This window comes from Rhipicephalus sanguineus, chromosome 5 (genome assembly GCF_013339695.2).
Source record: "Rhipicephalus sanguineus isolate Rsan-2018 chromosome 5, BIME_Rsan_1.4, whole genome shotgun sequence".
Lineage (NCBI taxonomy): Eukaryota > Metazoa > Arthropoda > Arachnida > Ixodida > Ixodidae > Rhipicephalus > Rhipicephalus sanguineus.
This window is the reverse complement of record NC_051180.1, coordinates 10,318,050-10,390,138: the sequence shown is the minus strand read 5'-3', so window position 1 is coordinate 10,390,138 and position 72,089 is coordinate 10,318,050. Positions and strand designations below refer to the sequence as shown.

Sequence of the window (72,089 nt, the reverse complement as noted above, 5' to 3'; positions counted from 1 at the left end):
CGCTTGCGGGCTCCCGTTAAGTGACGGAAATAGCGGGCCGCAAACGCTAACGCTAACTTAGCGTGCGCTATTCTAAAACTGCCTATTATTTGCGCGCGTTCGTCACATAATTGCAAGTCATGCCGGTAACTGGGTGGCAGTTCAAGAGCGAAGGTATACGCGAGAAGGCGACATCGCGGAAGCGATCCCACCGTTTCAGCTCTGAGCTCATTCGCTTCTGGAACATTCCGAGCCCGACGGTGACGCGCCGCATGGGCCATCCTTCGATTTTTCTTTTGTACATCTTTTCTTCAATTTCTTTCCGGCGCAATACGCCGCGCGCAGATCTCGTCGATAAGACGGCGATGAACGATGCCGTGACGTAATGACGCCACTAGTTGTGGCTGCAACAACGCATGCGCGACTATCGGAGCATCGTCGTTACAAAAAAAAACTCTTAGTAACAGGCGAGCGGCCGACCTCCATTTTTCGTTTGCTGCCGGCAAAGCTGCGCATTTTGTAGACGGCAGTTCTTAGGCGCCATGGGACGGCTTGCCGCAATGTTCAGGCACGGGGCGTGTAGTTGCAGTACGTACGAGTCGCGTTTTAACTTTTTTCTTTGTGTGTGTGTGTGGACTTTACCTGGAGTTATGGAGCTGTGTACCAGGAACTGCGTCGCCTGGAATTCATCGAGGACCGCTGCGAGCTTCGTCGTCGGCATCGTAATTGGTGAGCCCCAATATATGGCAGGCCGGCGAGGTGTGGGGCGTGTTCACCGAACGTCACTCGCTATAGTTTCCTAGCTCAACCGAAGTTAAAGGTTGCGTGGAAATTTAGCGAGCGGGTTCCTTGAACAATGCTGCCACTTCGAGTCCAACTCCCCGTGACACAGGCGCGCGTATACAGCTTTTAGGCTTAGCTTACGGTTAGGTAGGTAGGTAGCTTTGTCAGGGGTTGTGTGCACGGGAGGACTCGACCCGGGAATGTCCGTGGCGCTCCCGTGGGCCTCATTTCGTACCAGACTTCTCTGGTGCGTAATGTGGTTCTCGCGGGCCGCAAAGCGGCGTCCCGGTGTTTGCCTCGTCGGCTTGTCCCCGAACTTCAAGAAGCCGGCAACGTCTGAACTTCAAGTCTGCACAACGCGTCGCGTCGGGGACCTGCTGCGGGCGGAGCGCAGGTGGGTTAACCCTTCTTTCTTTAACGTTCACTCGTGTTAGAGTTGGTAGTGCCCGTTCTATATCGCTGGCATCTTTTTCTCGGTTGCCGCGTTCCTTTTGCTGCGTTAACCCTTGCCCTCTTTTTTTTTTTCTTTCGTAGCTTCGACTTGGCTGCTAGACCTGCAACTTGCACATGGACCAGCCGCGGCATCGCGCTCAAGCGTTATTCGTGAGACTGCGTTCAATTTTTTTTACGCGAGCTTTCGTCGCCTAACAAGTTTTCCTTTCGTTCCAGGAGCGCTGACGTACTGACACGCCCCGTGCCACTCCGGCTTATCTTTCGCACTATCGCCGACGGAGTCTTCATGGCGGACGTGCTCCCGGCATTGGATCGAGTAAGCATCTCTCTCGTATTTCCATGAGTAGTACATCAAACGCGACGGGCCACCTCGCTTCAAGCATTTTTAATCGCAGCCATAGTTCTCTGAAGGGTTAATACGGGCATGACGAAGGGTTTAGGGGGCGCCTAAATGGCGAGAGCCACCGTAGTGACTTAGCTGCTTATTGCGTTGATAAGCTAGCACGTGTCCTCTGCAGTTGCCGTGGCCGGCCATGGTAGGCGCATGTATTTGGTTGATAGCATTTCAGCATGTGCGCGCGTGTGCTTTGAATTTCGGTGCGTTGCACGCGCGGGCTGGTTTGCAATTGGGGCGAGTTGCGCGCGCGGTAGTTCGTAAATTTGTTCGTTTGTCTGTTTTAATTTTTCTTTGTGCTAGTCATTTACCGCCCTTCAAAAATAACTGACCTTTGTAAACTCTTACAGCATGTTTACTAACACAGACGCACCGCGGAGGCACGTTAGCAAACGCTGCTGGTGACCGTAGTAAATTACGCAGCCATTAGGACTCCTACGCAAGATTTACAAAAACCTTGCATTCATTTTTGACAAGTTTTCATCCTTTAATCCCTTCCAGGCGTGAATTGTGACCGACTGTCCTAAATTTTTCAAATTTGCAGAACAAATTTTAAGGCATTAATTGGGTATTACATTCCAGGAAATAGAATGACTGTTTTGAGTTTTGTTCATTAATACTAATTAGTGTATAAATATTTAACTACTTAACAGTCGATGTTGTTTACTTATTTACATAAATATAATATTAAACTTAAAATGCATCTGCAATTTGTATTGGGTCGTATTCATTTAGAGCGGACAAAAACCATACCGTTTCACATCAGCCTTAGAACGTGGCTCGGTGACCGAGCCATCGAACAAGGTAGTGCCTCCACTGAAGTAGTTTGCTGCAGTCATGCGCAACAAATAAGGAAACGGTAAAGACTGTGATTAGGCTGAAGGTTCAATTCACCCTATGCACGATATATCTTGCTCATGTTAATACTGGACGTGCACTCAAGCGCACAAGAGAGAAGTCAAGACACCACAAACTCCGTTTTTTCATAGGGAGTATCGTAATCGGCGTTTGTGGTGTCTTGACTGTGTCCGCATTCGCATGTCCAATCATTTAACATCAATACGTAGCAAGCAGCTCAGCTCTCCTTCACTCTATCTTGCTCCTTCTCGGCCACTAGTCCCATGAACTGGCAAAAAACAAGTTGCGTTCATTTGTGTACGTTTGTGCCTCGAGGGATTAATAAGTTCATTGACTTCATCCCAGGAGCGCCGACTGTCTTCACACACACCCTGTGGCACAACGGCAGATCTCCCTGGCGGATATCCTCCCGGCACAGCCTCAAGTGAGCACTCTCTCATTCGTCCACGAGTAGACTATAAACAAGAATCGTGCTTCTAGCTGATTTAATCGCAGCCATTGTTATCTGAAAAGCTTACTATGGGCATGTGCTTGTGTACCTGACACCTACCACAGGGACTTAGCGACTACGGTGTTGCTATGATATAAGCTAAGGGCGCTACGGTTATGATTTCTAGCAATGGTAGGAGAGTACATTTTGTTGAGAAACACCCGTACATTAAGATATAGGCTTTTTTTTAGAAAATACAGATTTTTTAAATAAAAATTGATACTCAGGCTCCTGTCGTTTTCGCACATAAACTCTATGTCGAGGCGAAAATACTTTCCCGCAGCTAAAATGACGTTGACGCGACTAATTAACAAAACTCGTTAACTTTTTAATTATTGACTGGAGGGCAGGTGTTTATATTGCGATGTTGTAGTGCGCGACAATTTATGGCATACCTATTCTTTAGAAGTCACGAAAGTTGCACGTAGTTCGAGATATTGATCATCGAATTTCAAGGGCGAAATCGAAACTGACCACGCCCGGCGCGCACGAAGCCCGGCGGAAAGCCGGAATGACACGTGACAGGGAAGTGACGAAATTTGAATGAAGGCGCTCCAAAGCAGAATCTGGTCAGAAAAATCTGTAAGCGTTCTGAAATACACTAGTAAACAGCTTAATGCTTGCGTGGGATGCGTGGTGCCTATCTGTTTCTTTCTTAAACCATAAAGAGGCGCGAAAAACTATTTAGCCTGTCTGCAAGAAGCGCCGCAGTGGCTGCCCCAGAGCTTTATGCTTTCCAGACAAAGAAAAGGTAGATATTTCGGTTTTCTTGCGCACAGTTCGAAAGAAACAGATATAAGCACCAAATACTACACGCAGAAGTCGATGCACGGGCAGAAGTGAGATGACTTGCAGCCTTTCACGAAAACATAGGCTGCCACTGACCTTCAGTGACGGCCGCCGCACGACGTCATTCAAATGTCGTCAGTCCCAGGTGACGGGTAGTTCCGGTCTGACGTAGAACGGTCGCGCTTCGTGCGCGCATTGGCGATCAGTTTCGATTTCGCCCATGAAATTCGATAACGAATATTTAGAACTACGTGCAACTTTTGGGATTTCTAAAAAACAGGTATCGAATAAGTTGGCACGCACTACAACTTATAATATAAACACCTGCCCTCGAGTCAATAATTTAAAAAGTTAGGAGTTTTTTTATTAGTCGGAACAGTGTCATTTTAGCTGTGACAAAGTATTTCCGCCTCGACGTGGAGTTCGTGTGCGAAAACGACAGGAGCCTTACTGTCATAGGTTTCTTTTTATAAAATATCTGTATTGTCTAAAAAACACCCTGTATAGGCGGCACATTAAATCTAGCTCTTTGAAAACATTAAGAAGTCGGCAAATGCATAAGGGCACCTAACTGAGCTGTTTGTTTAATCATTAAGACGGGGACAAACGGTACCGGACAAGTGACGGTGATAGAACGACAGGCAGCTCGCTCATAGTCTGTAGTTCTATCAGTCTAGCACTGCCTGTTCCCATATCGGTAAATGCATACATTTTATCAGGATAGTCGTGCTCGAGTTTGGCGTTAGTGCCTCTTCCTGGTCAGCAGCTAGTACACCGAGAAATACTGCAGTTCCTAACCAGAAAGGCTTCCTTAGTGTTTTAGAGTAGAGCTCTAAGTTGCTGCGTCGAATGTCGGCGTTCCTAGTCTTTTGGTCGCGACAGACTAAGAACGCAGGGAAATACAAAATTGAATGCGGGGAGGATGGTAAAAGGGCAGAGGATGGGCAGTGCCGCATGAGACTAGGTGCCCTAGTATTTTAACGCGATAACGTTAAAGAGCTTGTTCCCCAGAAATTGCGGTGTCGGTGTCGTTGGTTGTGAGTAAAAAATCATCTTGTAAAAAAATAAATAATAAAAAAATCTTACGTTCGAGTGAGAATCGAACCAAGGCCGTCTGCGTGGCGAGCAGGTGTTCTACCCCAGAGATACTCCATTGCTTTTTTAAATGCGAATGCATTTCTTAGTCGGGCTATGTAAGGCATCCGGCGTTGTCCGCGCGCCTCTCTGCTCTCACTCCCTCTCCCATAGCAACAGCTGTGGGCGCGCGCGCTTATCCTCGCCCCTAGCAACCGGAGCATAGCGGAGAGTGAGTGGAGAGGAGGAGCACGCTCTGGCGTGTGAGGGCGCTCGCATCGTGGGAGCTCGGCGGAGCTCCCGCGTGTGTGGAGAGAGTGTAGGAGAGGGTAGGTGCAGTGCTTCGCCGCTCCTTCTCTCGCCGTTCGCTCTCTCTCCTCCCTGCGCCACCGCCTCAATGCAGTGCGTTTGAAACGCGTTTGTAGTGTTTGTGCTGCCTTGGCACAGCCTGAAAACAGCGCGTTCTAAACGCGTTTGTGCTGCATTGAAGGCGGTGGCAACATCCCTGAGGCGATTACGAACGCACGTAGGAAGCGTTTGTTGAAAGAGGCGCCCAAAAGGGAGACACTTGAGCGCGTCGATGTGTCCAGCTTTACGCCATTAAAATTGCTGCGCCGTGTACTCTCGGCGCAAGAAATGCATTCGCATTTCCTCGCGATTCCCTTCGGGGAGGTGGGGGCATTTTTTCTTTCATGGTATTTATTCAACATAGACATGGCACTTGAACGCAATTCAACACATTGCTTGGAACTGCACTGAAATAACTTCAATGCTTCACAAACATACGCGTCCTGTGCACAGGTGTCACAGTACGAGATGTAATACCGCAGTAAAACGGGGTACAAGCGTACATTGCCATCGGGCATCACACCATGTGAACTGCATAACGAGTTGGTGGTTTAAAGCCGGCCACCCATTGCAAGAGGCGCACCCATTACTGCGCGTATTCCCTTACGAACACGTAGTGGGTGCATCGCAACTTCGAAAAAGTATCACGCGTGTAATTGCTGCGCGTAATTACAAAGGGGTTACACATTAGTGCGCGCATTCTCTTACACACACGTAGTGGGTACACTGTTGTCATAAAAGTGCTGTTGAAGAGGGCGGAAACCTTTACTACAGGTATGTCGAGTGTGTGTGTGTGTGTGTGTGTGTGTGTGTGTGTGTGTGTGTGTGTGTGTGTGTGTGTGTGTGTGTGTGTGTGGGCGCGCGCGCGAGACCGGGCGACTGAACATTATGACAAGCGAAACAGAGCACGATGAGGATGGGGCCGGATATCGCTGTCACGTTCAACTCTTAAAGGCGAAGCTTGAGCGTCCCCCAATTTTTTTCTCTGTCCGTCGAGGTCACGGCTCATTGACAGCACTGTCGAGGGGACACGTGCATTGGGGAGTATCTTAATCGTTAATAATTAACTCCACATAACTGCCAAACCACTTCTATGTTGCGAGATGCCACGTGGACGGCTCTACTTCGTAACTGCAGCTTATACTAGTCGAAAATATTTTTTTCGGGCCCAGACTGACATCAGTTGTGGGTTGTAGCATTTCTGAAAGTATCGTGACGAGCCTAATTGCTAAACGCTTCATCGTTAGCTTAAATTATGTCCAATGCAGGGTGGAGCCTAATTGAACGATTTCCAATGCACCGTTTCCTGCGCTAGCAGATTCTATTTTGTGCTTGCAAATTTCTTAACTTCGTCGCTCCGCCGAGCCCATTGCTACCTTCGGACAGACCTCGTCTCTTTTTATTCATCTAGGTCTAATTCACCACCGGTTATCTGTTCTTCTGGTGGCATGGCTTGCCCTGATCCGTTTCTTTCTCTTAATGTTACCTCCCGATATCTACTACCCCTGTTCGTGGCGTCTCTCATAATATCTTGGTTTTGGGACGTAAAACCCCAGATATTATTATTACTACCCCTGTTCGTATACACTCGCACTGCTGTCTTCCTCAGTTTCGACTATCGTTTTTGGTTTCATCGTATTCCGTGTGGTCCTCTTAACGAATTTTTTAGTTTCTCTCTTTCTGCCCCATATGTTAGAACTGACCAAGTGCAGCGGTTTTTAACCCTTCCCGCTTTCGCGGCAGTAGTAATATGCCGGTGATGAGTCGAGAATGCCTACTGTACGCGCAACAGCCCATTTTTAATCTTCTGTGAGCATCTTTTGCATGAGTAGGCTCCCCTGTTAGCGTTTAGCTTCTGCATACTCTTCTACTGCTTCTAGGGTACAATCATAGGCGTGCGCAGGCTTCCCCATCAAGGGGGGGGGGGGGGCAAGGTTCGTCGCTGCGCCCCCCCCTCCTAAGTCAATATACAAGGCAGATTTTGCGCCCCCCCCCCCCCCCCTCTTAGGTGAGTAGGCTCAATGAATGGGGCACATTTTGCGCCCCCTCCCCCCTCTTAGCTGACTAGGAAGGGCACCTCCCCCCCCCTCCCCCCGTGCGCACGCCTATGAGTACAGTTAACACGCACGTTTCTCTCACCATACCACCAGCATTATCTTTGCTTTCTGCACGTTGAGCTTCAACCCTGCTTTGACGCTTTTTCGCTTCGTCTTCAGTAATTTCCCTTGGCTGCCGTCATTCATGAAGTGTACGGTGTCGTCTGCGAACTGTAAATTGCTCAACTAGTCTGTTAATATTTCTTCCTATTTCTTTCCACTCTAGTCACTCGTACTTCCAGCCACGTAGTGAACAGCATTAGTGATTGCATCTTGTTGTCGAACCTCTTTCTCGATCGTGACCTTGTTGCTTTTCTGGAGTAGCTCTGGAATAGCTTGTCTCATGTGGCTTGAGCCAAGACTTTAAAAACTGAAAGGCTCGTCGGAAGCGTGGAAGCCTTGGAATTTTGTGGGTGTGTATGTTCTGGTTTATCGTTCGTTCGTGCCTCTATGTAGTCGCGCTCAACGAGTTGCAGCATGGTGGCCTTCCTTCAAAGGACCCTAAGCTTCAGTGACAATGGCAGATGTTACATTGGTTTATAAAATACCAGTAATCTAAAGTGTTTCCTTAACTAATTTTTGTGTGAGCAGCCGTGTTTTATTGGTGCACTTTCACCACGGGCTACAAGTTGCAACTAGTATTGGGCTCGACTGTGCCTTGTTACCCGAACACATTGAGCTGAGAGTTTAGCATGTTGATTACCTGAAATAATTAGCTTATTGATTTGCATAAAAACACAATGCCATATCAGTTCACTTTACTGTATCTTGTGCTTTTGGTACAGAACAGATTTGTATGTGCCTTTGCCATTACCATACCAGGGTTTCCTAATCTAGAAAAGCCGTACCATCGGCTCATTAGCGGTAGTTGTGTGCTAAGAGCCAATATTTTTCATCACTTAGTATGGCTTTGCTTTTTCATTTTCATTCTTGCTTGAATAGCTAACGTGTCAGTTGTAGCCCGGCCCAAATAACCTCGGAATCGAGGATTCATTTTCTGCAGAAATTTTCACTGTTTTGTCTTTGACCGAGAAACACAAAAGCCTGCATGCGACATATTCAAGTCACGCGCTCGCATGCCTCTACTCAAGCGCTTCAGAACTAACTTTGATGGCTACACGGTTGCATTAGTTCATCGCCACAGTTTTACCATGCCGGATGGTTTGATGGTCTTCACGGCCTAGCTGGCGCAGAGGTTAAGTCGGCATCTACTGACCCAGTCTCATCTGGCACTTAGCATGGCTTCAACTTTTCATAAGTTTTTTGTCGACAGAATGAGGTTTGCACGAACTGAGTTGGGTGCCTCGCAATGGGATTCCTGCATACAAATCGCAACTTCTCTCCCCACTCGCAACTGACTACACCACGCTTATCAATGCGTGAACAGCAGTTTCTATTCTGCAACCATTGTAGAACGTGATGCCATATACAGTGCGGCGATCAACAAATTCAGCAGTGTATGTGTCGGTTTTCGCATGGAAGTGCTCGAGTAGCGGTGCGCAAGCACGCGCCTATTTAAGATTTCGCATACTTCATGGAATTCTAACTTCAGCGTGAAATGAGTGCTTGATTCTGAAGTTATCCCGAGGTGGCCTACAACTTTGTAATTGACACGTTAGCGATTCAAACAATTCTAAAATCGACCAGTTGTATGATAGCTAGCATTGAAAGCATCGTGGATGTACATACAAAGAAGTACCGCTAATGTGGAGTTGGTACAGTTTTTCTCGGCTTGTTTTTGTTCTTTTTCTATATCGTGGCCAACTTATCACTACAGCACGCTGAATAAGGCAAGTCAGTGCAAACATGTCTTGGGTTAATTGCTGTTAACTCATCAGCAGCCATTCTAACGAGTTAGGAAATATTGCAGCGAACATTTAGATTATCACTTAGTCTGATTTTTAGCTAACATTTAATTAATGTGATTTTTATCAATTACTGTATCACCTATATTTGATGCTTTGCTCTCGTAATAGAACATCCTTGATATGGCAATGGGAACGGTGCATACTGCCACGAACTATGCCTCATCGTTTGTTCTCTTAGCTGTTTTGTGGCCAGCGTCTGGCCGCGCCCGATCGTCTTATCTATGTTTGAAGCAAAGCGCACGTTTCCTTCTTTCTCTTTCGTATGTCTCACAAGCTGTCTCGTTTTGATAGGGAGTGTGTTTTGCCCTGTTGCCACCCGTCTAGTTCTCGGGGTAATCCGATGGTTGCGGAAAGAATAACGCCGCGGGGTTCCTTTTCCACCGACAATAGCCTACGCGCGTCGTTATGTGGGCCTCTTCGCCTCTCGCATTATGCTTTGAATCTGTTGCGGAGCCAAAGTTCGCTTTAATATACCTTGTTTTCTGAAAGAACCCGGGCGCCGTACTTGGCTGCGTGACAGTACTAACCAAATGTGCATTCACCTATTTTTGGGGCAATTTGTTCACTAATGGCAATAACCGCACCAACAAAGTAGTACGTTTAAGAATTCTTTCAGAAAAATGAGCCTGCAAAACGTATACACGAGAGAACAAGGCAACACAAGCTGCACGTGTTCTCTTCTTCGGTCTCTTGTGTTTGCACGTCCGCTCGTTTATCGTTAGACGGTTAGTATTTACCCTACAGAACTTTTTTTTAGAGGGCAGCGAGTTAGGCTCCCACTGCATCATCAGTAACCACTGTCTCTAATGTCGTTGCAGCTCTACGTACTCTTCGTGCCGCCGGGTCTAGCAACTGCAGACGAGGCCATCGTCGAGGAGTTTCAGCGCCGGCAACACATCGGGGACTGCCACAAGGATCGTCGTTACTGCGAGCTTCAACATCGGCATCAAACAATGGCAGGTGAGCCTGCTAACGAGGCTGGCGAGGGTCACTGTCTTCCCCCACGACGGAAGTGCGTGTAATAGCTTCAGGTTTAGCGAACACTAGGCAGGCAGGTAGCTGTCAGGGGGTTTCCGTCGTGGGGGCAAGACCCATCCGGAATGTCGCTGCACTCCCGGCCACCACTTTGTGCCAGTCTCTGGTGTGGAATGTGGTGTTCGCGGTTGCAATACGGCACCCGGAGTTATCGCGTCAGCCTTTAACATTTCAGAACCAGCGTTGTCTTCAATCCGGACATCATCGACCCAGGTTGGTTTCTTTTTTCTTTCTTTATCTTGTCAACCCCTGCACTCGTCCTCGTCTGTCACGTTTCTTCTTGTCAGCATTAATTTATTTGTGCTAAATGTAGTCATCGCTAGATTCTAAATTTTGTAATGTAGTTAAATCTTCAGGTGAACGTTAAAGAACCCCAGGTGCTCGGAATTTCCGGTGCCGTACACTAGTTTGTCATAGTCGTATCGCTTTGGGACTTAAAACCCTAAGAATTAGATAATTAAGTCTATTTACGCCTTCCTTTTTTTCTTCTTGCACTACGATTGCAAATGTCATATTCTCTGCTGCTGCCAACCTGTGCAAGGAGCGAGACCTTCATCAAGCGGTCCTCGCTTTTTAGTCTCGCGCCTTCCATTAACCCTTGTAATAATAATAATAATAATAATAATAATAATAATAATAATAATAATAATAATAATAATAATAATAATAATAATAATAATAATAATAATAATAATAATAATGGCTACTGTCAGTCGATTACTGTCGGTTTTATTAGACCGTGTCTTTCCCGTTTGTGTGTCATTGCGATGTTAACTTTTGCCCTAATTTATTTTCTCGCCCAGGCGCACATGGTTGCGACCTTGGCCAGTCTCTCACCTCTGATCCAAGATCTGTGGAGCAGTGCTCATGGTGAGTGCCTGCCATTAAGGAGTACAGATTTTTGGGATAGTTGGTGGTTTGCTATAACTGACTCCTTAGTGCTGGAAAGACAGGGCGTGAAAGACTACAGGACATGCACATGTCCTATCGTCTTTCACGTAGTGATGCAGAACTATCGGTAAACTGACTATCGATAGTATCGATAGTCTTTTAACACGAAAGTGTTTTATGCCGGGGTCTACCAAGACCTCTGTGACGTATTTCTGTCACGGAAATGACGTCGAAAAAATATACACAATCAGATGGCAAAGAAAAAAAGGTACCGTCAACGGGCATCGAACCCACGACCGCTCGGTCCGCAGCAACAGATGCCGGGCGCGCTATCCACTGCGCCACGGTCACAGACTCTAGAGGCTTTACGAACGCGCCTTTATCTACCACTCTCCCGGTCGGCTGGGTGGTGTTAACCTGTAAGGTAAAGTGTTGTAAGGTACAGTAATTCGTCATTGCTGTGGCCTCCGCGACTAGCACCTGCAACGCGTTACACGTCCGTCCCATTCGGCGCGTTTTCAATAGAAGTTGAATTTTGTCACTGCCTTAACACACCGCGAGGTGGCGACCTTTGCCCAAGCGTCGTAAAAGCGTCGGCTTCGTTCAGCATCACGCTAATACAAACCAAAAATAGCTCTGCGACGCGAGCCTGCCTCACCTGGCTGTAACCCCGCGTTCCCCGTTGTCGCGCTCGGCCCGACAAAAATTGCGGCCGGGCTACCGGGGCGACACGACGCGCTTTGCGTTTCGCTCTAATGCGGCCGTGGGTGTTCAATCACATTTTAACATGCCGCGGGATGGCGAACAAGCTCTGCGTCCAATATGCTACGCTTTTCTGGCTATCACACCTCGTTCACTGATTACGCTTTCACCGTTAACTACTACAGCTACCACAAGGGTTTGTTTAATCATTTAACATGGACGTTAGTCGTCGTGATGGAGATGTACCATCAATCATCAAAGTGGGTGCATACACGTTAAACGGCGCCATTAGCTGCCAGACATCAATATACATTGTGCAAACTCTCTTATATCAATGTACAGTAAGCATTCAGTTACTTCTGTAAGGGCACGCTTTACTTTCGTGTTATTCCGATTCCTATGACGGAGGGATCAACCGTGTTTTAGGGACGAAGCTCCTTAAAGCGGCACCCGTTCGTCCCTCGTAGTGCGTAACCAGTCGTAACGCTAGTACCAGATCTTGACCTCCAAGGTGGTGCCGGTGGGAGATTTTTCCTGTGCGTTGTTGAACAATAAAAAATTCGCAGCGTGCGCGTTAACTAAAAGCCGAATTCGTCTGTCTCTCATTCCCCATTAGCAGCCATTGGCATGTTCCAGTAGGAAACGTTAGTAGAAGTGTAAGTGTTAGCTTAAAGCCGACTTCTTCTGTCTCTCATTCCCATTAGCAGCCATTGTTTACCTCCAAGGTAGTGCCTGGTGAGATTTCTCCTGTGCGTGATTAAACAATAAAAATTTTGTTCAAAACGCCGTTGATTGATGAAATAGACCAACGAAAGACGCCAGATGTTTTCTAAAAGCAAAACGAAAGAACGCCAGATGTTTCTAAAGCAAAACGAAAAGACGCCAGCTGCTTAACGAAAGACGCCAGATGTTTTCTAAAGCAATGGTTTTCTAAACAATGAAAATTCACAGCGTACATGTAAAATTAAAGTGAGCTGCAAGTCGTCATAACTCTCATCGAACCTTCAGTATAAACGCGCCCGATCTCACGTCGGTGATGATGTACTGGGCAGAATTCACGGAAGATTCACGGTTTACCGATGAACCTCCGCAGCTTCGCCCACTCATCATCATTCACTTCGTGGATATGCTGTGATTTTTTTTAAACTATCGATAGTGTAAACAAACTATCGATAGTGCAACTATCGACAAACTATCGATAGTGGAATCGGTAGTACCATCGTAATATTACTAGCGATATTACTGCCACGCGTGTTTATTGCTTTGTTTTGAATTATTCGGGTTTCACCTACAAAGCAACGTTTGACGCAGACCGCGCCGTAATGTTTGAGAAGCTTCACAATTGTTTGAGATCATTCTGTTAAGATTACGCGCCGGACGCGAAAGTCAAGTTTATTCGAGAGCTTACGCGAGCGCCAGCGATAACGCTGGAAGGTTTGATGACTTACAAAGGACGACGCGTTCCACCGATGATCAGATTACTCAACGGCTGACGACCGCTGCCGCCGCTATCAGTGCGCAGCAGGTATCGCTTGTATCTTGAGCTTTGGTTTTCTGGGCACAAGTTCGCCCAAATAAAGAGCTCCGTATTTCCCAGTCTTGCTGCAGAGAGAGAGAGAGAGAGATAATAGAGAAGGAAAGGCAGGGAGGTTAACCAGTATAGGACAACCGATTGGCTACCCTACACATGGGGACAGGGTGGGGGAGATTTAAAGATGGAGAGGAAAGAGCATTCTTCACCGTCACAACCTCGTGACGATACTATCGATAGCGGTGTAAATAATGATGCGGTTGTTGGCCGGCCATATTGCGAAGATATTTGCAATAGCCTATACCACCAGCTTCGCTTAATTTATGAGCAATTTTTGGCAGAGAAATTATTTCCGTAGTGAAAATGGCGGAATATATCCATCAATAAATTCGTATCCAAAGGTAACCAGTTACACCTTACAATTACCTTCTTGATATTTTTTTTTAAATCATAAAATGCAATATCAATTTGAAGCCGCGCAGTCCCACCACATGTAAAGGCTTCCTTTCCGCTATATACAGCTGAACAATTTGACTTTATAGTCATGTGTCAGCAAAGCACTCTGCTGAAGAACTATATCATGTCAACTTTCTTACCCTTCAGCCTAGTTTACTGTAAGTTTACTCTGCAGTGAGTCCACGCTGTTGCTTTTCTACTATCGATAGTACCATCAAAATTTTTACTATCGATAGCACTATCGATAGTATTTTTCACCATCGATAGTTCGATAGTGACTCAGCTATCGATAGTATCGATAGCACCATCGATAGTTCTGCATCACTACTTTCACGTCTTGTCTTTCTAACGCCATGGCATCATTTCTATCATGCCTTCTGTGTGCGCTTCGGTCTTTTAACGAGCATCCCATCTGTTTCAGGTCGCATGATTCGGTGTTCTTAGTCATCTCATCCGCTTCAGTGAATGAGGCGAATGAAGAACACCGCGTCCTGCCCAGCGGTCATGCGTAATAGTGCAGTTGTCTTGCAATATGGCGCATGACGTCTTGCCCGACGCCGCCCTACGCCGGTTCGCGTAAGTTAAAGCAATCCTCTTGCCTCGCGAGCTGTCGGGAGTAACGAGCTATTCCCGTGTCGTTTCAGCTCGTCAACTTTCGCTTCTGGCAAAAGTTGATTCGGCGTTCTTCCCCGGCTGGAGCGTGGCATCCGCTGTGCGGTACCTCTCGTAAGTACAAGTCGTATACTTCGGGCAATGCATGCACGTAATGTATTTCAAGACTGGCGCCAACCATGGTGGATTAGCAGCTGAGGCGTCGTGCTTCTAAGCTTGAGGACACGAGCTAAATTCCCAGCTACGGATGCTGCATCTTCATATAGGTGAAACGCAGCAACACCAGTGTACACTGATCGCAGATTGAAGCATGGCATTTTTTTTTCATTGTAGCGACTCCCTCTCTGTTCAGACATGGGGCTAACCAAGGTCTGAGTACGAACCTACCTAGTAGGGCCTCCCCCTGCCTAGCATCTCAGGGCCTCAATAAAGTTGCTTACTACTACTCGTATCACTACTTCTATGAGCAGTCTGTCTGCTAAAGCTAAGCAAATCTGGCTCTAAAGCGAAAGTTGGCTTCCATGCATATGTTAAGTCAAAATTATGTCGCTATATATGACGTGAACTCTACACCGTGGAATTGAAAGTACTAGCATTGCTTAAGAATAACATTTCTTTTTCGATCCGTGAATACTGAACCTTGATTTTGGTGCATGTTAACAGGGCTCCAGGTGGTTGAAAGTAATCAACAGTTCTCTGCCATATACGGTGTGCCTTGTAATCGTATCGTTGTTATGGCATGTAAGACTTGGGAATTTGATTAATATAACCAATGATGCGTGTGTCGTTGCAGCTCTGCAAACTGTTGGTGTCACCAGGGCCACGTGCTGCTAACAAGAGACCATGGACAAGGATCGAGCTTCTTCCCTGGCAATTAACAGAACACATTGTAACCAGCTTCATCAGGGGCATCGAATGGGTAAGGGTGTGGTGTGAGAGTAACAGGGCTGGCAAAGGTGGCATGCTTTCAACGACGATTGCCACTTGCCAGTTTTCTTGCGCCATTAAATCTTGAGGTTAATCGTGCAGGGAACCATATAGTTAAATTTCGGCACAGTTTTTGCCGCGACAGCTCTTCTCCACGATGAAACCGAAAGGGGACCAGCTGGTGTGGCGGCGCATATTGCTTCAGGCTTTGTAAACCTGAAGTCGTATGCGTCTTTAATGGCAGGTCGTGGCCGCAGAGAAGGACAAGCAACACAACACTCACAAACACTATAGCTTTACCCTAGGCAGGTCGCGTACATGGCGTCCTGGGGAGGCTGGCACCGGACTGTAAAGGCCAACATAGGTGGGTGTTACTTGCCGGTGCTTGTCATTCGGTGGGTAGTACTCTGCCAGTGCCTGTCTTCGCAAACGTCCACCCACTAAGTCCTGCTGCGGCCACTGTCGCCACACGAGTCGTGTGGCAAGGGGGGACGTTTAGCGGTCACTAGGCAGGTTTTAGCTCACACTAGGCAGGTTGTAGCTTTTGGAAGTCCCCTTGCGCTTTCATCGGGAGGAGGGCCCACTTCGGATTCTGTTGCACTCCCGGCCACTGTTTCGTGCCGGTTAATTCTGATACGAAACGTGCTTTCCGCGGGTGCAAGACGGCGTTAGTTTTCTCAACTGCTTAATTGTTGTCGCGGTAACTCAATGCTATAGACTTCTATCAGCAGCCAAGTGAGTAGTGGCCACGATGGATGTACAGGCGAGTTTTTCGTATTCTATAACTCTCAGGTCTACACTTGTTAACAGTTCCTGTTAGTACATTGCAGTCGCTGTCCTTCTGCGGTTTGTGTTCGATTTCTACGGTCACACTTGCCCTCCGGTTTGTCCTCAAGCCTGGTCTTCAATGATCCTGACCTTGGAGGAGAACGTGCATGGATCCCCTGTGGGCCTCGCAGTTGGGATTGGTACGTGCTGTGCATCGACCATGTTTCTTCTACTTTTCTTATTTCAACAGTTCTCCCCCAACTGTCGTTTCAGTTCCCGGTGGCCATGTTAGTATGCTGAACGCAAGGTGGCTGCCATGTTCCTGCGTGGGTCCATACAAGCCCCCACAGCCAGTGCTGGAGTGCTGTCTAATAAGTTCGAGCGCCATCAGGAGTTCAAATCTTGTTCAGGCAAGACGTCTGGCCTTCATTGGCTGCTTTGCAACCTCTCGAACGTATGCTGTAAACCTGTAAAAGTGGAAGTACGATTGTGAGCAGTACGAGCGGGAACACGTGAGCGCATGGCAATTCTCAAACCCAACGCGGGGAGATTTGCGGCGGCCACTGTCGGAAACATACTGAAAGGGGGGCCGCGGTTCCGCCAAATGTCGGCACACCCACCTCGCAATTGTTGATAAAAAGAACTGCAGCTGATTGCGTATCGCGGGCCACTGGGGAGTATAAGGCGGGTATAAGGTGGGTATAAGGCGGGACAAGCAGAGAGCGGCAGTGTGCAGTCTATAACTATCGTAGTTTTGGTACGTTAAACCCCAGCTATTATTATTATTATTATTATTATTATTATTATTATTATTATTATTATTATTATTATTATTATTATTATTATTATTATTATTATCGTGTGCAGTCATAGCTCCGTGCAAAATACCGTTTTCCCATTCGCTTGTTTGCGTGTAACGCAAAAAATCGGGATACAGCAAAATATTTTAAACAGCGGTACTTTTCCGCGCATGAGTGCTACAACAGGAGCTGCAATATCAAGCTCTTGTCACATTTCACGCATCGTAAAACTGGACGTGTGGTGGGAGTGAGTTCACGAAAAAGCGTCACCCTTTCCACTTTATTTTTCAGCGCTCTCAGAGTGTCTTTCAGATTGGGGTTCGGTGCTATTCACCGAACCCCAATTCTGTTCTGTCAGAGTGCTCGTGATAGCACAATGCGCATATTCAGGACTACAAACTGCCTTCTATGACATTACAGGTCCTCAACCTGCGCAACCTACTACTGCCTTCATAGTTTCCCCCAGGAGAGCCGACATCTGCCCACCTCCATCGCATTTTCCTGCTGGCGTTGAACGGGTCTTCCTGGTTGGCATCCTCTCAACCAACATAGCCTCGCGTGAGAACCTCTTGTACTTCGAGCAATACGGTGAATGGCAATGGGAATATGTTTTAGCAGAGTGTACTGTTAGGCGAACTAGTGCGTAGCTTAAGATTTGTTGCGCAAACTGAGGAGGAAAAAGTAGACGGGACACCGGCATTCTATCCAGTCTCCTCTCTCATTCCTCGTTCTCAGTTTGCACCGCAAACCATTCGTTAAAGGAGATATGACACCGAATTTTCTATCATAATCAGTGCCATGTGGGTTAATCCTCGTACGTCCACAAACAAGATGGCGAAATTGGTGGATTTGGTCGACTACCTACCTGATAAACGAATATTTTTATCAACACGCGGGCGTACTGAGGGTCGGCCAACGCTGGCGCACTCGTGAACTGTGACGTAACAAGCTGCTTGCTTTGCGAGCGTCGGCATTCCTGCCAATTCCGGCAAACGGTCTTGTTCTGTGGCCAGCTGCGCATGCTTGCTTGCTTGCTTGCTTGTTCCCGTTTGTTGGCACTTACCCACTACGGGGGATCGGCCATGAAACCGGCGGTTAAGTTAATAATTTTTTTATAAAGAATGAGAAATCAATCAATAGCCGAATGAATAAACGAAATTTTAAGAATGACTAGTCGATATAGAATAAGGAGCAGAATAATACCACAATTTGAGAAACAATGAACGAATGAATGAAAGGAAGTCTGGAGTACCAAATTTAATTAAGGAATAAGTTAACAGGGAATTCTTCGTGTCTCACCCAGAAATTCGCATAGGGCTGAGCAGACGTTCCTGTTGCTGAAGCCAAGAGAAGACGCCTCAAGGGAAAGAATATTTTGAGAATTCAGACTAATTCTTAAGTTTCTGAATAACATTTCGAAATGCTTTTTCTATGCCTAATGAATCGACGGCAGGTAAGCAAGAAATGATCAATGTTTTCAAATTCCTGACAAAAATAGCACATAGGAGATGGCACCAGACCAGACCGGTATAAATAAAAATTAAGTGGGGGTATCCGGCATCGCAATTTCGTAATAGCCACTTCCAGTCTTCGAGTGGGACACCATTTATTATTCCAGCCGAATGAAAGATGACCATATTCGGGAACTGGTAATTTCATACTTTTGGCATCTTGAATTAAAGAATACCTCCGAAATCTCGAATCAGCAATAATTAAGCTGTGTCAGGTACAATGGACAAAATAGGACCACCCAGAGACCACCGCGCGAGAGTGTCTGCCATCTCGTTTATTAGTATGCCACAATGACCTGGGACCCATACCAACCGCACGGTAGTCAAATTTTTTGGGATTAAGGAAGTGAATGCATTCAGAACGGGAGACTCAGAAGCAGTAGAAGATAAAGATGTACATACTGTCAGCGAATCAGTAACTATAACAACTGATGACTCATTTACTGGTAGTTTTCGAAGCGCTAATACAACTGCGAGGAGCTCAGCTTCGAATATGGGAGTATAATCTGGGAGGCGCAAGGAGTACGACCATGATAAAGCCTCTGAAAATATGCCCACTCCCGCTTTCTCTTCGCACATGGATGCATCAGTGGCAATTATGTTACCTATACCCAATCGAAGTAAATGATCCTCTAACAATCCTATTAAATATCTAGAAGGTAAAAGTTTGGCATTAGATGGGAAGATATCATCAAATTCAATTGTTGCTATGGCCGATGATTTATCGTTTGCTACGATGTCGCGTATGTTAACATTTAATGATTCTAGTTGGTCCTGTACGAACAAAACTTATGGTTTATATATTCGAGACCAAGGCTCATTAAAAAACGTTGACGATTCAGATGCGAATACGAATTGCACTCGACTTTGTGGGGACGCAAAAATTTTTAAATATGTTTTGACGGTGAGAATGCGGAATCTGCAAACTAGAGTGGGGATGCTATCGAGCTATTTCAGCTTTTGTTCAGCTTCGCATTGAAACTGAACAAGTTAGCAACTGATGATACTTTGCTAGAAGATGACGATTCCGCTCCATGCAGCATATGACGTCGCTCACGCCATGGCAAAATGGCGGTTGCCAGCGGTCGTAGAGGTTTATGGCCGGCGACTTCAGGACTTATTTTGCACTGAAACATTCTTTTAGAATGCAATTTTCATATATGTACAGGCACAATAGACCCTCTACAACTATCTTTTGCTGAGAACCACAAATTGTTTGACCATGTCTTTTGGGTGGAGGCGAAAATGTTTGAGGCCCGTGTACTTAGATTTAGGTGCACGTTAAAGAACCCCAGGTGGTCGAAATTTTCGGAGCCCTCAATTACGGCACCTCTCATAATCATATCGTGGTATTGGAATGTTAAACCCGAGATATTATGTTTGACCATGTCATGGCCCCTTTCAGACAATGGGAAACGGGTTTTAAAAATTCGTACAATCTTCGGCTTGCTTCACATACGGCTGTGCTGAAACATGCTGGCTTTTCATGGCACTCGCACCCAGTGGCTTCGCAGTTACGGCGTTGCTCTGATCAGCACTAGGACGAAGACCACAGTGGATGCATTTAGCTGGAAGCAAAATGCAGACAACCGAGTAGTTGTAAATTTAGGTGCACATTAGGAGCTCCACTTCATGAAATAAAGAGCCCCAAGTCCAACATGCATGTCATCTTGCCGTAGTTGTGGACAATAGAATCTTAAATTTTGATTATTTCTACTTGGTAACTATGAGACGTGTTGATGCAGCTTTGCAAAGGGGCGGCGACACCTGGACCATGGACTGCAAAACCAGGAACCGCTGACAAGGTGCACCACGAGGACCACTCAAAATAACCATCATTGCTGCGAGCTTCGCTAGCGGTACCAAGTTGGCAGGTGAGCCCATGACAGGCTGGCAAGGGTAGAGCATGTTCACAGTATATTGCCACTCTCCGTAGTTTCTAGTATGGCCAAACTTTGAAGGTTGCATGGTAATATCCAGTGCGTATAGCTTCCCCTTGCCCAAGGAGCTTCCACTTATGCTCAGGCTACTTTCGTGAAGTGCACCATTACATTATCCCTTTGCGAGATGCATTATTGACTGTCTATAAATGCGCGACATTTGCACAATGTGATGCCAAGGTTCGGGAGACCAAACTTGAAGCAAGTGGAAATGTTAGAATACTGTATCACAGCAATTGCAGTTACAATGTAAATAATTATGTATATATTGTACATTCAGTAATGCTATAGTTATTCATAGACTGAATTCAACGACTCGCTCAAATTATTACATGCTGTAGTTATCTGCTTGCAGCGCGCATTTCTAAAAAGGTAAAAAAAAATATCCTAATTCCTGCCAAAACGCCCCATGTCCAACGTGCCGTTAAACGCTGTACTGCCTTCATCACAGCATTTGTGTAGCGAAATCTTCCAACCATGAGTGATAAAAGGTCTTTAGGCAACAAGAATTCTTATTTACCATCAGCTCTGTGTTTACGGTCATTTCCTTGCCAATGGTGCACAGAAGTAGTGCACAGAAAAGTCGAGTCTCCAAATGAGGACGCTGTGTCGCAAAGGGTTATAGGCATGTGCGAATATTCGAGCACTTCGAATATTCAAACGAATATTACAGTATTCGAATTCGCTTCGACACGTATTTAAATTATTCGAAATTTAGAACTATTCGAAATGAACGAATAGGCGTATACTAGAGCGCATGCAACCTTCCTGTAAAGGTTGTTTCACTGCAGTCAGTCGTTCTATGCCGTTAAAACGCCTGTCTTGGAAAAATCCGCACTACTGCAAAGCCTCGTTATAAGGTTAAATGAACGTATTGTCGCCACATCGATTAATCATTTTTAAAGTGTAAGGGCTTGTTATAAGGGCTTATATGATCTAAGTATAGTAAATTTTAAAACGTAACGTATTTTACCAGTTATCACTTGCATCCTACTGAAATACAAATCCTGCTACTATTCAGAGTTGCTTCCACTTTGAACCAAAAAGACTTGACATTCGCACGTCTTGTTCCAATTAAAAAAATATTGTGTAGGTTGGTTCGGTCATGACAAATGTGCTCATTTCTTTATAATACGTGATATATACTATTCGATTCGAAATTGCTCGCTTCGAACCTATAATTTACTACTCGCAAATCCCTAGTTATGTGCACTCTAGCCACCTCGAGTACGTTGTGTATATCGGTAAAACAGATGCATCACGTCGTGCCACGATTAACAGGTGGCTGGCTTTTCCTTGCAGCCCTGCATCTGGTACACGCAATGGATTATCCCACAGGTCCTTCGTGCGTTTCATCCAGTTCTCGCTCCACCAAAGATGACGTCCACGGTTTGACCGTCCCTCAGCCGACAGTTTCTTCTGCCTGCTGGTGCCCACTGCGTTCTCGTGATGGACCTTTGCTCGGCGACCTGCAGTCAATTGCGTATGTACATATACATTGAGTAACAAGAATAGATATGTAAGGGAAGAAGACAACCAAGGAGAGACTCGCAACTCGGTTTATTGGTAAAAAGTACACGCACATGCACACACACATACCCAGGCTAACTCAAGAACGCATGTGCAAGATATTACGAAAATTCACAAGCAGTAAGACTAAAAAAAGTGCATAGAAAAATAGCATCTGCAACATGAAGCGGAAAGTACAAACCGATTACGTAGCACTCAAAAAGAATTCTTTGCGAGTACTCGAGCGGTTATCTGCACATTTCTACATGCAAAAGGCTTCGGTCATTTCTCGTGTCGGTTTATTTCTGAGAAACCGGTGTTTGTCAAAGAGCACACCACAACAAACTGAGTCGAGTCAGCGCTTGTCTTCCCGTAAGTGTGTCCGCTGAGAAACATTCCATAATGCATTCCTACCAACTCTCCGTTTTCTATGCTTTTACTTTTACAAGAATAGTGTTCAAGTATTCAAATGAACAATTTAGGGCTAGGCAACGCACAAACTTTTGCTTCCAGTTGTCACTTTGTCCCATGCTGGTCTGGTTTCGATGCCAGCGCTTGCATCAGTCAGCACCTGTAGTGGCCATATCGGTAGCGACAGAATGTGGTTATCTCGAGCAGTTACACATACCAGTAATTATACTAGATATTTCAGTGTTATTTCAATCCAGAAGCACTGCGTACAGATCTATCAACATGAAGGTGGCTCACTTTTTCTTCTAGCTTGCCAACCTTCGCACCTGGCACACTCAAGGGACAATCCTGCCGGTCCTTGTACGTCATCCACTCCTTGCTTCAGAGAAGATAACGACCCCACTAGACCGTCCCTCAGCAGACGGTGTTTCTTCTCCCTGCTATTGCTATCACCCACCACGCTCTACTGGTGGACCTTTGCTGCGTGATCTGCAATAACTCGCGTAAGTATATCTATGTTGAGTAACAAGGATAAAGTGCTCACGGAATCAAGAGCACCAATTCAGGGCTAAGCAATGCAGAAACCTGCGTTTTCAGTCTTCAGTTCGTGCCATGTCGGCGTCATTTCGACGCGAGCACTTGCGTCAGTCAACACTGCCTTTAGCAGCCGTAGTGACAGGACATGGTTATCTCGAGCAGTTGTTTTGTTTCCGTTAAAATGAGGAAAAAAGCCCAGCAAAGCTCCAGATAACAAGACATTACATTTGTCATGAGTTGAGTGCAGCACTGAAAACATAATACATGTGACCCTGCTCTGTTTTTAACCAAGCAAAGGAGGAATTTCGAGCCAAGATGAAGTTGGCAAAACACTTCCACTATATAGTGAGATTGCCTCAGCCTCTTCGCAAAAGTTTTGGCGAGCTGTAGTGCAGCTTATGACACCTCTTTCATTAATAATGTATCTAATAGTAATGCTGCAATTGCATCTGCCTTTAATTTTCAGGCTGTTATCTACTCAAGATAACTGCACTTCCTCCCTTGCAATGTGTGATAGCATCTATAATTGATCTCGCTGTCACATGGTGGTGTTCCAAACTTGGTGTTAAAATTAGATGTGTCTATCGGCAAACTAGTGCATATCTCTAAAGCAGGTGCATCGTGTCTCAATAATTGACAAGTGGTTCTCTCTTTCCTTCTAGCTTGCCAACCTCTGCGTCTGGTGCATGCAATGGGCGATCTTGCCGGTCCTTTGCGTACGTTCTCTAGCCTTTGCTTCATCAACTTCCGCAGTCGAACATCCTTCAGACGAGCGTTTGATCTCTGATTGCAAGTCTGCAGTGAATTGGGCAAGTACATTCTTTTTCTGGTGGCGCTTTAGTGGGCTATGTGTTTGCATATCGCTAAGCGCTGGCGAGCCTTCATGTAATAAAATATTCTGCAGCATTGGGGACAATCATGTCTTTCAACCCTGCCTTACCATATCGTGTTAAAGGAGAGTAGTGGGAATGTGCGCGACCGCAGACGCCTGGAGGGAATTGTGGTATGGGTGGATTGGTCCAGTTTATGGTGTGATAGCAAATGGTGGGTAATGGGTTTCGAAAGCATGTGCGTGTCAGCAGAAAGATGTCCATGTGTTAGTATGCCTGTACCGGCTGTCCCGGGTATCTACATAGTTTGTTCGTAAGGTAATGCGAGCGAGTCTGGTAAAAAGAATTTGTTTATCAAAACGGTACTTATTCAAACTATTCGAAATGGTCTCCTTGGGCGCGGATAAACTGCTGCCAATGCGATTCCCACGCTGCAAAGGCTCCCTCAAAGTCCGGTACCGCGACTTATCCTATACCGACAGCCCGTTAAATGGTGGGAACGCCGTCGAAACTGGCTTCTCGGGCTTTTCCTGAACTTTGGCAACAGGAAGAAGCCTGCCGGGATCGCATCACGGCTGATGCAGCCCTGACATGTGCCAGGATGTCTGATGTGAACCAGGCAGATCCGTCAATTCCTATTAACAGACCCAGTCTCATTACCTTACTAACAAACCCTTTCTATTCCTGCACTTCCTCGCGCTGCTTTTGCTACCGCCAACTACACTGCAGTGTACGAGGATCAATTCATGTGGAAATAAGATGCTTTCGACCTGTAGATCGATTCCTACGACTGCATGTGCTCGCCACTATTGTTGTACTTAGTGTTTCATGGGTGGAAGGTAATGCAACTTCTAATACAAAATGCCTTTAACTGACAATTTAACCACTTGACTATCTCGTCTAGATTGAGCAGACGGGTGCACCTGGACACATATGCTTATGGGACACGGACTCCATTGTGAAACTGCATCTCTGTTGTTAACGAATCCTGTAGGTTGCGAAAGCTTCCAAAGGCTGAAACTAGTGACTGTTCCTAGGCTAAGCAGGCATTTGACTTTGTCATAAGTAGTGTCCCCCGTAAACATATCTTATGTGTACCTTACCAAATGAATGAACAGACAATTAAGCTAAGGAAACCATAGGGGACATTACTTGTTCTGAAATGTAGTGCAATATAAATTGAAAGGAATTAAAGTGGGGAAAAAAAGGCACCCATTACATCGGTGGGATCTGACCCCACAACCTTCAGAGTGCACGTCCAATGCTCTACCAATCGAACTTTGATGATAGGAGTGTTCCCGTCCTCTTTGTTCGGCATCTCTGTACATGTAATCCCTAGAAGTGTTCGCCAGCGCCACTTGTAGGTAAAATGGGGAGTGAAACTTTTTTCACCAGAGGGTGTCACGTGGCACGTGACCTTTGCACGAGACGGCTGATGGCCAATAAACCCTCTCAGCGTGAGTGTTTGGGCGAGTTGGCAATTCAAGAAAATTTCAACAGCGCAAAAAACACGAACGGACGAAAATGGAGCTGACACGGATAAGCGCCGACTTTTAACTGATTTTTAATTTGTAAAAGACTCGTATGTAGTGAAAAATTTCGCTGCGCAGAAGAGTGTGCCAAGCACCGCGCAAGAAATACTTCGGCCAAACTTCAAGATGCCTCAACGTACGCTTGCGTGAACACCGCTGGGATGTGCATGCAGAGCTGCAACTCCGGACGTTTGAGCGCGCATTGCAGGGGGTGTGGCTGTCTGCTTGTTCACAAACAGAAGTGATCCTCAAAAGTAAAAAAATGTGCTTACTAGAGAAAAAACGCCAGGCCTGCGCTGAAACCGCAGCACAGTCACAGCGAAAGCTGGAAGAGCGGCGTTTCTGGAGCCCGTTGTAAGCTCTTGGGGCTACAATACAAGTACACTAGAAAGGTACCCACTACGCCATAAATCACAATTTTTTTGAAGTTGGGAAGCACCTACTAAGCCATTATTCGTCATTCTGCGGAGAAACGAGGCACCAGCTACACGTCTGTAAGGCATTATGTGCACTTTGTTGACACGACGACTGATGACGATGAAGAATTATGGCTCAGCCCTTTGTAATGGGTTGGAAGTTTTAAACGGCCCACCAGTTATGTAATTTGCATTGGGTGAAGCCCGGGCGCTATTTCCCTCTCCCGTCATGCTGTAAAACATACGTTGACGTGGGAGAGAGAAGGGGGGGGGGGCGAAGAACATTTCTGAGACCCCGAGGAAATGGATCATGCGCTTATGGGCCTCCTTGGCAACCAATACAAGTGCACTTGCGAGGAACCCACTACGCTATAAATCATTGTAGTTTTTGAGAAGTAGGGCAGCAGGCATTGTGCCATTTTTCGTCACTCTACGGAGAGCCGTGGTACCTGCTAAACGCATGTAAGACATTATGCGCACTTTGTTGATGCTGTGCCTGATGACGACGAAGAATTATGGCAGATCCCTTTGTAATGGGTTGGAAGCATTCAACAACCTACTCGTTGCGCAATTCGCATTGTGTGACGCCTGGTTACAGAATTCGCGCTGTGCGACGCTTGGTGCTTATTTTACTCTTCTACCACGCTATATTGCATATGCTAATGTGGTTCCTTCCCGACATGAAGCCTGTACAGGACCTTTTTGTAAAGCAATTTCAAGCATCGGCATGGCTCAGAGGTTGAATACTGGGCTCCCACGCAGAGGGCCCAGGTTCGATCCTCGTTCCATCCTGGAATTTTTTTCTTCGTTTTTTTTTTTCTTATTTCGAGCGATACTGGTTACGGACACCGGCGGCGGCGGCGGACAACTACGGCGCCAAAAACGGCCGGTGAAATGATCTCATAACAGCTTTCACTGTAATTGTATAGGCGGCGCACATTGCTCGTTTGGGGGAAGCACGCATCAGCATGCTTTCCATCGATTTGCACAAAAATCAAGTAGCTTATCTTTTATATGCCAGTGCACTCGGAAGATAGTGTTTCCAATTTTTTAAATTTCGTCACCTGTTATCGTTTACGCGCGGTGCTTGGCACAAGCTCTTTTGCGCAGCGCAATTTTTCACTACGTATATGCGTCTTCTCCGAATTAAATCAGTTGGAAGTCAGCGCTTGTCCATGTCTGCTCCCTTTTCGTCCGTCCTTGCTTTTCCGCGCCGTTAAAATTTTCTTGACAATAAACCCTCCTATGCGAACCAGAGGTATTAACTGTGCCAGGTCAAGGTTCCCGCTACAAATCAATTAAAGGCAAATTTTTTCCCTAGATCTCGAGGCTCATTTTTTTTGTTACACACAACGAAATAAACCCAACAATCAGACCAGGGAATATATAGGGGATATTGTTGTCTTTACTGTAGCGTAGCAATTATTTTAATTGAAACGAATTAAAGCGGACGCAGAATTGCCCTTTCCGCCCGTGGGATTCGAACCCACAACTTCCGTATATCCCGTCCGATGCTATACCAATTGTAGAAAAAGAAAATCCCGTTCTTTCGTCCGTTCCTAGGCCAAGCAGAAATTAGGTATTGTCTCAAATATTGTCCCCCGTGAACTTGCGTGGCTGTGCGTACCTTGTGTACGTACACCACATCTAAACATGAAATCTTGCTGTCTTTACAGCTTTTCGACCTCCCATCTCATCCGGTCGGTGCTATGTCCAAACCCGCATTGCCTTCCGCGTCCGGCCTGTGCCCCTTGGGTGGCCAAGACAATCCTCCAGATACCCCTGTCCTGCGGCCATGGCGTACCTTCGTCCACAACGATTCACCTTCCGGTTCCTGCTTCTTCCTTGCCTTCTGGGAAATGCATCGTGCAGGAAAGCCCATCGCTGTGGCCTGCCCTGTCTTCACCCCGTGTGAGGACTGTCTTCGGCGTTGCTGTTCGTCATCACTCCGCTGTGACCACTAGCGTATGAAGAGTGGGTGACGGACTGCATTTCCCTTTGCCCCCGCGAGACATGCCAGCGACCTCTGGAATCATCCTGGGCTACCAGCTACCCGTGAGAAGCTGTGGAACACCTTCACGTCGATGATCTAAAACCTACTATCGTACAGAGCTGTTCGAAGGATACTCGCAAGGCTTACAGAATCTATCGCACCTCAGAATGGTGCGCTGTTCAGCGGACATGCAGTGAATCTAGTGTTTTTATCGACTATTTTAAATATATTGGGCGCAAGTCGTTGATTAAATTACGCAAGTGTAACGTTTGGTGCAACGTTTTACCATCATGCTCGTATTTCACCACTATATAACGACTGCAGTGCGATTGATCGACCCATCTGCATGTTTTTGTTAGCCATGAGAGGCATCCATTCACATTATGCAATGTAGTGGCATATTGGTGCTCTTTTGCATTAAGCTACATGAAAAGCTGCGCAACTTGTACAGATTCATCTATTATCTGTGCGGCGGGGAGGCTCCTCTCTGTGTGTGTGTTTGCACGCGTTTGTTGCGTATCTCGGGAGACGCTTTCATTTCGCCCATTCACGACTTATCTCGGTGGCTCCTTCGGTTGGGTCTTCAGGTTATCGCGCGGACGAACTCGGCATGTTCTTGTTTGTCCAATTAAGCGGTTCAGCTGAAGCGTCTCCAATATTTACGTGGGAGTGTCAAGTCGCATTCTTTTCAATCTGTTCGCTTCGGGCGTCCCAGTCGGAGGGCGTCCGGAGTATTAGTATATCCTCCATCGCTAACATTTGAACAGCCCCATCTCCCTGTTCATGGTCCCAGACTTCATTTGTGAGTGTCCATTGCGTTCTTCGGTCCGTCTCAGCTGGTTCGTGCTTTCCAACTTGGCATCAGCTTTGCACGATTTGGTCTTGCTTCGCCCTGTCGGTGAACATGTAAGAGCATCAATATGCCGAAAAGCGCACAATGTGACTGGAGGGGTATGCGGGGGCGGGCCATAATCATGGCAAACAAAACTGTCTGTTGGGAGTCTGTTTCGACATGTATGACGCGTAATGCTTGCCTTTTTATTTAGTCTGTTACTGTTGTTTCTCCATATGCTTTTGTAGGAAACATATACAGGGGACAGGGGACAATAAGCACCGTGTGGCAGCAAAACTGTGTGCTGTACTTTTTGAGTCAGGATTGTTTCTCGGTGAAGTTCTAGAATGATTATAAATTGTTAATCAGGGAATCGTACGCACGTGCTGTTTAGCGCATTTTGAAGGTTTTGAAGTTTTTTTACCAGATTGGTTCCCTAAGTTATGTGTGTGCACCACGTCTTTATGCAGTAAAGATAAATGCAGTGAATGCATTTTTTAAATCACTTTAGTCTGGTACAACTTTACACCGGAGAGGCACCGCCCAGATAACCGAAGCACGGCAGCCGGTCGCCTCAGTGTCTGAATAGCCCTGCTCATGCACTCGGCAATGTTCTCCAAAGGCGGCGGTCACCGTCCGTCTGGCTCTTGACGTCAGCGTGCTCATGGATGCAGGCTTGTGTGCACAAGCCTTTGAGTAGGAAGTGGTGCTGACTTCTAAAGTCCTATCAGTCAGCTTAGTAACGTGCAAAGTTTCATTTCAAGCCTTTATTAGTGCGACGTCATTCAATGAAAATTGCTCAGAAGTATTGAGGCTTGTGTTCAATTGCTTACTTGCTGATCTGCATATCTGCTGCTGCACAGTGTTCCTTTCTAGTATTGTTCCAGATTGACCAAGTACATCTAGGCCTCTACCATTGTATTTTTTCCTTCCTTTGGCTAAGATATTGTTGCTACATGGCTTGTCCGATTGCGAGTATGTATCGGTATGCCATTCTAATCCACGGTACTACCACTTGTCGTCTTCGCCCAGTAAAGTGCGAATTCCCATGTTCATAGGCGTGCGCACAGGTGGGGGGGGGGCAGGGGGGCGCCCCCCCCTAATCACCTAAGAGGGGGGGCGCAAACTCTGCCCCGTACATTGACCTAGTAGGGTGGGGGGCGCTGCGATGAACCTTTGCCCCCCCCCCCCTGATGGGGAACCCTGCGCACGCCTATGCCCATGTTGATACCATATTTGTTCCCTGACTATACGTGCAAGTTTGCAAACTGTGTTTCTTGTCAAAGGACTTGTTCTGTTACGTTCGTTTGCATTCTTTGTTGTTCCAAACGTAAATTTTGCGATTGCTGCCCTTTGTTCAAATAAAACGTATGTTGTGTGTTATGTAATTTCTTATTGAGCGCTCGCTGGTGCTCGCCTAGCTAAGCGCTTCACTGCACAATCGGGCTTGCCGTGCCAGTCAAGGTGGTGAAAGCATGGAAAATGTGGTAAGCATGGTAAGTGATACGTTAATGGTGTAGACAGTAGCTGAGAAGCAGTTGAGCTGCTGGAAGAAATATTTCGTATGCTGAAATGTCTCAGAATTGCTCAGACATTGTCGAACTTCACCGAGATGCTTTACAAAGGTAAGTTTGCCCTTCCATAGTTACTGGCAGTTATCAATCAGGGCCACCGCCAGCGGAGGGGCAGCTGACCCCCTAGCAATACTGCCTGCTCCATTTTGCCCCCTTCCGCTGAGCTAACATGTTCAAAACACAGCGCATAAGTTCCCAGCCTAATTGACCCCTATGAAGGAACTAGCTTTTAGTGGATGTCCCCCCGATAAAATTCCTCCCACCGCCCCAGTTACCAATTAACCGTAACTGTTCTTTCATACAAACGAAAACAATTTTTGAAATAACGCTGAAATATCATTTCCCCGATTTTTGAAAATTTTGGACTCGTTTCTTGTTTTCGGTACATGCCGTATTTACTCGAATATAGGCCGGCCCCGATTCTAAGCCGACCCCCGAAATTCGCAAGGCCAGAAAAAAAAAAAACCTAATCATTGTACTCGAATCTAAGCCTACCCCCCCCCCCCCCACCCCCACTTTCACGCATCGTTTTTCCGTAAAAGAAAACATCGTCTTAATTCGAATAAATACGGTATACCTGGAAATATGTCCCAAATCCTCAAAAAAGGGGGAAATGCGATATTAGTTCGATGCCTTCACAATTAGTTTTCTGTAGCCGCGCCGCAGGCATCGTTTGCGACAGTAACTAAAGTTAAATTAACTTTTTAATTAGCGGAGCTAGCCGGCTGTCGAATATAATTGAAGTCCTTCGTGCGGAGAACCCATTGCAGCTTTGGGATTTCGAAAAAGCGGCCTCTAGTAATAATTGCGAAGTATCGAAATTTAACCACGGTGTAGGGAGGAGAGGCGACACATCGGTTCGGAGGCGCAGCGGTACAGCCACGTCGAAAAGTTGTTCATGTTCGCCTTCTAGTCACCAGAAAGCGCTCGGCGCATGGGGGCCGGCAGAACGTGTGTAAAACTTACTTCGTTCTGTCCGCAACGCCACGTTTCATGTCGAAACACCTTAATTCAGTATTGTGAAACTATTCGTATTCCGCGACACTTTTCTTTCATCCTGTCAACTTATGTGAGGTGCGTGGGCCCAGGGAGCGGTGAGCAAGAAGTGTTTCACTCCACATTGCGCGACAGTGTGCAAGTCGTGTACTGAGAAACTGTGGTTGTTTTGCGCGCCGAAAGAAGAAGAGCGCGTTCGGGTATGGGGGAATGTAATACCTCGCAAAGATCGGATGTTGCAACAGTATTGAAAGTTGGGCTAGTTGGTGCGGCAGCATGTTTGTGTACAGCGCGAGGAACGACGAAGACGGAAAGAACAGAAGGGACACGGATGAGCGCTGTTCTTTCCGTCTTCGTCGATCCTCGCGTTGCACACAAACATGCTGCGGATGTTGCAGTCTACCGACCACCTCTGCGAAAGGCGCTTCAAGCCACATCTTGTGACAAATACCAGGGAGGCTCTCTACAGCGGTAATGTCTTGGTTCGCACACCCCGGAAAACATTCCTCTCGAAAGATGCAGTGCCCATTTTATTTGCAGACTGCCCTAGCTATCTGTCGAAACAAAAAAAAAACGGAAAAAAAAACACGAAAGAGGCTAGCTGAGAAGCACGGCAGCAGCTTGCTGAGAAGCGTGCACTGACGCGCTTTTTTTGTTTCGGATTGTGTGGATGCGCTTAGTGGTTGGCCACCCCCGTAGCGCCATCTGCGAGCGCGAGCGTGAACCCCCCCAAAAAAAGTTTTGCCACGCTCGCTCGCCGCGTTGAGTCATCTCTCCTTTCTACACCGTGAACTTAACCAAATTCAGCGACGGAAGAGCGCACATGCCATATTCTTCAGAGACGGACTCGCAGTTTTTTCGCTGAGACGGCGGAGAAAGTGTTAGTCTTTTATTATTTGTTTTTGTATCGCCGGTACGACGAAATTACATGGCTTAGGAACACTGGCGTTCTGCAGATATTGGTGTATAGATTAACGCTTAGGTAAGATCATAGCCTTTGAAAATTCCATATTTTTCGATGAAGGTACGCCGAAACTAGTTAGGGCGCATTCTTCGCATAAAAGGTAAGCCTAGAGATTTTGCAAATTCCATATTTTTCGATTTTCGAAGATTCGCCGAAACTAGTTGAGGGTGCATTTTTCCAAGAAGAGGTAAGCCTCTTACAGCCTTTGGGAAAAGGCGTCGGTTTTTCTTAGCTCAATGGTTAAGGCGTTCGCCTTCCGAGCATGAGGGACTAGGTTCAAATCCCATTGCTGCAATGCAATTTTTTTTACTTTGTTGGTAGGACGCATCCATGTATTTCACATGCACATAGGTCAAGGACGCATCAGTGCTTAGCTCAATGGTTAATGCACTCGCCTTCGGAGCCTGAGGGGCTAGGTTCAAATCCCATTGCTGCCATGAATTTTTTTTCTTCAGTGTAACGAAAGTATGCGATAATGAGTTCAGTTCTTTTAATCAAGCAGACATCCCACCCTAATCCATTGCGTGGATTTTCTGGTCAATTGGTTCCGAGAAATCCGAGCTCAAGCTTCACCTTGTGCGCTGGATCCCCCTCAATAGATGGCCAAAAGCAGTAGAAAAAGTTGAGGCCCTTATCACTCACGACGAGGCTCAACTTTTGCCTGACGTCCACCTTGCAGAGGTGGGTCTACTATGCGTTCCTTCCGAGCTAAAGGTTCCCCTTGTGCGTTGTCTTCACCGCAATAGATGGCCGAAACCAGTCGAAAAAGTTGAGGCCCTTATCAGCCACTATAAGGCTCAACTTTTGTCTGACGTCACACCTTGCAGCAGTGGGCCTGCTATGCGCTCCTCCCGAGTTAAAGTTCCCCTCATGCGTTAGCTTCCCTGCAATACAGGGCCAAAACCAGTCGAAAAAGTTTAGGCCCTTATCACCCACGATAAGGCTCAACTTTTGTCTGACGTCACACCTTCCAGAGGTGGGCCTGCTATGTGCTCCTCCCGAGTTAAAGTTCCCCTCATGCGTTAGCTTCCCTGCAATACAGGGCCAAAACCAGTCGAAAAAGTTTAGGCCCTTATCACCCACGATAAGGCTCAACTTTTGTCTGACGTCACACCTTCCAGAGGTGGGCCTGCTATGTGCTCCTCCCGAGTTAAAGTTCCCCTCATGCGTTAGCTTCCCTGCAATACAGGGCCAAAACCAGTCGAAAAAGTTTAGGCCCTTATCACCCACGATAAGGCTCAACTTTTGTCTGACGTCACACCTTGCAGCAGTGGGCCTGCTATGCGCTCCTCCCGAGTTAAAGTTCCCCTCATTCGTTAGCTTCACCGCAATAGATGGCCGAAACCAGTCGAAAAAGTTGAGGCCCTTATCAACCACGATAAGGCTCAACTTTTGTCTGACGTCACACCTTGCAGCAGTGGGCCTGCTATGCGCTCCTCCCGAGTTAAAGTTCCCCTCATGCGTTAGCTTCCCTGCAATACAGGGCCAAAACCAGTCGAAAAAGTTTAGGCCCTTATCACCCACGATAAGGCTCAACTTTTGTCTGACGTCACACCTTCCAGAGGTGGGCCTGCTATGTGCTCCTCCCGAGTTAAAGTTCCCCTCATGCGTTAGCTTCCCTGCAATACAGGGCCAAAACCAGTCGAAAAAGTTTAGGCCCTTATCACCCACGATAAGGCTCAACTTTTGTCTGACGTCACACCTTGCAGCAGTGGGCCTGCTATGCGCTCCTCCCGAGTTAAAGTTCCCCTCATTCGTTAGCTTCCCTGCAATACAGGGCCAAAACCAGTCGAAAAAGTTGAGGCCCTTATCACCCACGATAAGGCTCAACTTTTGTCTGACGTCACACCTTCCAGAGGTGGGCCTGCTATGCGCTCCTACCGAGTTAAAGTTCCCCTCATGCGTTAGCTTCCCGCAATAGAGGGCCAAAACCAGTCGAAAAAGTTGAGGCCCTTATCACCCACGATAAGGCTCAACTTTTGTCTGACGTCACACCTTCCAGAGGTGGGCCTGCTATGTGCTCCTCCCGAGTTAAAGTTCCCCTCATGCGTTAGCTTCCCTGCAATACAGGGCCAAAACCAGTCGAAAAAGTTTAGGCCCTTATCACCCACGATAAGGCTCAACTTTTGTCTGACGTCACACCTTGCAGCAGTGGGCCTGCTATGCGCTCCTCCCGAGTTAAAGTTCCCCTCATTCGTTAGCTTCCCTGCAATACAGGGCCAAAACCAGTCGAAAAAGTTGAGGCCCTTATCACCCACGATAAGGCTCAACTTTTGTCTGACGTCACACCTTCCAGAGGTGGGCCTGCTATGCGCTCCTCCCGAGTTAAAGTTCCCCTCATGCGTTAGCTTCCCGCAATAGAGGGCCAAAACCAGTCGAAAAAGTTGAGGCCCTTATCACCCACGATAAGGCTCAACTTTTGTCTGACGTCACACCTTCCAGAGGTGGGCCTGCTATGCGCTCCTACCGAGTTAAAGTTCCCCTCATGCGTTAGCTTCCCGCAATAGAGGGCCAAAACCAGTCGAAAAAGTTGAGGCCCTTATCACCCACGATAAGGCTCAACTTTTGTCTGACGTCACACCTTCCAGAGGTGGGCCTGCTATGTGCTCCTCCCGAGTTAAAGTTCCCCTCATGCGTTAGCTTCCCTGCAATACAGGGCCAAAACCAGTCGAAAAAGTTTAGGCCCTTATCACCCACGATAAGGCTCAACTTTTGTCTGACGTCACACCTTCCAGAGGTGGGCCTGCTATGCGCTCCTACCGAGTTAAAGTTCCCCTCATGCGTTAGCTTCCCGCAATAGAGGGCCAAAACCAGTCGAAAAAGTTGAGGCCCTTATCACCCACGATAAGGCTCAACTTTTGTCTGACGTCACACCTTCCAGAGGTGGGCCTGCTATATGCTCCTCCCGAGTTAAAGTTCCCCTCATGCGTTAGCTTCCCGCAATAGAGGGCCAAAACCAGTCGAAAAAGTTGAGGCCCTTATCACCCACGATAAGGCTCAACTTTTGTCTGACGTCACACATTGCAGCAGTGGGCCTGCTATGCGCTCCTCCCGAGTTAAAGTTCCCCTCATGCGTTAGCTTCCCTGCAATACAGGGCCAAAACCAGTCGAAAAAGTTGAGGCCCTTATCACCCACGATAAGGCTCAACTTTTGTGTGACGTCACACTTTCCAGAGGTGGGCCTGCTATGCGCTTCTCCCGAGTTAAAGTTCCCCTGATGCGTTAGCTTCCCCGCAATAGATGGCCAAAAAGAGCCGAAAAAGTTTAGGCCCACCAAGGGGCGGAACTAGCGGGGATGAGGGGTTCGAGCCCCCACCCCCCCCCCCCCGGACATCCCGGCGACAAGAAAATCCCTTGGTACGGACCTGGGCCAATATCACCCACGATAAGGCTCAACGAAGAAAAAAAAAGCTTTCATTGCAGCAATGGGATTTGAACCTATTCCCTACTGCGCCGAAGGCAAGCGCCTTAACCATTGAGCTAAGCACCCATGCTTCCTTGGCACTTATGAATCTGAACCGCATGGATGCGTCCTATCAAGAAAGAGAAAAAAACTTTCATCGCAGCGATGGGATTTGAACCTAGTCCCACACGCTCCGAATCCAAGCGCCATAACCATTGAGCTACGCACCGACGCTTTCTCGATCCGTATGCGTCTGAACCACATGGATGCATCCTATCAAGAAAGAAAAAAACATAGTTGATCCCTCCGTAATTGGAATCGGAATAACACGAAAGTAAAGCGTGCCCTTACAGAAGTAACTGAATGTTTACTGGACATCGATACAAGAGAGTTTGCACAATGTACATTGATGTCTGGCAGCTATGGCACCGTTTAACGTGTATGCACCCACTTTGATGATTGGTGGTACATCTCCATCCCGACAACTAACGTCCATGTTAAATGATTAAACAAACCCTTGTGGTAGCTGTAGTAGTTAACGATGAAAGCGTAATAAGAGAACGAGGTGTGATAGCCAGAAGAGCGTCGCATATTGGACGCAGAACTTGGTCGCCATCCCGCGGCATGTTAAAATGTGATTGAACACCATGGCCGGACTAGAGGGAAACGCAAAGCGCGTCGTGCCGCCCCCGGCCATGATTTTTCTCGGGGCGAGCGCGTGAGCGGGGAACGCGGTGTTACAGCCAGGTGAGGCAGGCGCGCGTCGCAGAGCAATTTTTGGAGCGTGATGCTATGAGTGAGGCCGACGCTTTTACGACGCTTGGGCGAAGGTCGCCACCTCGCGGTGTCTTAAGGCAGTGACAAAATTGAACTTCTATTGAAAACACGCCGAATGGGACGGACGTGTAACGCGTTGCAGGTGCGAATCGCGGAGGCCACAGTAATGACGAATGACTTTACTTTACCGCTCTCAGAGGGCAACACCGCCCCGCCGACCGGGAGAGTGGTAGATGTAAAAGGCGCGTTTGTAAAGCCTCCAGAGTCTGTGACCGTGGCGCAGTGGATAGCGTGCCCGGCATCTGTTGTCGTGGACCGAGCGGTCGTGGGTTCGATGCCCATTGACGGAAATTTTTTTCTTTGCCATTTGATCGTGTACATTTTCTCGACGACATTTCCGTGACGGAAATACGTCATTGAAATCTTGGTGGACCCCGGCATAAAACACTTTCGTGTTAAAAAAAAACTTTCATCGCAGCGATGGGATTTGAACCTAGTCCCACACGCTCCGAAGCCGAGCGCCATAACCATTGAGCTAAGCACCGACGCTTTCTCGACCCGTATGCGTCTGAACCACATGGATGCGTCCTATCAAGAAAGAAAGAAAAACTTTCATCGCAGCGATGGGATTTGAATCCAGTCCCACACGCTCCGAAGCCAAGCGCCTAACCATTGAGCTAAGCACCGACGCTTTCTCGACCCGTATGCGTCTGAACCACATGGATGCGTCCTACCAACGAAGAAGAAAACTTTCATCGCAGCGATGGGATTTGAACGCAGTCCCACACGCTCCGAAGGAGAGCGCTTTTTTTTCGTTAATTCATGGAAATATGACCCGTTATAGCTGTGAACCACACACTACATACTTCGTCACATTAGAATTAACCCACATTGTTTCCTACAGTAAGAGGCTGTTCAAAAGTCAGGCAAACACACACAAGCGTCCAGAAGTGCAAGCCACTCCGGAACGGGCTCAAAGGTCTCAACAACACTGCGCACTTGAGCAGCTTCTTCTCGGAAGACAGACCTCGTCGATCGTGGTGGCTCGGCGTGCCTGTCGATCATGCGACTTTTCCTTAGCGAATAAAGTCCTAATAACATAAATAAATCATACGGTGTATTATTGGTGGGGCTCTTTTTGAAAGGGAGGACCCTAATACCGTTCTTTACATTATCTTGAGCGTTTGTGTTTTGTTGTCATAGATTGACGGAAGGCAGCGGATATTATTCGCATGAAAAAACGTACTTTGGTCCCGTGAAATAACCGGGCCTTTGTTCCATTACTGTAGTGCAAGTAATCAATCGAAGAAAGTTCCGTGCTGTACAGTTACCTTTGTGTATTGCTACTGGAATAAAAGCAAGCGTGCACGTGTTAAACGTCTCCGCAGCGCTAAAGCGCGGTCAGCCACGTAGCTATGCTCAGTGAACCTATCAACTGTCCTATATTTCATGCAGAACTGAATAAGGAATGCGGATGAATACTTTAATATGCAGGGTACAAAGTGCTATTTGAACTCATCGTGCAGGAATACGGGCTTTCTTTTTGTTGTGGGGTATCCAGATGAACAAGAAGTAAATGCTTAATTCAGTCGCGCTACAGCAGTGCGTAGTAGGTGGAACACAAGCTAAACACGTAAGAATAAAACAACAAGAGGTCCCCCATTGTGAAAACACCGACTTTTGCCGAAGGAGAGCAACCCGTTCGTTGGCAGGATGCGCTTCTCTCACAAGTAGGGTAAGGCGGGGCAAAACGCGACAAAAATGTGAAAATAGTGAATATCTTTTTTTCATTTCACTCGTTACCATAAAATGTCAACACAGGAACTTTCTTTTGGGTACAAGGTATGTGCTACATAAATATGGCCATGCTGTGACGGTTCAAAATATTATTTTAAAAAGAAACAAAAAATGCACCACATGTCTCATTTTGCCCCAGCCTGCGGGGCAAAACGAGACGCTGCGTGAGGCAACACGAGACAGCGTGAAAAAATTTTATCCTTTCAGTTCTTGCAGTAGAATCACTTCAAATTCACTTCGTGGGCCGCCAGGAAGTCTTCATGCGCCCAGTCTTTGCACTCTACGCATTGAATCCACACAGAACCCGGCGCTGTGCTGCTCAGAAAGTCCTGAAAAGCATTCAGTGCTTTTTTCATGTCGTTTTCCTCCCAGGAAACTCTAGATAATATTCTCTTGTACGTCCGCACCATCCTTAACAAAAAATATCATATATAATGAGCGTAAATAAATGGTTCACTTAATAAGACACTCTCTAAAGAAATTCAACGCCTTTTTGTCGCGTTTTGCCCCTCTCACATGCCCGAATTCAAAAAATTTTCCCCTTTGGCCCACGGCACCAAATGAACTAAACTTTTGGTGGCATGTAGCTAGTAGTATAAAGTAACAACATAAATAATTACATTGTTGTACTGATGCCGGAGTAGCTTCATGCGCGGATCCGGAAATTTGGCCGAGCAGAATTTCGCCCGTTTTTGGCTGGTCACGAACACACTGACATCAGCCGCGCAATTTTTCCCACGCGAACGCTGTGAGCAATCATCAACTTTTACACATAAAATGTCGAAAACTACCGGCACCTATCGCTGAAAAAGAGAAACCAAGAAAAGATATTTTTTGTATTAGCTAGAGAGCGCGGCAAAATCAAAATGTCGCGTTTTGCCCCGCGTCTCATTATGCCCCGCCTTACCCTAATATAACGCGCGCTTCGTGCTATAATTCAAGAATGAAGAGCGTACATATTACCAGAAAGCTGCAGTCAACACAATTTGTTTGCCGGAAATCGGGTCAAATCGCTCACAACGAAGCGCTGTTGTGTGCGTTTGTATACGCGCCGACAACCGCCCATCCACACTAGCCGGCGACGGTGCTGCCACCTGTAGCCCGATCTCGCGGCGAATAGGCGTATACGTGTTTTCAGAAATATGCGCCCTGAACTAGTTTCGGCAAATCTTCAAAATTCGAAAAATATGGAATTTCCAAAGGCTATAGGCTTACCTATTTTGAGAAAAATGCGCCCTAAACTAGTTTTGGCGAATCTTCAAAAACGCATTTCTTGAAAAACCCGGTACATATACCTAGGCACATATACCTAGAAATATGTCCAAAATCCTCAAAAATCGGGGAAATGCAAGGTTTGTTCGATGGCTTCACAATTAGTTTTTTGTAGCCGTAGGCATCTTAAGCTGCCTGAAGACATCGTTTGCGACAGTAATTAAGGAAGTTAATTTAACTTTTTAATTAGCGGAGTCAGGCGGCTGTCAAATATAATTGAAGTTTTTCGTGCGAAGAACCCATTGCAGCTTTGGGATTTCGAAAAAGCGTCCTCTAGTAATAATTGCGAAGTATTGACATTTGACCACGGTGTAGGGAGGAGAGGTGACACATCGGCTCGGTGGCTCAGCGGAACAGCCACGTCGAAAAGTTCTTCACGTTCGCATTCTTGTCACCAGACGGCGCTCTGCTCATGGGGGCCGTAGAGTTACTGTATATGCTACCTAAAAGTAGCATATACAGTAACTCTAGGGGGCCGGTAGAACGTGTGTAAAACATCTTGGCGCCACTTCGCTCTGTCCGCAACGCCACGTTTCATCTCGAGACGCCTTAATTCGTGTTTTGTGAAACTATTCGTATTCCGCGACACTTTTCTTTCATCCTGTCAACTTATGTGAGGTGCGTGGGCCCAGGGAGTGGTGGGAAAGAAGTGTTCTAATCCACATTGCACGACAGAGTGCAAGTCGTGTACTGAGAAACTGTGGTTGTTTTGCGCGCCGAAAGAAGAAGAGCACGTTCGGGTATGGAGGAATCTCCACGAGCTTTACCAGGTGCTGCCTGTGGTTCTGCGGACCGTGGTAGATTGCTGCGGTCGAGCGGGCCGCCCGTGACGATCTTTCGGGTCTCGGCCACCACGCGCTCCACGAAGCGGTCGTGCACGGAGTCCTCGACGAACAGGCGGCGACACAGTTCTGACCCTCGTTGAAGACGCGTCCCCCCTTCTGGACCAGCCATGGCGGGGGGAGACGCGCGCATCGCCGTCGCATCTTGTCTAGCCACGGCTCAATTTCGCACCTTATACGTTCGACGCTGCAGCCGTAGTGTGGCTCGATGCGCGCGCATCAAGACATCCTATGCAGCCGCATTGGAAAGCTCCGCCGCACGGGTCTGAACAAGACATTTGCCGCCGAGATTTTTAGATGAAATAAAAGCTTTGGAGAAGGAAGTGGTTGCCACAACCTCGTTTTCAAGCAGAAACCAGCGAAAAAGAATGAAGTTATGCGTTTCTCACAGTAGACAGTGTCTTTGTACTCGGTGGAAACCGTGCTCCCGGATGCCCGCCTCTGTTGCTGCCATCAACGAAGGGAAACAACTAGAAGAGAGTGTCACATGATTCCTGGTTATGAACAACTGGTCGAGCGAGCCACGCCGGTATCGTGCCGATGTTTCAGCCGTCGTCTTTTGTGTGTAGGCGTTCTTCTGCATTCATCGTTGCTGAGTAGGGGGCTGCTTAGTGGGCGCGTCAGCGCTGTTTGTGGTCGCTTTTCTAGACGAAGGAGAAACGTTTTGCTTTGGAGCTTATGATTTTGAGTTCGTCGTGATCGGTAGGACGGCGAGCGTGCGTCCACACTGGCGCCTTCACTTTTTTTCGGGTTCGAGACGTGATTTCGAGGCTTAAGGAATGTCGTGCCATCGCTAATAGGATGTTTGCCCACGACACGAAAAGACAGACATTTACTGTTCACCACTGAATAACGACGAAGTGGCGCTATAGCTGCATGGTGTGCGGCAGTGTCGGAACAATGCCCCCTTCCCACTCGGTTGCGGCGTATGATGTAGTATGTTCGGAACAAGTAGAGTGCTATACAGGTGATCGGCCACGAGGCGGGTGGATCTCGCGGTCTATGGACTATTCGTTGCCAACTGTGCCGTGACTGCACTGCCTTACACGCGCTTACTGCGCAGTTCGCATGCTTACCGGGCGAAATCACTGATGATGCTCGTACGGGGGCTCGAATCTCAGAACTAATATGGCACGTCGCGCGCACATATGTGACGATCGCTGCGGCAATTCAACTATATGTGATTTTTCCTTGTTGCATGCGTTAAAAGAAAGAAAGAAAGACTGTGATATTGATTTCAGCGGCGATTTTTTTACACACTTTTGGCGAAAGTTCGGCGTTGGCCAATGGAGTCGCATACGAGTAGGTCCCGTAGCGGTTCGCGCGCGGCATTGATACAAGGCATGGTAAGTGAGCGGGTGCAAAGAAGGGTGACGGGCTTCAGTATCGCCTTCTTCACAAGGCCTTGCAGAGAAGGGGGACACGGTCCTCTAGTCGTTTATGAGATCCGGAGAGGAGCCTAGATGATCGAGGCGAGGCGGCCGATCTTCTACGCGACTATATATAGAGTCCCCCTGATGAACTCATAAATGTTCTCCGAAGGTGGGCTCACTGGCCGTACGTCAGGTGACGTCTGTCTAGAGGGCGCGCCCGTTCGTGCAGGCTTGTATGCATACGCCTTTGCAGAGGAAATACCGCGGACTCCTAAACTCGTACCCACCTAGCGCCGCCAGTGACACTGCGCTAGCTCTCAGCGCGAGCGAGCGCGCCGGAAGGTCGCGAGCTTTGCCATACTACTGAGTTCTCGTCGATTTGCGGCAGCACACTGAGGTCCGTTGACCCTTTGGCGCTGGATGAAGAAAGAAACAGCCACATTTTCTTAGTCTGAAAGCTTCGCCAACGACTGCGGCTCAGCCTCTCCTTATGGAGACGCTAGCAGACGATTCCGGGACGGCGCCCAACAAAAAATGGGGTCGCAGTTAATGAATTTTCAAGCGAACATTTTTGTGCATAGGCGTTTAGTGCTACATTGTGTAGATACATAAATATGCGAATGTATCGAAGTATCTTAAGATGCAATTGGAATGTATCGTATCGGATACAATCAGAGTTGTGGTATCTTGTATCTGTATCTCAAATACTTCTTGCCTGAGTATCTTGTATCGTATCGCGGTACAATTTCAAAGTATCTTTGCCCAGCCCTGCTTGCAACATACAGTCGGCATTCCTCGCATACCGGAGGAGCCCGCGCGTAGCTGCCACCTTTTAGCCGAAGCGCCCAGTTGAGGGAAAGACGGCAGGTGTAGGTGACAAATCCGTTCTCCGGAATGAGGAGGGAGGGGGTCCAAGAAGCGGGAAGACTCGTTTGGGGACAGCTGGCCCAGGACCCTCGCATCTGCTTTGTAACACCGTTCAGAACTTCAGATGTTGCTTCAGGCCGCTATCTCAAAACGACGTTCTGCGTTCTGCAATCTCGCAAAGTTTGGCCAGGTTCAGCATGAAAAGAACATGGAATCAAACCCTTTGATACTGCAGAACTCGGAGGTCAATTTGAGATTGCTACCGGACTACAACGATCCCAGAGATGGTGAAAAAAACAAACAAACTTGATTGGACGCTTGGGCTTGGCCTTCAAGAGCAAGACGCGATAGCGTAGTCGGACCATGTTCGCATCGCCTTCTCAGTCGCTGTCTTTGCTTCTCGGTGGACACCTAAACCGTGCCGCAAAGAAAGGAACGTCTGTGGGCCTGTAAACTGGCCATTTCAAAGTATCCTAGAATGCCTACTGGAAGTACAGTTGGGAATTGCCCACTACGACACAATTCTTCCTTTTGTGAGATGGCGAGGTACGCGTCCGTAAGGCAAAACGTGCACCTGCGCAGCTGCACGCGTTGTTGATGCTGTTATTCATGGTAATTATGCCTCTGTGCTTTGTAATTGGTGGGCCTTTTAACCATCCACTCGTTGAGCGATGCGCAAGTTTTGACGCCTGGTGTGATTCTACGCTTCTGCCACCCAATACTGCATGCGTTAATGACACTCCTCGCACTACGTAACATTTATATAGCGTTTTTTTTTTTCGAAGCAATTTCGAGCACGGGCGTGACTTGTGGTAACACCTGCTTGCCGCGCAGAAGTCCTGGGTTCTATTCCCACTCGAACTGATATTATTTATTTGCATTTATCTAGAATTTTCGCTCACCGACAACGCTGATTTTTCGCTCACAGCCAACGGCACCGGCACCGGAATTTCTGCGAAACGAGCTCTTTAAGGCTATCGCGTTAACAAGCTGCACTTAAGACTGCCAAGCCAGTGCACCAACACGGAAACCCCAGAAAGGAGGTATAGAGAATCTTGCTTTATTAAGAGATTTGTGCTCATTGTCGCATACATTCGTTATGCTGATGACATTGAGGAAAGGTTTTGTTCTATTGCGTACTTGTGCAGTTTATACCGTAAACAGTCAGCACACCTTGGAGAAGTTAGCACACCGCATCTAAGGTGTGCTAATAATCAGTGCGAAACGAGGCATTCATAATTTTTCTGAGCACCGCAAAATTGCCAGTTTACACAAGAAGCCCGAAGGACAAAGTCGTGGCAAGTCCATGTACTAACCATACTGGCTTTAATAACGCCGAGCTGGCAGCTCTTGCAGACCCTAGTGCCAGAGTTCTCCGAATTAAATTTCGTAGGAAAACAGGATAGTTTAGCCGTGAGCGAAGCGAAGCGCATCATTAGGTACTGCACTGCTGGCGTATACGCTGCCTCGAGCCAGGACAATTCAAGCCTCCAACTTAGCGAGCTGTGTTAAGGGGACGGGTCTGTGTTGGTGATTTCACGCTCACCCCTCGGTAGATATCGAGAACAATTCCGAGGAAGACAGTTCAGACAGTGCCAGGATTTGGCTGCTGAGGTGAAGAAAGAAAATGAATTCCCACAGTCGGAAAATGTCATTGTTTACGTTTAATCTTGGTATGAAGAGGGTACGTTATATAAATAAAGATAACCGAAGTATACCAGTGCTGTAAACAATATCGTCTTGCCTGTAACATGAAAAAGTGATGCGGTATAAGCTGCAGTAAACCTTAGCTTACTTGGTGTCTTCGAGTGACGGCGCGTTGTTTTGTAAATATCTACGACCGGTGGCTCTAGATCGAAAGAAATGAACAATTTGCTTTTTCGTGCAGGCCAAATTTTCTCGCGTACAATCTATTACGTAAAGCGTAGATCAGTCTTGAATAGCCCTTCCCCAGCTTCCCTATTGAAACGCCAAATATATCACCGACGGGAAGCATTTGCGTCGCAGCACTCGTCCACTTGCACCGTCGAAATATCTGTCCATTACTCGAGAGGCTCGTCTCTGTAGCTGCCGCAGCAGATGATGCGCGATGTTAGCGCGGTGTTACCAGGGCGTCCGGTGGTTGTCAGCTGTCACCCCGTGACCGAACCCTGGGGAGAGCGGCAGCTGCGGCCGCACGCCGTCTCCTGGCGACGCCAGGAACGTGGCGTCTGTGGTCGCCCTGCGCTTGGCTTTCGCGCGCACCGCCCGGGCCCGCTGCCATCTCGTTGGGCTCCACGTCGAGGAAGGTCGTCAGGCCCAAGGCACGCATCTGCGAATATCCCCTTTAGCTGTGCCTGTGGAGTGCCACTGGTAGCCAGCAAAGCTATAGGAACAAACCAGAGCCAAGGCAGGAAGACGACATTCGCCAACACACACACACACACACACACACACACACACACACACACACACACACACACACACACACACACACACACACACACACACACATATATATATATATATATATATATATATATATATATATATATATATATATATATATATATATATATATATATATATATATATATATATATATATATGCGTCACCGATTGCTGTAATTTCAGGCCAGGCAGAACAAACTAAAATCATGACAGATTGAAAGATATATAACAGACGTGAAAAATGAGTGCTGACTGACCAGGATGAATCCAATTGTTAGCAGTGCCACCAGGGTCAACGCTCCAGCCAGCAAGAACACCACCAGCATCTCCGTGTACAGGAACAGCTCTGTAATATTTACACCGCGAGGTCATGCACGCAAAATGTCTTAACGATCGCACAGAACTTGCACAGTCATCCGAATTCACTGGAGCAGCTAGCGTCAAATCACGAAAGATCACACTCGCTGTAATTGCAGAAGTATAGTAAGCTGGATCGGTTGCTATGCATCCATTGTAAGTACAGCACAAAACGAAAACACACAAGAAATATTTTGCGTCCTTACTTTTCTTGTGTGCTGTCGCCTCCGTTATGCGCAGTATACGATGGTTACTGTAATCATAGATCATAGGCATACCAACCGGGGCTAGAGGACTGCGGCCTTCAACAACTGGGACCTCAGCGACAAGTTACGCTACGTGTACTTCGCTTTGGAAGACAGCGCCAGGACGTGGTTCGAGAACAGGGAGTCTACGCTGACAACGTGTGACATCTTCCGGACCAGCTTCCTCGCAGCGTTCACAAGCGTCGTGCGAAAAGAAAGGGCCGCCGCTTTCCTGGAGAAAGGGGTCAGCTCCCGAACGAAAAAGTGACAATCTTCGCGGAAGAAATGGCCAGACTCTTCCGCCACACCGACCCTAACATGACCGAGGAGAAGAAGGTCCGTTTCCTCATGCGAGGAGTAAGGCAAGAGCTCTTCGCTGGGCTCATGCGGAACCCTCCCAAGACAGTCCAGGAATTTGTCTCCGCGGCCACTAGTTCCCGGCCACAAGTTCGGCCTAATAAAGAGTTTCATCTCGGACGTGCTGACTGCTGCCTTCGTCGACGTCACGACCACGTGACAATATGGTAGCCTGCAGCGGTGGCGGCGGCTTTGGACAAGGATGTGGAGTCGAGCACATTGAGAAGCCCAGCTTTCAAGTTTGCCCCGTAACTTGATCCACCTCACCAGGGAGATGATCAGCGTCCATGTTTTTCTGGACTAAGAAGGCTGCCCACCTGCAAAGGATGATGTCTGTTCCTAGTAATGTTTATTTCTCTCTCTACCTCTCTGTCAGCAACGATGAGTTCACAGAAAGTTTTATACGCGCATGAGCCGCTCAACATCGTTATACTACTACTGAAAGTATCTATTATACACATATGAATCCATCTCGACCGCTAGCGGGCGAGATGGATGTAGCGGGCCATGTAGCGGGCGATGTAGCGGGCGATGCAGCGGGCGATGTAGCGGAAGTAGCGGGCGATGTGATTGGCGAGCAGCCTTCTTGAATTACGTTCAGAAAGAGACACTGTGTGGCTATTCCGAAAAAAAAATATTGTTCAGCACAGAATAACAGAGAGCTGAGCTAGTTGGTACGTATTCATTCTAAAAAGAGACAGGGCGTGCAAACACGGACACAAGAAAGAGATCAGGACACCACAAACGCCGGCGTTTGTGGTGTCCTGATCTCTTTCTTGTGTCCGTGTTTGCACGCCCTGTCTCTTTTTAGAATGTTCAGCACAGTAATGCGCTGCCTATTGTACAGACTTCATTTTAATGCCGCGAGTTTTCGCATACTCGTGACGTCGCCTAAGAAGGAGGCGATTTCATGGCACACCGAAAATGTTTGACGAATAGCAAAGAACCAATGACCAATAATACACCGCATTGCAAATTGTTTATTATTATTATTTCTTTACGCGGTCATGCGTAAATGATAATTACGCGGTGGATCACTTGCGCGTCATTTGTTGCGTCGTGTTACGAGCACTTCACCGCTTTTCCGTCCACCCCTCACCCAAGCTGCGAAAAGTAGGAGGGCAAGGAACGACACCTACTATATAAATTCGTAGTCATTTATAATCTTATAACTATGCACACCCAGCTAAATGTGGTTTGCTTGAGTATTATTCGACTGAACTTGGTCTTCTTCTTAAGAAAGACTTTACATTACAGGGATCTAACAGTAATGAAATTGGCACTCGGCTTATCCTAAAGACTTCTGCGAAGAACCTTGCTTTGTCAGCCATATGTTTTGTTTAATAAGTGAGAATTTAAGGTAATAGAGTCACAGCAGGTTCTTCATACTCATCGTATCTACAACGCCAAACTGAGACTGGGAAGTTTGCTGATGGAATGCTCAGATTATCAGGTTAAATTTGGGTGTACTTTTTAAACTTTGCGGTAATATTTCCAAAATGTTATTAAACACTGCTGTGTTGTCGCAGCATAGGACGGCCCAACGTGCACAATCTGTTTGTGCAGATTCTTCCTTGATTGAAAACAAACAGTTTTGAAAAGCAAATCATCAAATCATCCCTATGAATATAAAAAATCACGTCAAATTCAGCGAAAATGTAGTTCCCTCTCTCCTCTCTCTTTATATATATATATATATATATATATATATATATATATATATATATATATATATATATATATATATATATATGATGGATAACGAGAACTTCTGGCTACCGTAATAAATATTGTGAAAAACTTCGTACTACAATATAGGAAACAAAACAAATATTTATTTTACCCTGACAGTTTCGGCTGGAGGGTCAGCGGGTTCGGCAATAGCCGTTTCATTTCACTTACATCCTTTGAAGGCTGTTATCTGGTTCCAAAGTTATAGCCAATTTTCACATGTAGTGAACGGTTGCCAAACCGAAACTATTGTTATGTGGTAACAGAAACTGATAAGTTAGCGATAATTTTTCTGTTATATATTGGTTTGATAAGTATAAACCTATTTAAAGACAACTTGTAAGTCTTTCTTTTTTCAAACGTTGCTTTAAATATCCGTAAGGGGGACGCGGGAAGCTACGAGCGTCTCTGTTGTTTACTTTGCGCGCGCTTCATGCTACTGCTGTTTTTATGACGGTAACAGAAGTGTAGCAGCTGTTTTTAGAGAAGCAGGCATCGAACCTGGCCACCACACTAATCGTAACATGCTACACTAGGCACCAATACCGTGTAAGAAAAGCCCAGCGTCAGTCGACTGGCGAAGCAAAACAACACCGGAAGAAAAGACGGGCAGCAAAAAAAAAAAAGCCAAAAAAGAGCTCGTGGCATCTAAAGGGGGCCCTAGCTATGAGCCTGGTGGATTGGAACTGTTTAGGGCATCATCATCCTGTTTGTACAAGCATTGGAAAACTTTAAACTCGTTTTTCTCAAAACTTGATCTTTTGGACTTTTTCGTTGCGCAAACAGTTGTAACTTCATAAGCAATAAGTGTTTTCCAATGAAACTTTGTATACTCGTTTCTTTATTACTCACCTGTGCAATGAACTAGGATCAACAAAAACGATTGGCAAGTTTTTATGTAAAAATGCTTTATTTCAAGCATTGCAAAAAAAAAAAGATCGCCACTTTTTTTTTGTTTTCGTTCGTATTTTTACTGTAACTTAATTCCCAATCATCAAATGGTAAACATTCTAGTTCATTGCACAGTGTGTTAAGTTGGCTACCTTTGTGCCAAAAGGTGCAATTCCGGCGCCCCATTCTGAAGTTATGACCGTTCGCGTAAAGGCCGAGTTTGGGCAATGTTTTGTCAATAACAAATCCCATTCTGAATTTTTTCACTCTTTTCTGCATATGAACATCATTTAAAACGATCCTTTATAAGCCCATTTAAAATAATATTGTAAAGGTCAAAATTTAAAAAAAGTTTACAAAAAGGTGGTGACATACGTTAAAGGGATGGTGCCATCAAATTTCGAGGCTATAACAAGCCCGTTGTGGGTTTCCTCTGTGTGTAAAGGCACTCCACGCGAAGGGTCGGACACAGCAAACGTTTAGAATATATTTTAATTCACTTTCAAAGTGTACCTAAATGCCCATTTTCCCGACTGAAACCCATCGCTAGCGCGCCAACACTGACGTAGCTCTGTAGGATGGTCAAGGAAAGTTGTGGTCACGTCACACCAGATCTGCTGTATTGACGTGAGTGACCTCCGGACCTCCGCCACCTCCGCAACGTACGTACCCGCTGTAGTTAACTAAAATATATTCTAGTTCACTATAGTACCGGCAAAGCATCGGTTGCTACATCACTCGCCGAGTTTCGATCGCTTCCTGGCTAAGTGCGTCACAGCTTTGTGTGGTCACGTGACCAAGCCCCTACACTTCTACGTCACTGCCCAACCTCGGCGCCCAGGAACCGAAACCGAAAGTTGTCCACATCAGAAGGTGATAATAAATTATTTCACGAGAATACATGAATCTTGGTGCGTGCATCATGCTTCCTGGAGCTAAAGGAAACGCTTACAGCAAAGAACGCGAAAGCCACAAATTTGGTGGCACCACCCCTTTAAATAATGAGCGAGTTGGGAGCGAGCAACACAGGGCGTGCGCCAAGCTAGATTTGAACGGAGGGTCCGCGTCAGTATGCTGTCGTTATCCCTTTCTCGATGCTCTTTCTGAATGCTCTGGTTGTCCTCTAGTTGCTATTCGCAATTGTTAGCTGAGCACTCGCACATTGCTTTGGTCTCTCGTCTTTTATGCGCGTTAACCATGATCACGTGTCTTCATGAACACAGTGCAGAGAAAGAGTTTTCTCGTTAAAAGTAAAACAAGTCCAAAAATAAAACCTCCAATAATTTGCGCCGTGAAAGCTCCTCGAATATGCTTTTGCCGGCGCAATGTCACAAGCAAGTCCTTGCTTCACTATAACCTGCGCAAAGCAGCGACCACATAGACCAGAAAAAAAGGTAAGCGCAGCCCTTGTGTCGTTAGTTTGCTGTGCAGTTTACACCTTTTGTGAAGTCTCACCAACTCGCCTAACAGCAAGTTCTTCCAAAGGGACTTGCTTGTTAACACGAATGTGTTTTATGCCGGGGTGCACCAAGACTTCAGTGACTTACTTCTCGCGGATTTGACATTGATAAAATGGACGCCAACGGGTGAGAAAAAAAACTAAGAAAAATATCCGTCGCTGGGAATCGAACCCACGACCTTGCGGCCACCACGGTAAACGCCCGGCGCTCAACCGACTAAACTACCTTACTTTTTTTTTCTTTATTGACTAAACTACCTTACAGATTCTGGACGCTTCACGAACGCGCTTCACGAACGCGCTTTATATCTTTCACACATTCTCTCTCACACGGTACTCTCTATTGGTGGTGTAGATAGGCGGGGGCGGAGCGGGGCGGTGCCGCCGTCTGTGAGATGTGAAAAGAAGTAATGCGTCACGATCGACACTTACTAGCGCTTATTCCGAGATTGCGCGTGATCTCGGAGGTAATGGTTAAAGCGTCTCGATACCAGCGAGGGACACTGGCCGCGGTGGCGTCGCGGAGGCGCCCTAGACGCAGTTACGTTCTCTGCCTTTCGCTTCGTGTTAGCGTGCGCCGGCTCATCGGAGTAGTGCAGCTTCCACATGCATCAACGGGATTTCCCCGACACCGACTGGTCCGACTGCGAGAGCACCGACTAACAAAACTGCTGCAATAGGCGACGGGCGAATGTCGTGCCTCGGTGGAGCGAGACAGAGGCCAGCGGGACGCACGCGTTTGCGGCTCAAGATATACGAACCTCTTAGCAGAGACTTTGTCTGGGCAAGTTGGTGCGACATTCGCAAAATATAACAGCACGAAGGATGGGACGAAAGACACAGAAACCACAAGACGAGTGCTGACTACCAACTGAGATTTATTTGATGAAAGTGCCTTCTTTATAGTGCCACATGTCACCACCGACAACACGCCCCACTCACGAAACCAGTAATAGCACCAATCATGAACGCTATCTCATAACAAAACCTGAATCAACGCACAGTTAACAACCGGAATAGCACACACAGATTATACAGACGCGCATGGCAATTGACGAAACACGCTTAAAGACACATTATCACAGTTTAACATGTAAGTGCGCATTTCTCTCCAAAGACGATATGGCCTTTTCGGAAGGCCATGTATGAGCAACGTTTAAGTTTTAAGTTCTAATTAGACAGGGCTGGGTTTCATCTGTTGATCATCTTCTGTATGACAGAGCACTCTCGTTTTTGCGGTTGTGGGTTCATCGTCTTTTCCAGGTGCCACGTTTTAGACGTTGTAATATCTTGCTTTCTGTGCTGATTGGGAGGAGCATGCGGAATACAGTGGTTTAACGAGACGTGTGCACTTACATGTTAAACTGTGATAATGTGTCTTTAAGCGTGTTTCGTCAATTGCCATGCGCGTCTGTATAATCTGCGTGCGCTATTCCGGTTGTTAACTGTGCGTTGATTCAGGTTTTGTTATGAGATAGCGTTCATGATTGGTGCTATTACTGGTTTCGTGAGTGGGGCGTGTTGTCGGTGGTGACATGTGGCACTATAAAGAAGGCACTTTCATCAAATAAATCTCAGTTGGTAGTCAGCACTCGTCTTGTGGTTTCTGTGTCTTTCATCCCGTCCTTCGTGCTGTTATATTTTGCAAACACGAACCTCTGCTTCCCGTGTTGCTGAAGCGCAGTGTGGTAGTGTATGCATGAGCACAGGCGTCGGTTACCCATTACTAGAAAGCGCAAACCACGCCGTTTCTCTCCTTCATTGTCGACGTTTTGAAGAAGTGTATATTGAGTACCAGTGTTGATTATGAGCTTGTTGGTGTCATCTTTACGTGGAACCACAACGGTTTGTTCATGACCATGGGCGTTAGTCGTCGCGATGTAGACGTACCACTAGGCGTCAACATGAGTGCATCCACGTCGAACGGTGCTGTAGCTGCCAAACACGAATAGGCGTTGTACAAGCTCTCATATATCACTAGACAATAAGCACTACTTCTGTGAAGACACGTTTCACTTTCGTGTTTTACAGATTCCTATGACGGAGGGATCAGCCATGTTTTTTCGGACGAATGGAAAGGCGAACATACAAACGCGGTAGTATTACTGCGATACGCTTTAGGCAATGCGACGCGCTACTGTCTCGTTAATATAAAGTCGGCTAATGTCATTTTTTCAAGCCTCAACAGGAGTGTTTACTCCTTCTAAAGCTTCTTATTCTTATTATTAGCTCGTCCAAATACGAATACACGCCAGGCTCCCCCAAGCGCGTAGCAAAGATTCGTCCGTATATTGATAGCTTGCATGTGACGCCATGTGACTGGTACACGAACACGAACGTATATTGATAGCTTGCATGTGACAGGTACACGAACACGGCGGCTATGATGACGTCAAGCCGGCGTAGTCACATTGTGATCGACTTGCTTATAAAACGACGCAGCCGGAACGTTATTTGCCTCTGTACATGGCTAAAGCAAGAGCCTGCACACGAGCTACTGGCAATTCAACCACGTGGCGCCACATAATCGCGTCCCATTTCTTTGGTAGACACCAGTCCTTTATAAACGCATCTCAAAACGAGATATCGCACATCAAACACTGCATCTTCGCAGCATGCGAGTGGATCGCTTGAAAGCGCAACGATGAAAGAGCAGCTGAAAGAGAAGGTCCTCCTTCACAGGTCATTGACCCAATGGTTTTGAAGTGCGTGTGATTCACTATGAAGGTGCTGAAAGCAAAGCACTGAGCGCTTTGAATCAATACGAGAGCAACAGACTATAATGCCTGCCTTGTAATTGTTTATATTTTCTCGTTCTTATGAGCACAGCCAGCCACATACGTGCTCCTTCTACGTAAAACTATCAGTGAAAAGAAGGAACAAACACGGCGATGTGTTTGTCTGCGGTCCAAGTTTTACGCTCGTGCTGTTGTTAGTCTAAATATGTCTACAGAACTAGCGCAAACATGCACCTCAGAAACGAAAAAGAAGAAGAATGACAACGCTGTGCAGTGATCTCACCAAAGCTGAGACGGTCTCTGCGCGTGGCCGTGGTAGGCATGCTAAAAAGTACGTCCGAGCTGTTTGGGTCGCCCCGAAAAGAACGCAAGCTGTACTTGTACCTGCAAGCCGCAAAAAACTGTATGAGTACAGATGAGCTACACTTGAATAAAACGAAAAAAAAAAGATTGGGAAGAAGTATGCTATTTACACGGACCCGCGCAACTCTCATATGAACTGATTTTGAGCACATATTATACTGTCATCGCTTTAAGCTCGATGTCGTTGGTCGTAACGATGACTATAGAGGAATAGTTACGGAAGTCTTGACTCTTGATTACGGCAGCATAGTACGACGGCTCAACACGGATCTCCGACGTTCTTCAGATACCTGTCCCAGTGCCAAGCGAGTACGCCAAACCGGATATGTCGGGCTCTAAGTACCATGAAACACTTTTGTGAATAGTGGCAGCCATCTTAGTGGTGTAGAGTGTTAACCATTGTGCATTTGAATGGTTTGCTGCTGCGCTGTACTACCTGATGAACGGCACGAGTCCCATGAGAACCACGGAGGAGACGTTGCGCGGAAGGTGTAGATCGGAGCAGCCCCGCGGAAGCGCGCTGTCTGCTCTGCACCAGTGCACCTGGAAAGTGGTTCAGCGAATGCGCACTGGACTCGTGGGAGTCAAGAACCGCTTGCCGCCTCGTTTAGTGCATGCAATCACTGGGAGCAGCTGGCAACTTGCGTTATTCACGATTCGCAACTACACGTCCTGCTCTGCACTGAGTTGTCAAGTTCATCAATCTTTTTTCATTTATATACTCCCGTAAATTTTCTCACGAATACTCAAGAGTCTGCCAAGAGTTGTATCTCTCATACTGAATGTAGCACCACGGCGGCTCGCGACCGTGGTAGCACTAATAAATAAAAAACTCACAGTAAACGTTTTCAGCTCCGAAGAGCAGATGACAGAACAACGTCACGAGTGCCGAGGCGGTGGGCACAGGACTCAAAATCAGGTTGAAGGGGGGGGGTGTGTTTGAGGGGGCCCGGGATCCTCCAGCAAAATTAAAGGGGCGGCACCCCTTGCCTGGTGATCGTCAATACATGCAAATATACATGCCCCTAGCTCTCATACATACATACATACATACATACATACATACATACATACATACATACATACATACATACATACATACATACATACATACATACATACATACATACATACATACATACATACATACATACATACATACATACATACATACATACATACATACATACCAGGGCTGGGCAAAGATACTTCGAAATTTTATCCGATGCGATACTTGGCAATTGTATCTTAAGATACTTCGATACATTCTCAAATTTGTTATTATAGATCCATATAATGTAGCAGCAAGCGCCTATGCACGAAACTGTCTGCTTCAAAATTTCTTAACTGTAACCTATTTTGTTTCACTTAAATGTCTGTTAGTATCTCAAGAGTTTTTCCCTTCTTGCTCAAAGTACATTAGTTTCCTTCCAAAATAACTTATTGGGGTTTGTTTTAGCTTCTTCACAGGACAACTCTTTGTACACTTCCCTGACAGCGGCACTTGCTTCGCACAGCTTGCCGACCATCTAGCAGGTTGCCCTACAATCACAATAACTTCAATAAGAAGCCTTCTCACGACGGCGCAAATACCGGTGTGGACTTTTACCTTGTCCGTAAAAGACAGCTTGCACAATACCGTATAACTGGACAGGTGTACAGCAGCAGTAACAACGCTAGTAGCGACATTTTTGTTTCTATTTTTGAGGGGGGGGGGGACGCATGGTGTGTACCAGGTGTTTGAGACCTTTCGCTAGCGGCCCGGCCCGCACACATGACCGTCTTCGTCTCATTTGTTTTTATTTTCTAAATAAGTATGTTCGTGAGCGGCACAGACGTGACTGGTCTCAAGCATTCCTTTCGTGAGGAACATGTGGTCACCATGTGCTAAAACATAACCGTGGAACAAAAACCCTATATTTCAGAATCCGTGTCGAGATATCAGTCATTATGTACATCGCTATCGATGTTTCTCGAATCCTGACTCCAAATCCCCTTCAGAAATGACGTATATATGAGATATGGGAAAGGCTCCCTTTCAAACGTCATTTTGTTCAAACTCTCTGCCACCATCTTCACTGTCCCGGCCCTCCCAACTAGATTTCGCGACTGTGGCCCGCTGGTATAAGCTCAGTTTGAGACCCCTGGTGTATACGTAGATGACGTAAAACTCCAATGAATTTTCATATTCTACTTATCTGCCGGCGTAAAGGATTCTTTGTTGATATACTCACTAAGGTGCAATCTTTTTAGCAATTTTTCTTCAACGAGAGAACATGTGCAACACAGAACCGTCTCAGACGTATTGTATAGTTCCATAAAGCGTCGCAGGACACCGCCGCTATTCGCGCTTTTGCCACTTATAGCTCCCATTACGTGGCGATTAGTAATGCGAAAAATATTTAAGAAAGCCAAAAACAGGAAAACAAATATAAGTAAAATAGAGAGGTGGTTGTGTATCAAACATTCACATCGAATAAGTACAGAAACACAATACAGACGGCGCCCTTAATAGCTATGAGCATGAAGTATTGTCAACTTACCTCTTGAGACAATAGAAAATTCAGTGCCTATGGAAAATTGCCTGAAACGGCTCGTTGGGACGCTCATGAGCAAAACAGAGCATTCAGTAAAACAAAGTTTCTCGAATCCCCTTCCTAACATTTTTAAGATGGCTCCTAATGATTTCCATTATTACAATGCAAACTCAATTTCGCTATTTTCCTAAGCGGTAAGCAGAATGTTTTGTACTGTTTACTCAAGGTACGCCCACATCATTATATATTTGTGTTGAAAATCGCCTTGGCAACGTGTAAATGTGTAAACAGTAGTGGAAATAAAGTAGACAGAAGTATAAATCAGAGACCTTATTTTGGGAGCGCGTTACAAAAGACATACTGCAGTGACCAGACCGGAAAAACAGTGCAGAGACTTAGGTAATGTAAGGGATGCAAAATGACAGCTAAGAAAGCACTTGTGCTAATAATCAAATTATGATTTCATAAATTCTTTGAATAAATGTAGCAAGAAGTGAAAGGTACGGTACGCCAAGATATTTTCTGTTCGGTAAACGCTTGCTCTTTTAGATCTAGCAACAGTACCAGTGGTGCTAACATTGTTAGATTCTTATTTGCATATACGTTATTTCATGGCATGCAAGTCAAACTTACATCCACGAGATCCTTCAAATCGCTGATATGTAAAATCCACGCGACGCAAAGGAACCCCATTCTTGCACACATCACATTTCGTTACGGAGCAAGACGCAAGAGAATCTTCAATAACGAGACTGCAGCAGCATCAGAATTTGCGCGATAGACGCGGCGCAGGACAGTGGCTAAGGGCAAGTGTTCCGGCATTAGCGCAACTAAAAAGAAAAGAAATCGAGCAAACAAAAGGTACGATGATGATGATGATAATGATGATGATGATGATGACCCCTTACTGATGGCGCTTACCCAAAAAGGGGGATGGGCCAAGAACCGGGCGGCAGGATCTTTGAGGTAAATACTTATGACGCTAAAGATAAACGTTGTACTTTTAGACTAAAAGAGAAAAGAAAAAAAACATAGCTAATACTTGAAAATTCTGCAGAGCACACAGTCAAACTATCAGGTGTGATGTTTGACAGATGTAACAACGGGTTGGAATTAGTAATGAAAATAAGCCAATATAATCTAGCATGGTAATTTTTTTGTTTCCTGTATGTAATAAAACACTGCAGAGTGGACCTCCTTGTGGCTATAACCTAACGTAATGCCACCAAATGATAAAATTTGCGGAACATTGTTTTGTAATCCAAACTTTTGAAGGAGAGCGACGAGGCATCTTTTTCTCTGATTAGAATACCGGTGACAGAATAAAAGGAAATGCTCTATTGTCTCTATTTCACCGCAAAACTGACATAACGGAGACGCGCTGAGTCCAGCTTTGTGTAAGTAATAATATCTGGGGTTTAACGTCCCAAAACCACGATATGATTATGAGAGACGCCGTAGTGGAGGGCTCCGGAAATTTCGACCACCTGGGGTTCTTTAACGTGCACCTAAATCTAAGTACACGGGCCTCAGACATTTTCGCCTCCATCGAAAATGCAGCCGCCGAGGCCGGGATTTGATCCCGCGATCTTCGGGTCAGCAGTCGAGCGCCATAACCACTAGACCACCGTGGCGGGGCAGCTTTGTGTAAGTAATAATTCAACTTCGGAATTCTGCAGCGTATTCTGGTTAAAGTAACTTCTACTTGCCGTGATACACACCACTGCTTATTCCGCCAATATCTTAGAAGTCGCTGAATTAATCCAATGAAAATTTGCCTATTTCATTATGCAGACACGCATTTCGAAATCTCATTGCTGTCGCGTAAGCAGTATCGGATATAATCGGTGTAATGGGTCCCCTTAAAGATATTGTGGCTAATTAGTCCGCAATCTCATTTAAATATATTCCGCAGTGGCCTGGTACCCATAACAGCTGAATTTTTCGCAGGTTTGTCGGTACTAAATGATGAAACATATTAATGAGCGTACGTGGGCTGAGCGTAGGTGTCCACGCGCTTGTCTTCCTCATCTTTCCCTCACTGGGGTACTCTGGCGGAAAAATAAAATTGCGTCACTGCCCTAAGACTTATTCAGATGGCTTAGTGGCACCAGTACCAGCTTGAGAAGCGGAGCTTGGCCAGCGATTATTGTTTCGCACGGTTGTGTTGCGATAGAAGTATCTTGTATCTTAAGATACACGATACATTATCGAATGTATCGGAAATACAGATACAGATACTCGTCTTTCGAGAAGTATCGCGACACAGATACAAGATACCCATAGAGTATCTAAAATAGTATCTAAGATACATGTATCTTCGATACTGCCCAGCACTGAAATTTTTACATACATGCATACCAGGTCCGTAGCCAGAGCCCCCCCCCCCGCCCCCGAAATATTTATGATACATGGTGTTTTACCGAAAATAAATATTGAAAATAGGCGTTTTCCTCAAAAAGTCAAGGCTTTCAGCAAGTGCCCCCCCGCCCCCCCCGAAAAATATTCCTGGCTACGGGCCTGATACATACATACTGTTGCGATCGGCGAGCCGCCCTTTGCCGCGGAGCGCCGGGACGGAATAAAGGCGGCCGCTTCACTTTGCGGAGATAAGGAAGAGCGCGAAGACGCCCGGCTGTTTCTCATGTACCAGGAGGTGCATGGTTGCAATTGTTCCGAACAACACCAGTGTCGCTGGGTGCGTGTGTGTGCTGGGGGCGGTGCCAGCAAAGTGACCCGCAAGATTCGTCGCCTGATTGGATGGAAACGTCGTCCCCTGTTTGCCTAGGTCTGACATCTAGGGACCGCTAAGGGGATAAAATACGGAAGCGGATGCATGAAAATGACATTCTGGGACGAACTGTCAAACTGTACAAAAGTAAATAAACCTCTTGTACGCTTCATCGGTTCTTCAGTCCGGTTCCCTCCAACAGCAGCTATTCTTGAGGACGAGGTCTGCGACCGCCTGCCTGGACGCGAGGAAACCAGCGCAGTCGGGAGAGCCTGAACCATTCCAACAACAACAACAACAACAACAACAACAACCCCCCCCCCCCCCACACACACACACACACACACACACACGCACACGCACACGCACACGCACACGCACACACACACACACACACACACACACACACACACACACACACACACACACACATGCACACGCACACGCACACGCACAAGAGGGGTTACTGGGGCAAAAGACCCCTTGAACAAAGGAAAACTAAGTAATGGATTGGCTCCGAGTCAAGTTCGACAAACGTTATTGTAAATGTCACTTGAAAACACCACAGCTACTAAGCCACTGTGGCGTGCATTTTGGAGAAAGCGCTACATATCAAGTGGTGCTTAATTAGGGGGTACCTCGAAGCCGTCCAGCTGTGCATGTGGTCGGGCCTTCCAGCTGAGTCGCACGACGGACCAGCCCAAGGTTCTCACGGTGACATCGCACGGTCTGCTGGGCTCTTGCGTCGCAAAAAAAAAAAAAATGGCGGATAAAAACCAGCGTGAGGGCGCAGAGCTCGCACCACCAGCGTCTTATGGGACACCATCCGTTTTATGGACAGCATCCCCAAGGTCCCAAGATAAAACAAGTCTACGCGTACTTGTTTCATGAAGAGATCTTTCGCGTCCCACAACGTAGACGCCGCCAAACTTCACAAAAATCGAATTTACAATTCGATTGCATCGTTGATGCATCGTTGACCCGACAGTGCGCCGAACTTAACACAAGCCCACAAAGCAGACTGCCTGCGTACGCGCCCCATTTATGGCGCTCGACCAAACAAGTGAGGCAATCAACTATTTAGCCAAGTGGATCAGATAAACTGTAAAGTAAATTTCTAGTTTACTTTTCCATATATAAAATTAATAATAATAATATTTGGGGTTTAACGTCCCAAAACCACGATATGATTATGAGAGACGCCGTAGTGGAGGGCTCCGGAAATTTTGACCACCTGGGGTTCTTTAACGTGCACCTAAATCTAAGTACACGGGCCTCAAGCATGTTTGCCTCCACCGGAAATGCGGCCGCTGCAGCCGGGATTCGATCCCACGACTTTCGGGTCAGCAGTCGAGCCCCATAACCACTAGACCACCGTGGCGGGTGGCATTATATAGGAGGCGGAGTATTGTCAACCCGTCACTGCTCTACCGCGTACTCCAACTTCTACAATATTTTTGAGCATGAGTCAAAAGGCTGATTTGAATGCAGGCTTTTATGAAGAGTTATGGTCTCTCTACTACACAGCCACCCGTTTCCTATAGTGGGGAATCACTTCCGGTCGCTGTAGGCCGCGTTTATTAAAGTAATAACTCGTTGCAAATTGAATGAGCTGGACCTAATCGGAGTGGCATACCTGAGCATTTACCAACACAGGATCTTCCTGTGGAGGACATAAGAAGGGCACAGGTCACATAGCAAAAACGTAGAACATCATCACATGTTGTCCTAAAAAGTGATACAACCTTAATGAAACCCAGCAGATAATGAGGCCAAGGAAGGTGTAGCGGACTGTTTTAAGTGTATTGTAGTAATTGTGATATATAGATGACAAGAAAGTAAAGTGAATGAAAAGACAACTTGCCGCCGGCAGCTACCGAACCTGCGACTTTCGGATTACGCGCCCGATGATCTTACCAACTGAGCTGCGGTCGTCCCCTCGTTCACATATCGGGTATTTATGTACGTGACGCCATCTGGCAAAAGAAGTGTTTCCATAACCGCCGTCATGGCTACGAATGGCGCTGACTAACACTCCCAGCTTTCATGCACACAAATACCCGATAGTGTGGACGAGGGGGCGACCACCACCGTAGCTCAATTGGTTAGAGCACAGAACACAGAATATTCATAAGCCCTGTTCCCATATACGGGCGGCGGATCTTCGACTCAGTTCCGGGTATTCTTCAAGTTTCTTTCGTTACGCAGCCGTACAGTAGCGTGCAAATAACCTCTTTTTGTGCACATCTGAACAGCACTCACCGAGTTCCTTTCTGCGGAAATGCGCCCGAAAGACGGCAGCACCCGGGCGGTCCCGGCCCAAGCCTCGCACCCGCAGCTGAACACTGCCGCTGTAAAGGTCGGCCGGAACGCTGAACGAGCCCGCGGGTCCCGACAGAGTGACGGGTTCCTCGGGTCCGCATTGTAGAGTGCAAGACTCTTCTTTCTGGGAGTGGTGCATGCGTACAAGAAGGCACTCACATGTTCATGGGATCCTTCGCATTATATTTGTTGAAAAGTTCGTACTCCTTTCTGCTCTAGCTTGAACTCTGCTTGAACTCTGCTTACTAAGGCGCGGAACACTTACATCCATTCGCATGTGGTGTAAATCTACAAACAGTCAAAGCGGTATTCGCCGGAGCTAGTTGGTTCATAGTCAACACTGCTTCGAGCAGCGAAATGGAAAGAACGAAGAGAAGACAGACAAGGACGTCGCTGTCTTCTCTTGATCCCTCGTTTTCAGTTCCGCTGCTCGAACCAGTGTTAGCTATTCGCCGCGAGATCGGGCTACAGGTGGCAGCACCGTCGCCGCGCTAGTGTGGATAGGCGGTTGTCGGCGCGTGTACAAACGCGCACAACAGCACTTCGTTGTGACCGATTTGACCCAATTTCCGGCAAGCAAAATGCGTTGACTGTAGCTTTAAATTCTGGTAATGTGTGCGCTTTTCGTTCCCGAATTAATGAACGATGTGCGCTGAACGTTACTATTACTTGTGAGAGAAGCACATTCTGCCAACGAACGGGTTGCTCATGAGAATGGGTTGCTCATGAAAACGCCGACTGTTGCCGAAGGTGCACCTTCGGCAACAGTCGGCGTTTTCGCAATGGATGACGTTTTCTTTTTGTTCATGTTTAGCTTGGGTCCCACCTACTACTCACTACTGTATAGTGCGACTGAATTAACTATTTACTTCTTGTTCATCTGGATACCCCCCAACAAAAAGAAAGCCCATATTCCTGCACGATGAGTTCAAATAGCACTATGTGCACTGCGTGCTCAAATATTCATCCGCATTTCTTATTCAGTTCTCCATGAAATGTAGGACAATTGATGGGTTTACTGAGGAAAGCCGGACAGCGCTTTAGCGCTACGGAGACTAACACGCACACGCTTGTTTTTATTCCAGTAACAGTACGAAAGGTAAATGTACAGCACGGAACTTTCTTCGATTGATTACTTGCACGACGGTAATGGAACAACGGCCCGGTTATTTCACGGGACCAAAGTACGTTTTTTCATGCGAATAATGTCCGCTGCCTTCCGTCAATGTACTGCAACAACGCAACACAAGCGCTCAAGATCATGTAAAGAAAAAAAGATGTGGCTTCGCGTGAAATTACTGCGACATAAATGTAAAGTGCGCCGTTTGGATTTATTTTGGCCATCAAGGCTCTTTAACGCGTATCTTAATTTAAGTACAGGGCTGTCTTTGTATGTATTTCGCCACAAGTTATAATTGCGCAAGGCAACTCAGTTTTGCGATTTCCGTCATTCCATTTTCTGTTCTGTTTAGGGGACAATTTACGTACCGAAGTGTCAGACGTGACTTGACAGAAATATTTCTCTGTAGAGGCACCAGGACCGTACACAACTAAAACTCGTCGCGTAACCTATAAACGACAGTCCCGAATTGATACACCTAACCACAACGCGCATGTGCATGAGAGCCCTTTTTCTTTTTACCACGGAGCCGCTAAAAGGCTATATTCACAGGAGATTCAATTCTTCTCATCTTTAGGACAACGCCAAGTGCACTTTGCAATGCGCTTGGACCACAGAGCGGCACCTACACTGATATGACTCTCGTGAACGGAGGGTACGACGACCACACGCAGCACTCTCGACAAGTGCACTCAATGATCTTATTACAGTACATATACAGCCGATCAAGGCCAAGTACTTCTTTACATCGTGTTAGGCATACGTACGAGAGGTTAAAGTTGCACTAACGCAACGGAACAAACCGCCTTTGAGGACCTGCATAGCGTACGCGCACATGCAAACACAACGTGGCTAGCAGACGACGCATGGAGCAATCCACACTAGGCGCGGTTCAGCCGGAAGCCGCCAGGCGGTGACTCCGCTCGATCTCGCGGCCAATACGAACAGTGCCAAGAAAATACCCTTTCTCGGAATGTCACGTTGGAAGGGCTGTTCTTAAGTTTTGGGGAAGATTAAAGCGAAAAACAGATATTAAAATAGGTCCAATGTAATTTGAATGTCTATCTCGCGCTTTAATTTTCCAAAAGCTATGCACCATCTCGCTCAATGTCAAGTTCTGTTAAATTATTCTTGAACTAAAAGAACGTTTTCGTCGACTACAAATAATTCGGCTGTGGCTGCATGTTGGGCCTATTGTTACGTCATATTCAATACCACTGGCGCCTGCCCATGTGACACAGGACGAAAGGGCAACAAAGAATTATAGTAAACCCTCAGTTCGTGCGTGTTTGTTTCGATGGTGCTTATACGCGGCGTTATAACTGTCGCAGTCAGTCTTCTCGCATTTTGCAAAAAAAAAAGGACACCCTGCTTTATTGCGGTTGAAGTGGCGCTTATTTGTGAAGAGTTGACGTCGACGCAGGATGAATGCCTCAAATAGTAAATGTGGGTGGGTTGATATTCTAGTGTAGGGATTAAGAAGTGGAACCGAGCTGCTCATGTAATGAGTAGATCAGGGAACGGTGATCTATACTCGCGGACAACTTTTCTTGGCATTGAAGCGAAGGCTACAGAGCCACAATGCACGTATCCTACCGCTAATGAATGTAGTCCCACAATTGCGTCCGTATTTTCTGCGTGACATATATAAAATGCTCCTTCATTTTCTACATGTAGCTTTTTGTGACGGAACGCAGCGCACACAAGCGAGATATCTGCATTTCTTTTACTTTACACGTTCTCACTTTGCGTTTTTGCGTGCGTGAAAAAGTCGCGCCTTTTACCCGTACTTTAGACGCTAAGCAGCGTTTGCGTCGAAGTGCAACGCTAGCCATCACACTCCACGGCGTGACGAGACGCGCGCCAAACCGGACTACTTCGCGTAGCAGTACATGTGCAGACGCTCCGCCCCCGTAGCTTTCCCTTCAGTGCCAAGAAAAGTTGTCGGCGAGTATAGTATAGTAACGCAATCGGAGTTAAACAAAAAAGAAATCACAGTTTCGCCTCAAGGACGAATCAATGAATGCGATAACAACAAATTATGATGTTATACGAAGGAAGGCTAACAGTTAACTCTTTTGGATCCGATCTCGTGTAATTCTACAACTTATGCGTGGCTTTACTGACTTAAAGACGTAAAGCGGAGCTGAGGGGAAGCCTCAGCGATGAAATGCAAAGTGATGCAAAGCTAGCCGAACATGGGCATAGCTTAGCATTGTTTGACTACTTTCCGTTTGGCTACTTATATGTCTCCAACCTCTGTATCGCATCCGCTATACTGCGCTATGCTCTCCCTCCTCCACACCCTCCCTTCCCTTTGCCACACCTTGCTATACTGTACCATACATGGGTATGCTATGTATGGCATAGTGCGTGTTTCTATGTTCTTACGTGTTGTCTTCCTCGCGCAGTTTAAGCTTGTCTGCTGGACAATACTCCGTTTGAGCTCGGCCTTAACAGCTCCATTGTTAAACGCTGCTGTAAGGGAATACGGCCACTCCAGGGAGAGCAGTTTTCGTGCACTCGCTTGTCTCAACGCGAAGCAGTGAGAGCACCGCACGTAGAAGGGCATACGAACCGTTTGGTGATGTCTGCCGAGATAGCGCGCGCGCCAGCGCTCGGGACCGCGCCCTTATGGTTAGCGTTCACACTTGCTGCTCGAGCGACGCAGCCCCCCCCCCTCCCTCCTCCGGCGCGCTTTTACCCACGGGTGGAACATACGACAAGCGCGGGGGGGGGGGGGGGTGTTATCGATTTGGACTTTATACCGAACATGACACCGACGGCAAAAACGCGTCGAGATTGTTCATATAATTGATACCGCAATATAAGAAGTGCATTCGAGGAGGGCAAGGGATTAGGTGGTGATGACGACGACGACAATACTTCTATTAGTGTTAGATCAACGATTGCTCTCCATTTTCAAGTGCACATTTTGTCAGGTCCGACGCACTCACCCACGACCAGCAGGTGGTGACGCCGATGCGGTAACGGTGCGCAGAGTGGCGCCTGCGCAGTGTCGCCGCTAGCGACGAGAAGGTCAGCACGCGCCGCCACTCGACGCCCACCAGAAAGGGTGAGTACTCGACGGAACGCAGAGACACGCCTACGCACGAAAAAACCAAAACATCGATGCGGTTACGGTGGTGCGCGGTGAAACAGACAACTGCGTTTTCGTCAAGGAAAACATTGCGTTTCAGTAGAGGCTTACACCACGCATATCTGAACTATACACCCTGAGAGGGGAATATTATTGCAGTATACTTAAATAGATTTCAAGGTATCCTGCACACAGTATTTCATACTTGTAAGGGAAATCCACTAGCTCAGCAAGAGAGCGGAATAATTAATAGTATTCCTGGGGTTTTACGTGCCGAAATTATCATGAGGCACGGCGTCGTGGGTGACGCCGGATTAACTTTGACCACGTGGGGTTCTTTAACACGCAATTAAATCTGAGGACACCAGTGCTTTTTCGCATTTCGCCCCCATCGAAATGCAGCCTCTGCGGCTGGGAATCGAACCCGTGCCCTTGAGCAGCACAAGAACAATCCACATGGCCGCTACAGACACAATTCCTCTCTTCAACATAAGCCAGTTGCAAGGCTGCGTACACACAAACTCACCTATGCAGGTTGGCGTGCGCGAAGTAAAATAAAGGTCAAAGTCAAGGTATATCCAAAACTCAAAAGAAAATGCAATCAAAATCATGAGGAATGCAAGTCACCATTCTTTAACTATATACCATCGAGTAAACGCAAGAACAGACGTATTTTTATCGAAACGAAGTGCATGCAACGGTGCGATGATGTGCATATCGTAACTGTCGGCGTATTCCTCCGGGATCGAGCATCGCTTGACCATACCTTGCCGAGTCGTAGCAGTACATATGTAATATTTATTACATTGTTATAAAAGCGGATAGACAACTAAGCAACCACAATCGGCGCTGCCCCGAAATGGATCATATGGGTATTTTTCTGAAGCATTTGCAAGCACTCGCGTGGCTCTGTGGTAGAATACTTGACTGCCACGCGGAATGTCTGGGTTCGATTCCGGCTCTAATCATGATTTTAACACGAAAGTGTTTTATGCCGGGGTCTACCAAGACTTCGGTGACGTATTTCCGTCACGGAAATGATAGCAAAGAATAAAGTTTCGTCAACGGGCGTCGAACCCACGATCTGTCGGTCCGCGACAACAGATGCCGAGCATGCTATCTACTGCGCCAAGGGCACACGCCCTGGCGGCCTTACAAAAACACGCCTTTCATATCTCACACTTTCCTCGCACAGAGTTCTATAATTGAGTAGCAATAACTAATTATCTTTGAGTACAGTCCTTGCACATCTGAAAATTACATAGTATATTCGCAACACACAGCTCACGCGCTCTCCTGTCAACAACACGACGCCTAGCTAAATTAACGCATTCCATGATTAGTTTTCACACGCGCGGCACTGGAATGAGCCTGTAAATTTTAAAGACGATAGTCTTTCTTGGGGAACTTAAACGTGGAAATTTTGGTCTGTCTGTCTGTCTTTCTGTTTGTCTGTCTGTCACCCGATTCAGGCACCCGGCCAAAGTTTAACCACTTGCTTACCGCCCACCCATCTTGAACTGGTACGGCTGTTCATACTTGTGAACGTTGTCGATTAAAAAGTAAATATTACGCATATCTGAGGTGCAACATCACTAGGTAATTATTAGGTGGTGTGTTCCTTTAATAGAAAATACATAGCTACATAATTCTAAAGACCCTAGTTTCTTAGGCTGCGGCTGCACTGAAAATACCGTGCTATGCGCGCCGACGAACGCCCTCTGCCACGGAGGAAGGAAACCCTCTGCACAAGCTCATGTTTCCCGATGTATTGCCAGATGGCGTCCATATCTCACGCAGCGTAGACGCAGCGCCTCCTCTATCGTCTTTACACGGCATTTGCAGCGGAGCACACAGATACGCGGCCAATTTTTTTCATACCGCAAGTTCATTGATAAGAGTACTTGATTTGTAGAGCACTCACCTATTCCGGAGCCAGGCTGTACCCGTGTGCAGAAAGCGCATGCGGTTCCGCAGGTTCCGAACACGCAAGCCAGGTAGCGCTGCGAAACGTCCATCACGCGCCACGGCTCCCTTTCCTCCGTTTCCCCGGCGCTCTCTGTATCTAGACCAAGAAACGCCCGAAATTTGTCAATTTTGCACGTGCATATATGCAGGTACACGTACAAACGCACGCACGAACGCTGCATAAAATATGAGGTGTGGTCCAACGTTACTAGACTATGTTCTAGTACATAGTCTAGTAACGTTGGTGTGGTCGACCCTCCCCCCTCCCCTTCCGGAAAAAAATATGTTCTGGCTACGCACCCGGAGACATCTGTGAAGCTATGCACATATAGGCAGACAGGTGCGTAAATGTACCATCAATTGTGTACCCACACACACAAAAAAAGCTTCTTGCAAGGGTGCACGCGCGACGCTGGCGATGCGTAGTAGTTCACGGAATGGTGACGCTACAATCAATTTAGATGTTCTTTTTCTCGTTTTTTTTTTCTGTGGTTTTTATCAGTCTATTTCATGTGGTCGAGAGTAAAACTTCAGTTGCAGTCCAGAGATCGTCCTGTGTGCATCTTTCTTCGTCCGTTTGATTTTCGCTGGTAATATGCTGGTATATGCCAGTTCTAGCCTTGATACTAACACCCCCGTTGACGCGCTATTTTTGGACTTTGAAAAAGCTTCTGATAAAGTACCCCATAACCGCCTATTCCTAAAGCTCTCTCGCCTAAACCTTCATTATCTTGTGTTTCACTAGATACGTGATTTTCTGTCTAACCGTCAGCAATTTGTCTACGCTAACGAACACTCCTCTTCTCTCACACCTGTTACATCCGGGGTTCCTCAGTAAACAGTCCTCGGACCCCTGCTCTTTCTCATATACATTAACGACCTTCCAACTAACATTTCTTCCGGGATTCGATTGTTTGCAGACGACTGCGTGCTATACCGTCCTATTAACAATAATAACCATGTTTTATCCCTACAATCTGACCTCAGTCAAATTGAAGATTGGTGCCGCAAGTGGCTCATGTCATTAAACGCATCAAAAACCTCCCTTCTCACTTTTCATCGAAAGAAGTCATACCCTGCTCGCGATTATATAATAAGTGGCTCTTTAATATCCGCTGTTAACACCTACAAGTATTTAGGAATTAATTTCACTTCTGACCTATCATGGCACACCCACATAACCAGCATAACAAATTCTGCTATTCGCGTTCTTGGTTTCCTGCAACGTAATATCCGATTAGCACCCCCCTCAGTCAAACTTCTAAGCTACTGCTCCTTAGTAAGACCGAAGCTCGAATATGCAAGTGCCCTGTGGGACCCATACCAGCAAAATCACATTACCATGCTTGAATCAGTACAGAACCGTGCCTTACGTTTCATTTTTTCGGACTATTCCTACAACTCTAGCTCATCGAAACTAAAATCCCAAGCCAACCTTCCCAGCCTTATATCACGCCGTCGAGTCGCTCGCCTTTCCCTCTTTCATAAGTTCTTTCACAAGCCACCCCCCGCCAATCTCATTGCTCCCGCACATCGCCACTCAAGCCGGATCAACCACGAAAAGACCGTATACCCCCCTCCAGCTCACACTGTCTCCCATGCCTCCTCATTCTTCAACCAGACATCAAGGGACTGGAATGACCTTCCCACCAAGGCAGTGCTTCATTCCGACCTAGCCATCTTCAAACGCATCATAGAAGAACTGTTTTTGTAGATATGCCCACCCCTCATGTAAAACCCCTTCCTTTAGGGGCCTTTGAGGTATCATAAATAAATAAATAAAATAAATTGAAGTCAAAACCAACTATAGCCCGATTTTCAGCTTTGAGCACGTGGAGTGCCTCACAAAAAACAAAACAAGACAAAAAACAATAAAATAAAATAAATAAAAGAAATACAAAAATTCACCGATGATTACAATCCTTCCTGAAAATGCCTGATACCGCCTAATGCGAATTCTGAGCGCAGCTGTTTAGGTGTTTTGATTTTGCGATAAGTTGAGGGGCGACTGTCTCGCTAGCCGGGAGACCGCGGAAGACAGCGCGTGAGCGCGTTGCACAACAGCCGCCGCAGACAGGCCTCTGTTCATGCAGCGCTTTATTTCCATATATGGCATTGGTGGACGCCGTCGCCGCATACCTTAGTGATGACGTCATCGGTGACCGCACGACGGCGCGCACTAATGTGGCGCCGCGGAACCTGTCGTCCCGCCACTGGCTTTCCCGATCCTACTCACTCTCTCCTCGCTATCACCGTCTTTCATCCTCCGCTGCACTCCGCGTTCGCTCTCTTTTGTCCTCATTCGCTCTGCCGGTTATGACGGCGCCGACGCCGCTCAACGCATGCATGTAGGAACGGGCGCCTAAGATCTGCGCTCTAAAACTTGTTTATTATGGGCGAACTTGTGCCCGGAAAGCTAGATGCAAAAGCTAAAATTCCGCTAGAGCATTCCACACACACACACACGCACGCACACACGCGCGCACACACACACACACACACACACACACACACACACACACACACACACACACACACACACACACACACACACACACACACACAAAGTGTCCCTTCAAGCCTCGCAGGTCAACCCACTTTCTCGTGCCCGTGCGCGAGATGCATGCGTTGCGCTGTCACAAGAAGCGCGAGCAGGCACGAAGCATTGCAGGCGTTAAAGGGGTACTGACACAAAATTTCGCGGCCGAGATAGCCTGCTGGATCGATTTCCGTGTACGTGCGTGTACCATCTGCAAAATATCGACAGCGAATAAAGCTTGGAATGTATTTTATACGAATTTTGAAGTTCGGGTGCGCGATCCAGCATTCTAGGCCGCACCAGTTGCATTGACACCCTCGGAGGTGACCCGAGGTGACCCCCCTACTTCCCCTACGTAACCGTTGTAGCCGGTACAAGTTATGATGACGTCGTAGCCGCCATTTCTGTTTTGACGCGCTCGCCGCTGCGCTGTTGGTGTCTCAAGGAAATCGTCGCCAACAGACGACGATGAGGAGGACGATGACAACGAGGACGATGATGGCGACGACATCGCGCAGCACGTGCGGCAAGCGTGCGAATGCGAGGAGACGACGCGAACAGCGCGGAAGTGCGTCACACTTCTGTGTGCTGACGTGATCGAGCGCTGGAGCCCTAGGTGGTGATAGTTGCACCCGTAGGCTTGTCGTTTTTGAAACCGAAACTGGTCGGTAATGAGGTGCCTGTAATTAATTATCTGTCGCGCGCTGCAGCAAACGATGTGCCGTGTTATGACTAACAGGCCCCCGGCAACACATTGCAGCAAAAAAACGCGAGGCAAAAATTTTTGTGTCAGTACCCCTTTAAAGGCCAACTCCGGCGATTTTTCGTGGTCCATGGATATCAATAAAATTCGCTGGGTACGTTCCTTTTCACGTTCCCGTTATTTATGCCACATAAGCAGATTCATTGCAAATGAATTTTATTGATTGCCCCGACTCTCCCCACCTCGCTTCCCAGAATTATTGGCAACATTGTGTGCGTGACGTCATTTTTGTTAAGCGGAAGTGACGGAACCGAGGGGCCCCTAGAGCGTCTGCTATCCGCAAGGCAACAATCGCGAGTGTTTGGCGAGCGCTTCGTTGGCTGGGCGTGTGAATTTCAGTTCCTTGTGGTAATGCGTGCGATGGGTGGCAAGTGGTGTCGCGTTGTGGGCTGCACACGATTCCCCATTGGCAGTCACGAAACACTCGCACCTAGCGATTACCCTGCGTCTCTATATTAGAGTGTTTTAGCTAGCAATGCCGGTTTGCCGCACGGAAAGTACGGTAATACGGTACCGGCTCAAGAATGCACATGCGTGAACACCACGGAAACACTTTCCGTAGCATATACAGGGTGCACCCTGACCGGGCCTATCGGTATACGGTGAGCTGCGCATCGTGTGAAATAACGTAACCTAATGGTGCAAAAGGTGGCTCATATTTGGCTTATATTAAATTCCTTCGGCCGTACCAACGCGATGTTGAACGCCGCAATTGCCAAACTTATGCACTCTTCCCATAGCAATATTAAGAAGCTTTAGAATTAGTCCGCGAACTTCTCAGCGATAGCATTTTACCCGATCACGGACCCACAAACTTGAGCTGGCTGGACAGGTGGCGCCATTTGGCGGTGGAATGCGCAACCAGGAAAGCAAAGAGCTGAACAGGTGTGTTCCACTTCATCTACAGTGTGCTAGACTTCTAGAACACTGTAACTTCATCGAAGAGGAATGGCCATTATGGTTGGCCTCCAAATGCCTTTGGAATCGCAGCTGTCATTTTCCGACAGCTCAGCTTGTGCACGTGACACGGTCAGTCACACACAAGATTTCCGACGAAGTCACCTTTCAACTGAGCGTCTGCTCTTCGCCGCTTTCGCAGCTTGCACACTACGCGCTGGCGGGACCGGCATGCCTTGCATGATTTCCGGTTTTGTCCCCACTTATACGTCACGCGAAGACAGTATGCTCGGTTGGGTTTCGGTTTCGGTGTTGCGCTTTTTTGTTTATTTAAAATTATTCTCCAATTTGCCGAGTATTTCTGCTATCGGGCCCGTGACAGGAGCGTCTCAGGAACATAAAAGCCGACGACGACGCCGCTCAACGCAGGAACGGGTGCCTAAGAGCTGCGCTCTAAAAATATATGGAACGAAAACAGTCATGTGTGGGCCAGGCCGCTAGTGAAGGACTGAAGTGGTGTACTGGACGAGCTGGGACAGCTATCCCACACGTGACAGCGCCTGTCCTGTGTCTTCTTCTCTGTGTCCAGTTTTCCACGCGCTAAGTCTCGCCACGACGCTAGTGAAGGTCCGCGGGACGCGTGTTTGACACCCCTGCTATACAGGCTATATCTGCTACAAGTATATACCGTTTCCGAAGCAGTGGAGTCCAGGTGGCCGACGGACTCGGCCGCATGGCGTGGTGCGCCAGCGGCAACGCAGCAGTCCGGGCTCGGCAGCCGCGCAGCGCAGTCCTCCAACACGTGGATGCGGCAGCACCCACGGGCTCTGGTCGCTGCTGTCGGGTAACACAGTGCCATGAATACGCAGCTAGTGATAACAAAGGCAGCACTCACTGTGCAGCAACTACACGCGCCCCTGGTGAAACATATACAGCAGGCTGCATTTGTGATGGCATCCCGCAACAAAACAACAGTAATAAAGTAGGAAAGATATCGCCAATATAACCACACAAGGCCGACACATGACGGCTTGCCAGCGCTCGTGACCATTAGTTTAGCGCATGACACTGGTCGACACTACAGAGGAACAAAACGGATCCATCAATTACGAGTTTATGAGTGTAGCTTGTTCGGCGGGTTGTTAGTGTTTTAGCAAGAGGTACAGATAAGAACATAAAAAAAATTAAAGGGACTGTCTACCGCTCGGAAAAATTCTTCGTATTATGGTGAAAATGAGAAGATCGTTCATCACATCGGCGGCAACGAGCATGCTTTTGCCCCATAAAAAACAAATTATATTTTTAATTTGA

The 72,089-nt window shown here is 47.0% G+C and overlaps 2 protein-coding genes across 3 annotated transcripts; one reads left to right on the top strand and one right to left on the bottom strand.

Annotated features, from left to right (window-relative positions):
- The first annotated feature begins 984 nt into the window (after positions 1 to 984).
- On the top strand, positions 985 to 10,154 carry LOC119392755 (uncharacterized). Of its 2 annotated transcripts, XM_037659711.2 has the most exons (5): positions 985 to 1,156; positions 1,297 to 1,365; positions 1,432 to 1,531; positions 2,813 to 2,891; positions 9,951 to 10,096. In XM_037659711.2, the coding sequence occupies exons 1-5, from the start codon at positions 1,017 to 1,019 to the stop codon at positions 10,094 to 10,096; spliced, it is 534 nt and encodes a 177-aa protein (XP_037515639.2). In that variant the 5' UTR covers positions 985 to 1,016. The 2 variants fall into 2 exon arrangements, with proteins under 2 accessions (XP_037515639.2, XP_049271840.1); XM_049415883.1 differs by lacking the exon at positions 2,813 to 2,891 and having other exon boundaries at positions 9,951 to 10,154.
- A 33,732-nt stretch (positions 10,155 to 43,886) lies between these two features.
- On the bottom strand, positions 43,887 to 71,519 carry LOC119393193 (uncharacterized). The gene is made up of 9 exons (XM_037660040.2): positions 71,467 to 71,519; positions 66,536 to 66,670; positions 64,469 to 64,617; positions 60,332 to 60,515; positions 58,708 to 58,808; positions 53,238 to 53,344; positions 52,722 to 52,822; positions 44,918 to 45,006; positions 43,887 to 44,541 (listed from the first exon to the last, which is right to left on the bottom strand). The coding sequence occupies exons 2-9, from the start codon at positions 66,627 to 66,629 to the stop codon at positions 44,356 to 44,358; spliced, it is 1,011 nt and encodes a 336-aa protein (XP_037515968.1). The 5' UTR covers positions 66,630 to 66,670; positions 71,467 to 71,519; the 3' UTR covers positions 43,887 to 44,355.
- Positions 71,520 to 72,089: the final 570 nt, after the last annotated feature.

Coding starts and splice junctions, on each gene's coding strand:
- LOC119392755 (XM_037659711.2), top strand. CDS start 1,017: ATGTGGTTCTCGCGGGCCGCAAAGCGGCGTCCCGGTGTTTGCCTCGTC. Junction 1,157..1,296: donor CTGCTGCGGGCGGAGCGCAG/GTGGGTTAACCC, acceptor TTTCTTTCGTAG/CTTCGACTTGGCTGCTAGAC. Junction 2,892..9,950: donor TCCTCCCGGCACAGCCTCAA/GTGAGCACTCTC, acceptor ATGTCGTTGCAG/CTCTACGTACTCTTCGTGCC.
- LOC119393193 (XM_037660040.2), bottom strand. CDS start 66,629: ATGGACGTTTCGCAGCGCTACCTGGCTTGCGTGTTCGGAACCTGCGGA. Junction 53,345..58,707: donor CACAGCTGGACGGCTTCGAG/GTACCCCCTAAT, acceptor ACCACTTTCCAG/GTGCACTGGTGCAGAGCAGA. Junction 44,542..44,917: donor TAACAATTGGATTCATCCTG/GTCAGTCAGCAC, acceptor GGATATTCGCAG/ATGCGTGCCTTGGGCCTGAC.